Here is a 72,089-nt window from a genome sequence, read left to right as displayed (position 1 = left end):
CAGAGTCTATCCTTTTTCAATATTACTGGATTTATATGAATTCAGACCGGTGGGCACATGTTTTGGGGGGGGTTCAACACTTACTATTAACTATTACCCCGGCTTTTGGAAAGATGGCTTTCATGCACATTTCTGTGGAAGAGGAACTGTTGCTCCTGTATGGAAACTGAAATTACTCATGGTTCTCAAAACATGCATGCAGTTTCTTTTCTAACTTTCAAACTATTGGAGGCTGAGATGGGGCTCTTTGGTGTATGAGTCAATGACAGACAGAAACTTTGGGACTTGACCAAGAATCAGCCAGATCGAACATCAACCACGAAGGGACTCGAACCCTCAATCTTCTGATTCAAAGTCAGACGCCTTATCCATTAGGCCACGTGGTCCTGTGAGTAGCAAATGCTGTTTTTTTTTTTGCCAGAGTCTATCCGTTTTCAATATTACCGGATTTATATGAATTCGGACCGATGGGCACATGTTTGGGGGGGGGGGGGGGGGGGGGGGGGGGGTCAACACTTACTATCACCTATTTCCTGGTTTTTGGAAAGATGCCTTTCATGCACATAAGGAACTGTTTCACCTGTATGGAAACTGAAATTACATCATTGTTCTCAAAACATGCATGCAGTTTCTTTTCTAACTTTCAAACTATTGGAAGCTGAGATTGGGCTCTTCGGTGTATGAGTCAATGACAGACAGAAACTTTGGGACTTGACCAAGAATCAGCCAAATCGAAAAAAAACACAAAGGGACTCGAACCCTCAATCTTCTGATTGGAAGTCAGACACCTAATCCATTAGGCCACATGGTCCGGTGAATAGCCAATGCTCTTTGTTTTTTGCCAGAGTCTATCCTTTTTCAATATTACTGGATTTATATGAATTCAGACCGGTGGGCACATGTTTTGGGGGTGGGGGGGGTTCAACACTTACTATCAACTATTACCCCGGCTTTTGGAAATATGCCTTTCATGCACATTTCTGTGGAAGAGGAACTGTTGCTCCTGTATGGAAACTGAAATTACATCATGGTTCTCAAAACATGCATGCAGTTTCTTTTCTAACTTTCAAACTATTGGAAGCTGAGATTCGGCTCTTCGGTGTATGAGTCAATGACAGACAGAAGCTTTGGGACTTGACCAAGAATCAGCCAAATCGAACATCAACCACGAAGGGACTCAAACCCTCAATCTTCTGATTCGAAGTCAGACGCTTTATCCATTAGGCCAAGTGGTCCTGTGAGTAGCAAATGCTGTTTGTTTTTTGCCAGAGTCTATCCTTTTTCAATATTACTGGATTTATATGAATTCAGACCGGTGGGCACATGTTTTGGGGGGGGGTTCAACACTTACTATCAACTATTACCCCGGCTTTTGGAAAGATGGCTTTCATGCACATTTCTGTGGAAGAGGAACTGTTGCTCCTGTATGGAAACTGAAATTACATCATGGTTCTCAAAACATGCATGCAGTTTCTTTTCTAACTTTCAAACTATTGGAGGCTGAGATGGGGCTCTTTGGTGTATGAGTCAATGACAGACAGAAACTTTGGGACTTGACCAAGAATCAGCCAAATCGAACATCAACCACAAAGGGACTCGAACCCTCAATCTTCTGATTCAAAGTCAGACGCCTTATCCATTAGGCCATGTGGTCCTGTGAGTAGCAAATGCTGTTTGTTTTTTGCCAGAGTCTATCCTTTTTCAATATTACCGGATTTATATGAATTCGGACCGATGGGCACATGTTTGGGGGGGGGGGGGGGTCAACACTTACTATCACCTATTTCCTGGCTTTTGGAAAGATGCCTTTCATGCACATAAGGAACTGTTTCACCTGTATGGAAACTGAAATTACATCATGGTTCTCAAAACATGCATGCAGTTTCTTTTCTAACTTTCAAACTATTGGAAGCTGAGATTGGGCTCTTCGGTGTATGAGTCAATGACAGACAGAAACTTTGGGACTTGACCAAGAATCAGCCAAATCGAACATCAACCACAAAGGGACTCGAACCCTCAATCTTCTGATTGGAAGTCAGACCCCTAATCCATTAGGCCACATGGTCCGGTGAATAGCCAATGCTGTTTGTTTTTTGCCAGAGTCTATCCTTTTTCAATATTACTGGATTTATATGAATTCAGACCGGTGGGCACATGTTTTGGGGGGGGGGTTCAACACTTACTATCAACTATTACCCGGGCTTTTGGAAAGATGCCTTTCATGCACATTTCTGTGGAAGAGGAACTGTTGCCCCTGTATGGATACTGAAATTACATCATGGTTCTCAAAACATGCATGCAGTTTCTTTTCTAACTTTCAAACTATTGGAAGCTGAGATTCGGCTCTTCGGTGTATGAGTCAATGACAGACAGAAGCTTTGGGACTTGACCAAGAATCAGCCAAATCGAACATCAACCACGAAGGGACTCAAACCCTCAATCTTCTGATTCAAAGTCAGACGCCTTATCCATTAGGCCACGTGGTCCTGTGAGTAGCAAATGCTGTTTGTTTTTTGCCAGAGTCTATCCTTTTTCAATATTACTGGATTTATATGAATTCAGACCGGTGGGCACATGTTTTGGGGGGGGTTCAACACTTACTATCAACTATTACCCCGGCTTTTGGAAAGATGGCTTTCATGCACATTTCTGTGGAAGAGGAACTGTTGCTCCTGTATGGAAACTGAAATTACATCATGGTTCTCAAAACATGCATGCAGTTTCTTTTCTAACTTTCAAACTATTGGAAGCTGAGATTCGGCTCTTCGGTGTATGAGTCAATGACAGACAGAAGCTTTGGGACTTGACCAAGAATCAGCCAAATCGAACATCAACCACGAAGGGACTCGAACCCTCATTCTTCTGATTCGAAGTCAGACGCCTTATCCATTAGGCCACGTGGTCCTGTGAATGGCAAATGCTGTTTGTTTTTGCCAGAGTCTATCCTTTTTCAATATTACTGGATTTATATGAATTCAGACCGGTGGGCACATGTTTTGGAGGGGGGGGGGGGGTTCAACAGTTACTATCAACTATTACCCCGGCTTTTGGAAAGATGCCCTTCATGCACATTTCTGTGGAAGAGGAACTGTTGCTCCTGTATGGAAACTGAAATTACATCATGGTTCTCAAAAAATGCATGCAGTTTCTTTTCTAACTTTCAAACTATTGGAAGCTGAGATTCGGCTCTTCGGTGTATGAGTCAATGACAGACAGAAGCTTTGGGACTTGACCAAGAATCAGCCAAATCGAACATCAACCACGAAGGGACTCGAACCCTCAATCTTCTGATTCGAAGTCAGACGCCTTATCCATTAGGCCACGTGGGCCTGTGAGTAGCAAATGCTGTTTTTTTTTTGCCAGAGTCTATCCTTTTTCAATATTACTGGATTTATATGAATTCAGACCGGTGGGCACATGTTTTGGGGGGGGTTCAACACTTACTATCAACTATTACACCGGCTTTTGGAAAGATGCCCTTCATGCACATTTCTGTGGAAGAGGAACTGTTGCTCCTGTATGGAAACTGAAATTACATCATGGTTCTCAAAACATGCATGCAGTTTCTTTTCTAACTTTCAAACTATTGGAAGCTGAGATTCGGCTATTCGGTGTATGAGTCAATGACAGACAGAAGCTTTGGGACTTGACCAAGAATCAGCCAAATCGAACATCAACCACAAAAGGACTCGAACCCTCAATGTTCTGATTCGAAGTCAGACGCCTTATCCATTAGGCCACGTGGTCCTGTGAGTAGCAAATGATGTTTGTTTTTGCCAGAGTCTATCCTTTTTCAATATTACTGGATTTATATGAATTCAGACCGGTGGGCACATGTTTGGGGGGGGGTTCAACACTTACTATCAACTATTACCCCGGCTTTTGGAAAGATGCCTTCCATGCACATTTCTGTGGAAGAGGAACTGTTGCTCCTGTATGGAAACTGAAATTACATCATGGTTCTCAAAACATGCATGCAGTTTCTTTTCTAACTTTCAAACTATTGGAAGCTGAGATTCGGCTCTTCGGTGTATGAGTCAATGACAGACAGAAGCTTTGGGACTTGACCAAGAATCAGCCAAATCGAACATCAACCACGAAGGGACTCAAACCCTCAATATTCTGATTCGAAGTCAGACGCCTTATCCATTAGGCCACGTGGTCCTGTGAGTAGCAAATGCTGTTTGTTTTCTGCCAGAGTCTATCCTTTTTCAATATTACTGGATTTATATGAATTCAGACCGGTGGGCACATGTTTTGGGGGGGGGGGGGGTTCAACACTTACTATCAACTATTACCCCGGCTTTTGGAAAGATGGCTTTCATGCACATTTCTGTGGAAGAGGAACTGTTGCTCCTGTATGGAAACTGAAATTACATCATGGTTCTCAAAACATGCATGCAGTTTCTTTTCTAACTTTCAAACTATTGGAAGCTGAGATTCGGCTCTTCGGTGTATGAGTCAATGACAGACAGAAGCTTTGGGACTTGACCAAGAATCAGCCAAATCGAACATCAACCACGAAGGGACTCAAACCCTCAATCTTCTGATTCAAAGTCAGACGCCTTATCCATTAGGCCACGTGGTCCTGTGAGTAGCAAATGCTGTTTGTTTTTTGCCAGAGTCTATCCTTTTTCAATATTACTGGATTTATATGAATTCAGACCGGTGGGCACATGTTTTGGGGGGGGTTCAACACTTACTATCAACTATTACCCCGGCTTTTGGAAAGATGGCTTTCATGCACATTTCTGTGGAAGAGGAACTGTTGCTCCTGTATGGAAACTGAAATTACATCATGGTTCTCAAAACATGCATGCAGTTTCTTTTCTAACTTTCAAACTATTGGAAGCTGAGATTCGGCTCTTCGGTGTATGAGTCAATGACAGACAGAAGCTTTGGGACTTGACCAAGAATCAGCCAAATCGAACATCAACCACGAAGGGACTCGAACCATCATTCTTCTGATTCGAAGTCAGACGCCTTATCCATTAGGCCACGTGGTCCTGTGAATGGCAAATGCTGTTTGTTTTTGCCAGAGTCTATCCTTTTTCAATATTACTGGATTTATATGAATTCAGACCGGTGGGCACATGTTTTGGAGGGGGGGGGGGGGGGGGTTCAACAGTTACTATCAACTATTACCCCGGCTTTTGGAAAGATGCCCTTCATGCCCATTTCTGTGGAAGAGGAACTGTTGCTCCTGTATGGAAACTGAAATTACATCATGGTTCTCAAAAAATGCATGCAGTTTCTTTTCTAGCTTTCAAACTAATGGAAGCTGAGATTCGGCTCTTCGGTGTATGAGTCAATGACAGACAGAAGCTTTGGGACTTGACCAAGAATCAGCCAAATCGAACATCAACCACGAAGGGACTCGAACCCTCAATCTTCTGATTTGAAGTCAGACGCCTTATCCATTAGGCCACGTGGGCCTGTGAGTAGCAAATGCTGTTTGTTTTTTGCCAGAGTCTATCCTTTTTCAATATTACTGGATTTATATGAATTCAGACCGGTGGGCACATGTTTTGGGGGGGGGTTCAACACTTACTATCAACTATTACCCCGGCTTTTGGAAAGATGGCTTTCATGCACATTTCTGTGGAAGAGGAACTGTTGCTCCTGTATGGAAACTGAAATTACATCATGGTTCTCAAAACATGCATGCAGTTTCTTTTCTAACTTTCAAACTATTGGAGGCTGAGATGGGGCTCTTTGGTGTATGAGTCAATGACAGACAGAAACTTTGGGACTTGACCAAGAATCAGCCAAATCGAACATCAACCACGAAGGGACTCGAAACCTCAATCTTCTGTTTCAAAGTCAGACGCCTTATCCATTAGGCCACGTGGTCCTGTGAGTAGCAAATGCTGTTTGTTTTTTGCCAGAGTCTATCCTTTTTCAATATTACCGGATTTATATGAATTCGGACCGATGGGCACATGTTTGGGGGGGGGGGGGGGTCAACACTTACTATCACCTATTTCCTGGCTTTTGGAAAGATGCCTTTCATGCACATAAGGAACTCTTTCACCTGTATGGAAACTGAAATTACATCATGGTTCTCAAAACATGCATGCAGTTTCTTTTCTAACTTTCAAACTATTGGAGGCTGAGATGGGGCTCTTTGGTGTATGAGTCAATGACAGACAGAAACTTTGGGACTTGACCAAGAATCAGCCAAATCGAACATCAACCACGAAGGGACTCGAACCCTCAATCTTCTGATTCAAAGTCAGACGCCTTATCCATTAGGCCATGTGGTCCTGTGAGTAGCAAATGCTGTTTGTTTTTTGCCAGAGTCTATCCTTTTTCAATATTACCGGATTTATATGAATTCGGACCGATGGGCACATGTTTGGGGGGGGGGGGGGGTCAACACTTACTATCACCTATTTCCTGGCTTTTGGAAAGATGCCTTTCATGCACATAGGGAACTGTTTCACCTGTATGGAAACTGAAATTACATCATGGTTCTCAAAACATGCATGCAGTTTCTTTTCTAACTTTCAAACTATTGGAAGCTGAGATTGGGCTCTTCGGTGTATGAGTCAATGACAGACAGAAACTTTGGGACTTGACCAAGAATCAGCCAAATCGAACATCAACCACAAAGGGACTCGAACCCTCAATCTTCTGATTGGAAGTCAGACCCCTAATCCATTAGGCCACATGGTCCGGTGAATAGCCAATGCTGTTTGTTTTTTGCCAGAGTCTATCCTTTTTCAATATTACTGGATTTATATGAATTCAGACCGGTGGGCACATGTTTTGGGGGGGGGGGGGGGGGGGTTCAACACTTACTATCAACTATTACCCCGGCTTTTGGAAAGATGCCTTTCATGCACATTTCTGTGGAAGAGGAACTGTTGCTCCTGTATGGAAACTGAAATTACATCATGGTTCTCAAAACATGCATGCAGTTTCTTTTCTAACTTTCAAACTATTGGAAGCTGAGATTCGGCTATTCGGTGTATGAGTCAATGACAGACAGAAGCTTTGGGACTTGACCAAGAATCAGCCAAATCGAACATCAACCACAAAGGGACTCGAACCCTCAATGTTCTGATTCGAAGTCAGACGCCTTATCCATTAGGCCACGTGGTCCTGTGAGTAGCAAATGATGTTTGTTTTTGCCAGAGTCTATCCTTTTTCAATATTACTGGATTTATATGAATTCAGACCGGTGGGCACATGTTTGGGGGGGGGTTCAACACTTACTATCAACTATTACCCCGGCTTTTGGAAAGATGCCTTCCATGCACATTTCTGTGGAAGAGGAACTGTTGCTCCTGTATGGAAACTGAAATTACATCATGGTTCTCAAAACATGCATGCAGTTTCTTTTCTAACTTTCAAACTATTGGAAGCTGAGATTCGGCTCTTCGGTGTATGAGTCAATGACAGACAGAAGCTTTGGGACTTGACCAAGAATCAGCCAAATAGAAACATCAACCACGAAGGGACTCAAACCCTCAATATTCTGATTCGAAGTCAGACGCCTTATCCATTAGGCCACGTGGTCCTGTGAGTAGCAAATGCTGTTTGTTTTCTGCCAGAGTCTATCCTTTTTCAATATTACTGGATTTATATGAATTCAGACCGGTGGGCACATGTTTTGGGGGGGGGGGGGTTCAACACTTACTATCAACTATTACCCCGGCTTTTGGAAAGATGGCTTTCATGCACATTTCTGTGGAAGAGGAACTGTTGCTCCTGTATGGAAACTGAAATTACATCATGGTTCTCAAAACATGCATGCAGTTTCTTTTCTAACTTTCAAACTATTGGAAGCTGAGATTCGGCTCTTCGGTGTATGAGTCAATGACAGACAGAAGCTTTGGGACTTGACCAAGAATCAGCCAAATCGAACATCAACCACGAAGGGACTCAAACCCTCAATCTTCTGATTCAAAGTCAGACGCCTTATCCATTAGGCCACGTGGTCCTGTGAGTAGCAAATGCTGTTTGTTTTTTGCCAGAGTCTATCCTTTTTCAATATTACTGGATTTATATGAATTCAGACCGGTGGGCACATGTTTTGGGGGGGGTTCAACACTTACTATCAACTATTACCCCGGCTTTTGGAAAGATGGCTTTCATGCACATTTCTGTGGAAGAGGAACTGTTGCTCCTGTATGGAAACTGAAATTACATCATGGTTCTCAAAACATGCATGCAGTTTCTTTTCTAACTTTCAAACTATTGGAAGCTGAGATTCGGCTCTTCGGTGTATGAGTCAATGACAGACAGAAGCTTTGGGACTTGACCAAGAATCAGCCAAATCGAACATCAACCACGAAGGGACTCGAACCATCATTCTTCTGATTCGAAGTCAGACGCCTTATCCATTAGGCCACGTGGTCCTGTGAATGGCAAATGCTGTTTGTTTTTGCCAGAGTCTATCCTTTTTCAATATTACTGGATTTATATGAATTCAGACCGGTGGGCACATGTTTTGGAGGGGGGGGGGGGGGGGTTCAACAGTTACTATCAACTATTACCCCGGCTTTTGGAAAGATGCCCTTCATGCCCATTTCTGTGGAAGAGGAACTGTTGCTCCTGTATGGAAACTGAAATTACATCATGGTTCTCAAAAAATGCATGCAGTTTCTTTTCTAGCTTTCAAACTAATGGAAGCTGAGATTCGGCTCTTCGGTGTATGAGTCAATGACAGACAGAAGCTTTGGGACTTGACCAAGAATCAGCCAAATCGAACATCAACCACGAAGGGACTCGAACCCTCAATCTTCTGATTTGAAGTCAGACGCCTTATCCATTAGGCCACGTGGGCCTGTGAGTAGCAAATGCTGTTTGTTTTTTGCCAGAGTCTATCCTTTTTCAATATTACTGGATTTATATGAATTCAGACCGGTGGGCACATGTTTTGGGGGGGGGTTCAACACTTACTATCAACTATTACCCCGGCTTTTGGAAAGATGGCTTTCATGCACATTTCTGTGGAAGAGGAACTGTTGCTCCTGTATGGAAACTGAAATTACATCATGGTTCTCAAAACATGCATGCAGTTTCTTTTCTAACTTTCAAACTATTGGAGGCTGAGATGGGGCTCTTTGGTGTATGAGTCAATGACAGACAGAAACTTTGGGACTTGACCAAGAATCAGCCAAATCGAACATCAACCACGAAGGGACTCGAAACCTCAATCTTCTGTTTCAAAGTCAGACGCCTTATCCATTAGGCCACGTGGTCCTGTGAGTAGCAAATGCTGTTTGTTTTTTGCCAGAGTCTATCCTTTTTCAATATTACCGGATTTATATGAATTCGGACCGATGGGCACATGTTTGGGGGGGGGGGGGGGTCAACACTTACTATCACCTATTTCCTGGCTTTTGGAAAGATGCCTTTCATGCACATAAGGAACTCTTTCACCTGTATGGAAACTGAAATTACATCATGGTTCTCAAAACATGCATGCAGTTTCTTTTCTAACTTTCAAACTATTGGAGGCTGAGATGGGGCTCTTTGGTGTATGAGTCAATGACAGACAGAAACTTTGGGACTTGACCAAGAATCAGCCAAATCGAACATCAACCACGAAGGGACTCGAACCCTCAATCTTCTGATTCAAAGTCAGACGCCTTATCCATTAGGCCATGTGGTCCTGTGAGTAGCAAATGCTGTTTGTTTTTTGCCAGAGTCTATCCTTTTTCAATATTACCGGATTTATATGAATTCTGACCGATGGGCACATGTTTGGGGGGGGTTCAACACTTACTATCACCTATTTCCTGGCTTTTGGAAAGATGCCTTTCATGCACATAAGGAACTGTTTCACCTGTATGGAAACTGAAATTACATCATGGTTCTCAAAACATGCATGCAGTTTCTTTTCTAACTTTCAAACTATTGGAAGCTGAGATTGGGCTCTTCCGTGTATGAGTCAATGACAGACAGAAACTTTGGGACTTGACCAAGAATCAGCCAAATCGAACATCAACCACAAAGGGACTCGAACCCTCAATCTTCTGATTGGAAGTCAGACCCCTAATCCATTAGGCCACATGGTCCGGTGAATAGCCAATGCTGTTTGTTTTTTGCCAGAGTCTATCCTTTTTCAATATTACTGGATTTATATGAATTCAGACCGGTGGGCACATGTTTTGGGGGGGGGGGGGGGGTTCAACACTTACTATCAACTATTACCCCGGCTTTTGGAAAGATGCCTTTCATGCACATTTCTGTGGAAGAGGAACTGTTGCTCCTGTATGGAAACTGAAATTACATCATGGTTCTCAAAACATGCATGCAGTTTCTTTTCTAACTTTCAAACTATTGGAAGCTGAGATTCGGCTCTTTGGTGTATGAGTCAATGACAGACAGAAGCTTTGGGACTTGACCAAGAATCAGCCAAATCGAACATCAACCACGAAGGGACTCAAACCCTCAATCTTCTGATTCGAAGTCAGACGCCTTATCCATTAGGCCAAGTGGTCCTGTGAGTAGCAAATGCTGTTTGTTTTTTGCCAGAGTCTATCCTTTTTCAATATTACTGGATTTATATGAATTCAGACCGGTGGGCACATGTTTTGGGGGGGGGTTCAACACTTACTATCAACTATTACCCCGGCTTTTGGAAAGATGGCTTTCATGCACATTTCTGTGGAAGAGGAACTGTTGCTCCTGTATGGAAACTGAAATTACATCATGGTTCTCAAAACATGCATGCAGTTTCTTTTCTAACTTTCAAACTATTGGAGGCTGAGATGGGGCTCTTTGGTGTATGAGTCAATGACAGACAGAAACTTTGGGACTTGACCAAGAATCAGCCAAATCGAACATCAACCACGAAGGGACTCGAAACCTCAATCTTCTGTTTCAAAGTCAGACGCCTTATCCATTAGGCCACGTGGTCCTGTGAGTAGCAAATGCTGTTTGTTTTTTGCCAGAGTCTATCCTTTTTCAATATTACCGGATTTATATGAATTCGGACCGATGGGCACATGTTTGGGGGGGGGGGGGGGTCAACACTTACTATCACCTATTTCCTGGCTTTTGGAAAGATGCCTTTCATGCACATAAGGAACTCTTTCACCTGTATGGAAACTGAAATTACATCATGGTTCTCAAAACATGCATGCAGTTTCTTTTCTAACTTTCAAACTATTGGAGGCTGAGATGGGGCTCTTTGGTGTATGAGTCAATGACAGACAGAAACTTTGGGACTTGACCAAGAATCAGCCAAATCGAACATCAACCACGAAGGGACTCGAACCCTCAATCTTCTGATTCAAAGTCAGACGCCTTATCCATTAGGCCATGTGGTCCTGTGAGTAGCAAATGCTGTTTGTTTTTTGCCAGAGTCTATCCTTTTTCAATATTACCGGATTTATATGAATTCGGACCGATGGGCACATGTTTGGGGGGGGGGGGGGGGGGGTCAACACTTACTATCACCTATTTCCTGGCTTTTGGAAAGATGCCTTTCATGCACATAGGGAACTGTTTCACCTGTATGGAAACTGAAATTACATCATGGTTCTCAAAACATGCATGCAGTTTCTTTTCTAACTTTCAAACTATTGGAAGCTGAGATTGGGCTCTTCGGTGTATGAGTCAATGACAGACAGAAACTTTGGGACTTGACCAAGAATCAGCCAAATCGAACATCAACCACAAAGGGACTCGAACCCTCAATCTTCTGATTGGAAGTCAGACCCCTAATCCATTAGGCCACATGGTCCGGTGAATAGCCAATGCTGTTTGTTTTTTGCCAGAGTCTATCCTTTTTCAATATTACTGGATTTATATGAATTCAGACCGGTGGGCACATGTTTTGGGGGGGGGGTTCAACACTTACTATCAACTATTACCCGGGCTTTTGGAAATTTGCCTTTCATGCACATTTCTGTGGAAGAGGAACTGTTGCCCCTGTATGGATACTGAAATTACATCATGGTTCTCAAAACATGCATGCAGTTTCTTTTCTAACTTTCAAACTATTGGAAGCTGAGATTCGGCTCTTCGGTGTATGAGTCAATGACAGACAGAAGCTTTGGGACTTGACCAAGAATCAGCCAAATCGATCATCAACCACGAAGGGACTCGAACCCTCATTCTTCTGATTCAAAGTCAGACGCCTTATCCATTAGGCCACGTGGTCCTGTGAATGGCAAATGCTGTTTGTTTTTGCCAGAGTCTATCCTTTTTCAATATTACTGGATTTATATGAATTCAGACCGGTGGGCACATGTTTTGGAGGGGGGGGGGGGTTCAACAGTTACTATCAACTATTACCCCGGCTTTTGGAAAGATGCCCTTCATGCACATTTCTGTGGAAGAGGAACTGTTGCTCCTGTATGGAAACTGAAATTACATCATGGTTCTCAAAAAATGCATGCAGTTTCTTTTCTAACTTTCAAACTATTGGAAGCTGAGATTCGGCTCTTCGGTGTATGAGTCAATGACAGACAGAAGCTTTGGGACTTGACCAAGAATCAGCCAAATCGAACATCAACCACGAAGGGACTCGAACCCTCAATCTTCTGATTTGAAGTCAGACGCCTTATCCATTAGGCCACGTGGGCCTGTGAGTAGCAAATGCTGTTTGTTTTTTGCCAGAGTCTATCCTTTTTCAATATTACTGGATTTATATGAATTCAGACCGGTGGGCACATGTTTTGGGGGGGGGGGGGGTTCAACACTTACTATCAACTATTACCCCGGCTTTTGGAAAGATGCCCTTCATGCACATTTCTGTGGAAGAGGAACTGTTGCTCCTGTATGGAAACTGAAATTACATCATGGTTCTCAAAACATGCATGCAGTTTCTTTTCTAACTTTCAAACTATTGGAGGCTGAGATGGGGCTCTTTGGTGTATGAGTCAATGACAGACAGAAACTTTGGGACTTGACCAAGAATCAGCCAAATCGAACATCAACCACGAAGGGACTCAAACCCTCAATCTTCTGATTCAAAGTCAGACGCCTTATCCATTAGGCCACGTGGTCCTGTGAGTAGCAAATGCTGTTTGTTTTTTGCCAGAGTCTATCCTTTTTCAATATTACCGGATTTATATGAATTCGGACCGATGGGCACATGTTTGGGGGGGGGGGGGGGGGGGGTCAACACTTACTATCACCTATTTCCTGGTTTTTGGAAAGATGCCTTTCATGCACATAAGGAACTGTTTCACCTGTATGGAAACTGAAATTACATCATTGTTCTCAAAACATGCATGCAGTTTCTTTTCTAACTTTCAAACTATTGGAAGCTGAGATTGGGCTCTTCGGTGTATGAGTCAATGCCAGACAGAAACTTTGGGACTTGACCAAGAATCAGCCAAATCGAAAAAAAACCACAAAGGGACTCGAACCCTCAATCTTCTGATTGGAAGTCAGACACCTAATCCATTAGGCCACATGGTCCGGTGAATAGCCAATGCTCTTTGTTTTTTGCCAGAGTCTATCCTTTTTCAATATTACTGGATTTATATGAATTCAGACCGGTGGGCACATGTTTTGGGGGGGGGGGGGGGGTTCAACACTTACTATCAACTATTACCCCGGCTTTTGGAAAGATGCCTTTCATGCACATTTCTGTGGAAGAGGAACTGTTGCTCCTGTATGGAAACTGAAATTACATCATGGTTCTCAAAACATGCATGCAGTTTCTTTTCTAACTTTCAAACTATTGGAAGCTGAGATTCGGCTCTTCGGTGTATGAGTCAATGACAGACAGAAGCTTTGGGACTTGACCAAGAATCAGCCAAATCGAACATCAACCACGAAGGGACTCAAACCCTCAATCTTCTGATTCGAAGTCAGACGCCTTATCCATTAGGCGAAGTGGTCCTGTGAGTAGCAAATGCTGTTTGTTTTTTGCCAGAGTCTATCCTTTTTCAATATTACTGGATTTATATGAATTCAGACCGGTGGGCACATGTTTTGGGGGGGGGTTCAACACTTACTATCAACTATTACCCCGGCTTTTGGAAAGATGGCTTTCATGCACATTTCTGTGGAAGAGGAACTGTTGCTCCTGTATGGAAACTGAAATTACATCATGGTTCTCAAAACATGCATGCAGTTTCTTTTCTAACTTTCAAACTATTGGAGGCTGAGATGGGGCTCTTTGGTGTATGAGTCAATGACAGACAGAAACTTTGGGACTTGACCAAGAATCAGCCAAATCGAACATCAACCACGAAGGGACTCGAAACCTCAATCTTCTGTTTCAAAGTCAGACGCCTTATCCATTAGGCCACGTGGTCCTGTGAATAGCAAATGCTGTTTGTTTTTTGCCAGAGTCTATCCTTTTTCAATATTACCGGATTTATATGAATTCGGACCGATGGGCACATGTTTGGGGGGGGGGGGGGTCAACACTTACTATCACCTATTTCCTGGCTTTTGGAAAGATGCCTTTCATGCACATAAGGAACTGTTTCACCTGTATGGAAACTGAAATTACATCATGGTTCTCAAAACATGCATGCAGTTTCTTTTCTAACTTTCAAACTATTGGAGGCTGAGATGGGGCTCTTTGGTGTATGAGTCAATGACAGACAGAAACTTTGGGACTTGACCAAGAATCAGCCAAATCGAACATCAACCACAAAGGGACTCGAACCCTCAATCTTCTGATTCAAAGTCAGACGCCTTATCCATTAGGCCATGTGGTCCTGTGAGTAGCAAATGCTGTTTGTTTTTTGCCAGAGTCTATCCTTTTTCAATATTACCGGATTTATATGAATTCGGACCGATGGGCACATGTTTGGGGGGGGGGGGGGTCAACACTTACTATCACCTATTTCCTGGCTTTTGGAAAGATGCCTTTCATGCACATAAGGAACTGTTTCACCTGTATGGAAACTGAAATTACATCATGGTTCTCAAAACATGCATGCAGTTTCTTTTCTAACTTTCAAACTATTGGAAGCTGAGATTGGGCTCTTCGGTGTATGAACAATGACAGACAGAAACTTTGGGACTTGACCAAGAATCAGCCAAATCGAACATCAACCACAAAGGGACTCGAACCCTCAATGTTCTGATTCGAAGTCAGACGCCTTATCCATTAGGCCACGTGGTCCTGTGAGTAGCAAATGATGTTTGTTTTTGCCAGAGTCTATCCTTTTTCAATATTACTGGATTTATATGAATTCAGACCGGTGGGCACATGTTTGGGGGGGGGTTCAACACTTACTATCAACTATTACCCCGGCTTTTGGAAAGATGCCTTTCATGCACATTTCTGTGGAAGAGGAACTGTTGCTCCTGTATGGAAACTGAAATTACATCATGGTTCTCAAAATATGCATGCAGTTTCTTTTCTAACTTTCAAACTATTGGAAGCTGAGATTCGGCTCTTCGGTGTATGAGTCAATGACAGACAGAAGCTTTGGGACTTGACCAAGAATCAGCCAAATCGAACATCAACCACGAAGGGACTCAAACCCTCAATATTCTGATTCGAAGTCAGACGCCTTATCCATTAGGCCACGTGGTCCTGTGAGTAGCAAATGCTGTTTGTTTTTTGCCAGAGTCTATCCTTTTTCAATATTACTGGATTTATATGAATTCAGACCGGTGGGCACATGTTTTGGGGGGGGGGGGGGGTTCAACACTTACTATCAACTATTACCCCGGCTTTTGGAAAGATGGCTTTCATGCACATTTCTGTGGAAGAGGAACTGTTGCTCCTGTATGGAAACTGAAATTACATCATGGTTCTCAAAACATGCATGCAGTTTCTTTACTAACTTTCAAACTATTGGAAGCTGAGATTCGGCTCTTCGGTGTATGAGTCAATGACAGACAGAAGCTTTGGGACTTGACCAAGAATCAGCCAAATCGAACATCAACCACGAAGGGACTCAAACCCTCAATCTTCTGATTCAAAGTCAGACGCCTTATCCATTAGGCCACGTGGTCCTGTGAGTAGCAAATGCTGTTTGTTTTTTGCCAGAGTCTATCCTTTTTCAATATTACTGGATTTATATGAATTCAGACCGGTGGGCACATGTTTTGGGGGGGGTTCAACACTTACTATCAACTATTACCCCGGCTTTTGGAAAGATGGCTTTCATGCACATTTCTGTGGAAGAGGAACTGTTTCTCCTGTATGGAAACTGAAATTACATCATGGTTCTCAAAACATGCATGCAGTTTCTTTTCTAACTTTCAAACTATTGGAAGCTGAGATTCGGCTCTTCGGTGTATGAGTCAATGACAGACAGAAGCTTTGGGACTTGACCAAGAATCAGCCAAATCGAACATCAACCACGAAGGGACTCGAACCCTCATTCTTCTGATTCGAAGTCAGACGCCTTATCCATTAGGCCACGTGGTCCTGTGAATGGCAAATGCTGTTTGTTTTTGCCAGAGTCTATCCTTTTTCAATATTACTGGATTTATATGAATTCAGACCGGTGGGCACATGTTTTGGAGGGGGGGGGGGGGGGGGGGGGGTTCAACAGTTACTATCAACTATTACCCCGGCTTTTGGAAAGATGCCCTTCATGCCCATTTCTGTGGAAGAGGAACTGTTGCTCCTGTATGGAAACTGGAATTACATCATGGTTCTCGAAAAATGCATGCAGTTTCTTTTCTAACTTTCAAACTATTGGAAGCTGAGATTCGGCTCTTCGGTGTATGAGTCAATGACAGACAGAAGCTTTGGGACTTGACCAAGAATCAGCCAAATCGAACATCAACCACGAAGGGACTCGAACCCTCAATCTTCTGATTTGAAGTCAGACGCCTTATCCATTAGGCCACGTGGGCCTGTGAGTAGCAAATGCTGTTTGTTTTTTGCCAGAGTCTATCCTTTTTCAATATTACTGGATTTATATGAATTCAGACCGGTGGGCACATGTTTTGGGGGGGGTTCAACACTTACTATCAACTATTACCCCGGCTTTTGGAAAGATGGCTTTCATGCACATTTCTGTGGAAGAGGAACTGTTGCTCCTGTATGGAAACTGAAATTACATCATGGTTCTCAAAACATGCATGGAGTTTCTTTTCTAACTTTCAAACTATTGGAGGCTGAGATGGGGCTCTTTGGTGTATGACTCAATGACAGACAGAAACTTTGGGACTTGACCAAGAATCAGCCAAATCTAACATCAACCACGAAGGGACTCGAACCCTCAATCTTCTGATTCAAAGTCAGACGCCTTATCCATTAGGCCACGTGCTCCTGTGAGTAGCAAATGCTGTTTGTTTTTTGCCAGAGTCTATCCTTTTTCAATATTACTGGATTTATATGAATTCAGACCGGTGGGCACATGTTTGGGGGGGGGGTTCAACACTTACTATCAACTATTACCCCGGCTTTTGGAAAGATGCCTTTCATGCACATTTCTGTGGAAGAGGAACTGTTGCTCCTGTATGGAAACTGAAATTACATCATGGTTCTCAAAACATGCATGCAGTTTCTTTTCTAACTTTCAAACTATTGGAAGCTGAGATTCGGCTCTTCGGTGTATGAGTCAATGACAGACAGAAGCTTTGGGACTTGACCAAGAATGAGCCAAATCGAACATCAACCACGAAGGGACTCAAACCCTCAATATTCTGATTCGAAGTCAGACGCCTTATCCATTAGGCCACGTGGTCCTGTGAGTAGCAAATGCTGTTTGTTTTTTGCCAGAGTCTATCCTTTTTCAATATTACTGGATTTATATGAATTCAGACCGGTGGGCACATGTTTTGGGGGGGGGGGTTCAACACTTACTATCAACTATTACCCCGGCTTTTGGAAAGATGCCTTTCATGCACATTTCTGTGGAAGAGGAACTGTTGCTCCTGTATGGAAACTGAAATTACATCATGCTTCTCAAAACATGCATGCAGTTTCTTTTCTAACTTTCAAACTATTGGAAGCTGAGATTCGGCTCTTCGGTGTATGAGTCAATGACAGACAGAAGCTTTGGGACTTGACCAAGAATCAGCCAAATCGAACATTAACCACGAAGGGACTCAAACCCTGAATATTCTGATTCGAAGTCAGACGCCTTATCCATTAGGCCACGTGGACCTGTGAGTAGCAAATGCTGTTTGTTTTTTGCCAGAGTCTATCCTTTTTCAATATTACTGGATTTATATGAATTCAGACCGGTGGGCACATGTTTTGGGGGGGGGGGGGTTCAACACTTACTATCAACTATTACCCCGGCTTTTGGAAAGATGGCTTTCATGCACATTTCTGTGGAAGAGGAACTGTTGCTCCTGTATGGAAACTGAAATTACATCATGGTTCTCAAAACATGCATGCAGTTTCTTTTCTAACTTTCAAACTATTGGAAGCTGAGATTCGGCTCTTCGGTGTATGAGTCATTGACAGACAGAAGCTTTGGGACTTGACCAAGAATCAGCCAAATCGAACATCAACCACGAAGGGACTCGAACCCTCAATCTTCTGATTCGAAGTCAGACGCCTTATCCATTAGGCCACGTGGGCCTGTGAGTAGCAAATGCTGTTTGTTTTTTGCCAGAGTCTATCCTTTTTCAATATTACTGGATTTATATGAATTCAGACCGGTGGGCACATGTTTTGGGGGGGGGGGGGGGGGGGTTCAACACTTACTATCAACTATTACCCCGGCTTTTGGAAAGATGCCCTTCATGCACATTTCTGTGGAAGAGGAACTGTTGCTCCTGTATGGAAACTGAAATTACATCATGGTTCTCAAAACATGCATGCAGTTTCTTTTCTAACTTTCAAACTATTGGAAGCTGAGATTCGGCTCTTCGGTGTATGAGTCAATGACAGACAGAAGCTTTGGGACTTGACCAAGAATCAGCCAAATCGAACATCAACCACGAAGGGACTCGAACCCTCAAGCTTCTGATTCGAAGTCAGACGCCTTATCCATTAGGCCACGTGGTCCTGTGATTAGCAAATGATGTTTGTTTTTGCCAGAGTCTTTCCTTTTTCAATATTACTGGATTTATATGAATTCAGACCAGTGGGCACATGTTTGGGGGGGGGGGGGGGGGTTCGACACTTACTATCAACTATTACCCCGGCTTTTGGAAAGATGCCTTTCATGCACATTTCTGTGGAAGAGGAACTGTTGCTCCTGTATGGAAACTGAAATTACATCATGGTTCTCAAAACATGCATGCAGTTTCTTTTCTAACTTTCAAACTATTGGAAGCTGAGATTCGGCTCTTCGGTGTATGAGTCAATGACAGACAGAAGCTTTGGGACTTGACCAGGAATCAGCCAAATCGAACATCAACCACGAAGGGACTCAAACCCTCAATATTCTGATTAGAAGTCAGACGCCTTATCCATTAGGCCACGTGGTCCTGTGAGTAGCAAATGCTGTTTGTTTTTTGCCAGAGTCTATCCTTTTTCAATATTACTGGATTTATATGAATTCAGACCGGTGGGCACATGTTTTGGGGGGGGGTTCAACACTTACTATCAACTATTACCCCGGCTTTTGGAAAGATGCCTTTCATGCATATTTCTGTGGAAGAGGAACTGTTGCTCCTGTATGGAAACTGAAATTACATCATGGTTCTCAAAACATGCATGCAGTTTCTTTTCTAACTTTCAAACTATTGGAAGCTGAGATTCGGCTCTTCGGTGTATGAGTCAATGACAGACAGAAGCTTTGGGACTTGACCAAGAATCAGCCAAATGGAACATCAACCACAAAGGGACTCGAACCCTCAATCTTCTGATTCGAAGTCAGACGCCTTATCCATTAGGCCAGGTGGTCCTGTGAGTAGCAAATGCTGTTTGTTTTTTGCCAGAGTCTATCCTTTTTCAATATTACTGGATTTATATGAATTCAGACCGGTGGGCACATGTTTGGGGGGGGTTCAACACTTACTATCAACTATTACCCCGGCTTTTGGAAAGATGGCTTTCATGCACATTTCTGTGGAAGAGGAACTGTTGCTACTGTATGGAAACTGAAATTACATCATGGTTCTCAAATCATGCATGCAGTTTCTTTTCTAACTTTCAAACTATTGGAGGCTGAGATTGGGCTCTTTGGTGTATGAGTCAATGACAGACATAAACTTTGGGACTTGACCAAGAATGAGCCAAATCGAACATCAACCACAAAGGGACTCGAACCCTCAATCTTCCGATTCGAAGTCAGACGCCTTATCCATTAGGCCACGTGGTCCTGTGAGTAGGAAATGCTGTTTGTTTTTTTGCCAGAGTCTATTCTTTTTCAATATTACTGGATTTATATGAATTCAGACCGATGGGCACATGTTTTGGGGGGGGGGGGGTTCAACACTTACTATCAACTATTACCCCGGCTTTTGGAAAGATGGCTTTCATGGACATTTCTGTGGAAGAGGAACTGTTGCTCCTGTATGGAAACTGAAATTACATCATGGTTCTCAAAACATGCATGCCGTTTCTTTTCTAACTTTCAAACTATTGGAGGCTGAGATTGGGCTCTTTGGTGTATGAGTCAATGACAGACAGAAACGTTGGGACTTGACCAAGAATGAGCCAAATCAAACATCAACCACGAAGGGACTCGAACCCTCAATCTTCTGATTCGAAGTCAGACGCCTTATCCACTAGGCCACGTGGTCCTGTGAGTAACAAATGCTGTTTGTTTTTTTGCCAGAGTCTATACTTTTTCAATATTACTGGATTTATATGAATTCGGACCGATGGGCACATGTTTGGGGGGGGGGGGGGGGTCAACACTTACTATCACCTATTTCCTGGCTATTGGAAAGATGCCTTTCATGCACATAAGGAACTGTTTCACCTGTATGGAAACTGAAATTACATCATGGTTCTCAAAACATGCATGCAGTTTCTTTTCTAACTTTCAAACCATTGGAAGCTGAGATTCAGCTCTTCGGTGTATGAGTCAATGACAGACAGAAGCTTTGGGACTTGACCAAGAATCAGCCAAATCGAACATCAACCACAAAGGGACTCGAACCCTCAATCTTCTGATTCGAAGTCAGACGCCTTATCCATTAGGCCACGTGGTCCTGTGAGTAGCAAATGCTGTTTGTTTTTTGCCAGAGTTTATCCTTTTTCAATATTACTGGATTTATATGAATTCAGACCGGTGGGCACATGTTTTGGGGGGGGGGGGGGGGGGGTTTCAACACTTACTATCAACTATTACCCCGGCTTTTGGAAAGATGCCTTTCATGCACATTTCTGTGGAAGAGGAACTGTTGCTCCTGTATGGAAACTGAAATTACATCATGGTTCTCAAAACATGCATGCAGTTTCTTTTCTAACTTTCAAACTATTGGAGGCTGAGATTGGGCTCTTTGGTGTATGAGTCAATGACAGACAGAAACTTTGGGACTTGACCAAGAATGAGCCCAATCGAACATCAACCACAAAGGGACTTGAACCCTCAATCTTCTGATTCAAAGTCAGACACCTTATCCATTAGGCCACGTGGTCCTTTGAGTAGCAAATGCTGTTTGTTTTTTTGCCAGAGTATTCTTTTTCAATATTACTGGATTTATATGAATTCAGACCGATGGGCACATGTTTTGGGGGGGTGGGGGGGTTCAACACTTACTATCAACTATTACCCCGGCTTTTGGAAAGATGGCTTTCATGGACATTTCTGTGGAAGAGGAACTGTTGCTCCTGTATGGAAACTGAAATTACATCATGGTTCTCAAAACATGCATGCCGTTTCTTTTCTAACTTTCAAACTATTGGAGGCTGAGATTGGGCTCTTTGGTGTATGAGTCAATGACAGACAGAAACGTTGGGACTTGACCAAGAATGAGCCAAATCAAACATCAACCACAAAGGGACTCGAACCCTCAATCTTCTGATTCGAAGTCAGACGCCTTATCCATTAGGCCACGTGGTCCTGTGAGTAGCAAATGCTGTTTGTTTTTTTGCCAGAGTCTATACTTTTTCAATATTACCGGATTTATATGAATTCGGACCGATGGGCACATGTTTGGGGGGGGGGGGGGGGTCAACACTTACTATCACCTATTTCCTGGCTTTTGGAAAGATGCCTTTCATGCACATAAGGAACTGTTTCACCTGTATGGAAACTGAAATTACATCATGGTTCTCAAAACATGCATGCAGTTTCTTTTCTAAGTTTCAAACTATTGGAAGCTGAGATTGGGCTCTTCGGTGTATGAGTCAATGACAGAGAGAAACTTTGGGACTTGACCAAGAATCAGCCAAATCGAACATCAACCACGAAGGGACTCGAACCCTCAATCTTCCGATTCGAAGTCAGACGCCTTATCCATTAGGCCACGTGGTCCTGTGAGTAGCAAATGCTGTTTGTTTTTTGCCAGAGTCTATCCTTTTTCAATATTACTGGATTTATATGAATTCAGACCGGTGGGCACATGTTTTGGGGGGGGGGTTCAACACTTACTATCAACTATTTCCCGGCTTTTGGAAAGATGCCTTTCATGCACATTTCTGTGGAAGAGGAACTGTTGCTCCTGTATGGAAACTGAAATTACATCATGGTTCTCAAAACATGCATGCAGTTTCTTTTCTAACTTTCAAACTATTGGAAGCTGAGATTGGGCTCTTCGGTGTATGAGTCAATGACAGACAGAAACTTTGGGACTTGACCAAGAATCAGCCAAATTGAACATCAACCACGAAGGGACTCGAACCCTCAATCTTCTGATTCGAAGTCAGACGCCTTATCCATTAGGCCAAGTGGTCCTGTGAGTAGCAAATGCTGTTTGTTTTTTGCCAGAGTCTATCCTTTTTCAATATTACTGGATTTATATGAATTCAGACCGGTGGGCACATGTTTTGGGGGGGGGGGGGGGGGTTTCAACACTTACTATCAACTATTACCCCGGCTTTTGGAAAGATGCCTTTCATGCACATTTCTGTGGAAGAGGAACTGTTGCCCCTGTATGGAAACTGAAATTACATCATGGTTCTCAAAACATGCATGCAGTTTCTTTTCTAACTTTCAAACTATTGGAAGCTGAGATTGGGCTCTTCGGTGTATGAGTCAATGACAGACAGAAACTTTGGGACTTGACCAAGAATCAGCCAAATCGAACATCAACCCCAAAGGGACTCGAACCCTCAATCATCCGATTCGAAGTCAGACGGCTTATCCATTAGGCCACGTGGTCCTGTGAGTAGGAAATGCTGTTTGTTTTTTTGCCAGAGTCTATTCTTTTTCAATATTACTGGATTTATATGAATTCAGACCGATGGGCACATGTTTTGGGGGGGGGGGGGGGGGTTCAACACTTACTATCAACTATTACCCCGGCTTTTGGAAAGATGGCTTTCATGGACATTTCTGTGGAAGAGGAACTGTTGCTCCTGTATGGAAACTGAAATTACATCATGGTTCTCAAAACATGCATGCCGTTTCTTTTCTAACTTTCAAACTATTGGAGGCTGAGATTGGGCTCTTTGGTGTATGAGTCAATGACAGACAGAAACGTTGGGACTTGACCAAGAATGAGCCAAATCAAACATCAACCACAAAGGGACTCGAACCCTCGATCTTCTGATTCGAAGTCAGACGCCTTATCCATTAGGCCACGTGGTCCTGTGAGTAGCAAATGCTGTTTGTTTTTTTGCCAGAGTCTATACTTTTTCAATATTACCGGATTTATATGAATTCGGACCGATGGGCACATGTTTGGGGGGGGGGGGGGGGTCAACACTTACTATCACCTATTTCCTGGCTTTTGGAAAGATGCCTTTCATGCACATAAGGAACTGTTTCACCTGTATGGAAACTGAAATTACATCATGGTTCTCAAAACATGCATGCAGTTTCTTTTCTAACTTTCAAACTATTGGAAGCTGAGATTCAGCTCTTCGGTGTATGAGTCAATGACAGACAGAAGCTTTGGGACTTGACCAAGAATCAGCCAAATCGAACATCAACCACAAAGGGACTCGAACCCTCAATCTTCTGATTCAAAGTCAGACGCCTTATCCATTAGGCCAGGTGGTCCTGTGAGTAGCAAATGCTGTTTGTTTTTTGCCAGAGTCTATCCTTTTTCAATATTACTGGATTTATATGAATTCAGACCGGTGGGCACATGTTTGGGGGGGGGTTCAACACTTACTATCAACTATTACCCCGGCTTTTGGAAAGATGGCTTTCATGCACATTTCTGTGGAAGAGGAACTGTTGCTCCTGTATGGAAACTGAAATTACATCATGGTTCTCAAAACATGCATGCAGTTTCTTTTCTAACTTTCAAACTATTGGAGGCTGAGATTGGGCTCTTTGGTGTATGAGTCAATGACAGACAGAAACTTTGGGACTTGACCAAGAATGAGCCAAATCGAACATCAACCACGAAGGGACTCGAACCCTCAATCTTCTGATTCGAAGTCAGACGCCTTATCCATTAGGCCACGTGGTCCTGTGAGTAGCAAATGCTGTTTGTTTTTTTGCCAGAGTCTATACTTTTTCAATATTACTGGATTTATATGAATTCAGACCGGTGGGCACATGTTTTGGGGGGGGGGGTTCAACACTTACTATCAACTATTACCCCGGCTTTTGGAAAGATGGCTTTCATGCACATTTCTGTGGAAGAGGGACTGTTGCTCCTGTATGGAAACTGAAATTACATCATGGTTCTCAAAACATGCATGTCGTTTCTCTTCTAACTTTCAAACTATTGGAGGCTGAGATTGGGCTCTTTGGTGTATGAGTCAATGACAGACAGAAACATTGGGACTTGACCAAGACTGAGCCAAATCAAACATCAACCACAAACCACAAAGGGACTCGAACCCTCAATCTTCTGATTTGAAGTCAGACGCCTTATCCATTAGGCCACGTGGACCTGTGAGTAGCAAATGCTGTTTGTTTTATTGCCAGAGTCTATACTTTTTCAATATTACCGGATTTATATGAATTCGGACCGATGGGCACATGTTTGGGGGGGGGGGGGGTCAACACTTACTATCACCTATTTCCTGGCTTTTGGAAAGATGCCTTTCATGCACATAAGGAACTGTTTCAGCTGTATGGAAACTGAAATTACATCATGGTTCTCAAAACTTTCATGCAGTTTCTTTTCTAAGTTTCAAACTATTGGAAGCTGAGATTGGGCTCTTCGGTGTATGAGTCAATGACAGACAGAAACTTTGGGACTTGACCAAGAATCAGCCAAAACGAACATCAACCACGAAGGGACTCGAACCCTCAATATTCCGTTTCGAAGTCAGACGCCTTATCCATTAGGCCACATGGTCCTGTGAGTAGCAAATGCTGTTTGTTTTTTGCCAGAGTGTATACTTTTTCAATATTACCGGATTTATATGAATTCGGACCGATGGGCACATGTTTGGGGGGGGGGGGGGGTCAACACTTACTATCACCTATTTCCTGGCTTTTGGAAAGATGCCTTTCATGCACATAAGGAACTGTTTCACCTGTATGGAAACTGAAATTACATCATGGTTCTCAAAACATGCATGCAGTTTCTTTTCTAACTTTCAAACCATTGGAAGCTGAGATTCAGCTCTTCGGTGTATGAGTCAATGACAGACAGAAGTTTTGGGACTTGACCAAGAATCAGCCAAATCGAACATCAACCAAAAAGGGACTCGAACCCTCAATCTTCTGATTCAAAGTCAGACGCCTTATCCATTAGGCTACATGGTCCTGTGAGTAGCAAATGCTGTTTGTTTTTTGCCAGAGTCTATCCTTTTTCAATATTACTGGATTTATATGAATTCAGACCGGTGGGCACATGTTTTGGGGGGGGGGTTCAACACTTACTATCAACTATTTCCCGGCTTTTGGAAAGATGCCTTTCATGCACATTTCTGTGGAAGAGGAACTGTTGCTCCTGTATGGAAACTGAAATTACATCATGGTTCTCAAAACATGCATGCAGTTTCTTTTCTAACTTTCAAACTATTGGAAGCTGAGATTGGGCTCTTCGGTGTATGAGTCAATGACAGACAGAAACTTTGGGACTTGACCAAGAATCAGCCAAATCGAACATCAACCACGAAGGGACTCGAACCCTCAATCTTCTGATTCGAAGTCAGACGCCTTATCCATTAGGCCACGTGGTCCTGTGTGTAGCAAATCCTGTTTGTTTTTTGCCAGAGTCTATCCTTTTTCAATATTACTGGATTTATATGAATTCAGACCGGTGGGCACATGTTTTGGGGGGGGGGGGGGGGGGTTTCAACACTTACTATCAACTATTACCCCGGCTTTTGGAAAGATGCCTTTCATGCACATTTCTGTGGAAGAGGAACTGTTGCCCCTGTATGGAAACTGAAATTACATCATGGTTCTCAAAACATGCATGCAGTTACTTTTCTAACTTTCAAACTATTGGAAGCTGAGATTGGGCTCTTCGGTGTATGAGTCAATGACAGACAGAAACTTTGGGACTTGACCAAGAATCAGCCAAATCGAACATCAACCCCAAAGGGACTCGAACCATCAATCTTCCGATTCGAAGTCAGACGGCTTATCCATTAGGCCACGTGGTCCTGTGAGTAGGAAATGCTGTTTTTTTTTTTTGCCAGAGTCTATACTTTTTCAATATTACTGGATTTATATGAATTCAGACCGATGGGCACATGTTTTGGGGGGGGGGGGGGGGGGTTCAACACTTACTATCAACTATTACCCCGGCTTTTGGAAAGATGGCTTTCATGGACATTTCTGTGGAAGAGGAACTGTTGCTCCTGTATGGAAACTGAAATTACATCATGGTTCTCAAAACATGCATGCCGTTTCTTTTCTAACTTTCAAACTATTGGAGGCTGAGATTGGGCTCTTTGGTGTATGAGTCAATGACAGACAGAAACGTTGGGACTTGACCAAGAATGAGCCAAATGAAACATCAACCACAAAGGGACTCGAACCCTCAATCTTCTGATTCGAAGTCAGACGCCTTATCCATTAGGCCACGTGGTCCTGTGAGTAGCACATGCTGTTTGTTTTTTTGCCAGAGTCTATACTTTTTCAATATTACCGGATTTATATGAATTCGGACCGATGGGCACATGTTTGGGGGGGGGGGGGGGGTCAACACTTACTATCACCTATTTCCTGGCTTTTGGAAAGATGCCTTTCATGCACATAAGGAACTGTTTCACCTGTATGGAAACTGAAATTACATCATGGTTCTCAAAACATGCATGCAGTTTCTTTTCTAACTTTCAAACTGTTGGAAGCTGAGATTCAGCTCTTCGGTGTATGAGTCAATGACAGACAGAAGCTTTGGGACTTGACCAAGAATCAGCCAAATCGAACATCAACCACAAAGGGACTCGAACCCTCAATCTTCTGATTCAAAGTCAGACGCCTTATCCATTAGGCCAGGTGGTCCTGTGAGTAGCAAATGCTGTTTGTTTTTTGCCAGAGTCTATCCTTTTTCAATATTACTGGATTTATATGAATTCAGACCGGTGGGCACATGTTTGGGGGGGGGTTCAACACTTACTATCAACTATTACCCCGGCTTTTGGAAAGATGGCTTTCATGCACATTTCTGTGGAAGAGGAACTGTTGCTCCTGTATGGAAACTGAAATTACATCATGGTTCTCAAAACATGCATGCAGTTTCTTTTCTAACTTTCAAACTATTGGAGGCTGAGATTGGGCTCTTTGGTGTATGAGTCAATGACAGACAGAAACTTTGGGACTTGACCAAGAATGAGCCAAATCGAACATCAACCACGAAGGGACTCGAACCCTCAATCTTCTGATTCGAAGTCAGACGCCTTATCCATTAGGCCACGTGGTCCTGTGAGTAGCAAATGCTGTTTGTTTTTTTGCCAGAGTCTATACTTTTTCAATATTACTGGATTTATATGAATTCAGACCGGTGGGCACATGTTTTGGGGGGGGGGGGTTCAACACTTACTATCAACTATTACCCCGGCTTTTGGAAAGATGGCTTTCATGCACATTTCTGTGGAAGAGGGACTGTTGCTCCTGTATGGAAACTGAAATTACATCATGGTTCTCAAAACATGCATGTCGTTTCTTTTCTAACTTTCAAACTATTGGAGGCTGAGATTGGGCTCTTTGGTGTATGAGTCAATGACAGACAGAAACATTGGGACTTGACCAAGACTGAGCCAAATCAAACATCAACCACAAAGGGACTCGAACCCTCAATCTTCTGATTTGAAGTCAGACGCCTTATCCATTAGGCCACATGGACCTGTGAGTAGCAAATGCTGTTTGTTTTTTTGCCAGAGTCTATACTTTTTCAATATTACCGGATTTATATGAATTCGGACCGATGGGCACATGTTTGGGGGGGGGGGGGGGGGGTCAACACTTACTATCACCTATTTCCTGGCTTTTGGAAAGATGCCTTTCATGCACATAAGGAACTGTTTCAGCTGTATGGAAACTGAAATTACATCATGGTTCTCAAAACTTTCATGCAGTTTCTTTTCTAAGTTTCAAACTATTGGAAGCTGAGATTGGGCTCTTCGGTGTATGAGTCAATGACAGACAGAAACTTTGGGACTTGACCAAGAATCAGCCAAATCGAACATCAACCACGAAGGGACTCGAACCCTCAATATTCCGATTCGAAGTCAGACGCCTTATCCATTAGGCCACATGGTCCTGTGAGTAGCAAATGCTGTTTGTTTTTTGCCAGAGTCTATACTTTTTCAATATTACCGGATTTATATGAATTCGGACCGATGGGCACATGTTTGGGGGGGGGGGGGGGGGGGGTCAACACTTACTATCACCTATTTCCTGGCTTTTGGAAAGATGCCTTTCATGCACATAAGGAACTGTTTCACCTGTATGGAAACTGAAATTACATCATGGTTCTCAAAACATGCATGCAGTTTCTTTTCTAACTTTCAAACCATTGGAAGCTGAGATACAGCTCTTCGGTGTATGAGTCAATGACAGACAGAAGTTTTGGGACTTGACCAAGAATCAGCCAAATCGAACATCAACCAAAAAGGGACTCGAACCCTCAATCTTCTGATTCAAAGTCAGACGCCTTATCCATTAGGCTACATGGTCCTGTGAGTAGCAAATGCTGTTTGTTTTTTGCCAGAGTCTATCCTTTTTCAATATTACTGGATTTATATGAATTCAGACCGGTGGGCACATGTTTTGGGGGGGGGGTTCAACACTTACTATCAACTATTTCCCGGCTTTTGGAAAGATGCCTTTCATGCACATTTCTGTGGAAGAGGAACTGTTGCTCCTGTATGGAAACTGAAATTACATCATGGTTCTCAAAACATGCATGCAGTTTCTTTTCTAACTTTCAAACTATTGGAAGCTGAGATTGGGCTCTTCGGTGTATGAGTCAATGACAGACAGAAACTTTGGGACTTGACCAAGAATCAGCCAAATCGAACGTCAACCCCAAAGGGACTCGAAACCCTCAATCTTCCGATTCGAAGTCAGACGGCTTATCCATTAGGCCACGTGGTCCTGTGAGTAGGAAATGCTGTTTGTTTTTTTGCCAGAGTCTATACTTTTTCAATATTACTGGATTTATATGAATTCAGACCGATGGGCACATGTTTTGGGGGGGGGGGGGGAGGGTTCAACACTTACTATCAACTATTACCCCGGCTTTTGGAAAGATGGCTTTCATGGACATTTCTGTGGAAGAGGAACTGTTGCTCCTGTATGGAAACTGAAATTACATCATGGTTCTCAAAACATGCATGCCGTTTCTTTTCTAACTTTCAAACTATTGGAGGCTGAGATTGGGCTCTTTGGTGTATGAGTCAATGACAGACAGAAACGTTGGGACTTGACCAAGAATGAGCCAAATGAAACATCAACCACAAAGGGACTCGAACCCTCAATCTTCTGATTCGAAGTCAGACGCCTTATCCATTAGGCCACGTGGTCCTGTGAGTAGCAAATGCTGTTTGTTTTTTTGCCAGAGTCTATACTTTTTCAATATTACCGGATTTATATGAATTCGGACCGATGGGCACATGTTTGGGGGGGGGGGGGTCAACACTTACTATCACCTATTTCCTGGCTTTTGGAAAGATGCCTTTCATGCACATAAGGAACTGTTTCACCTGTATGGAAACTGAAATTACATCATGGTTCTCAAAACATGCATGCAGTTTCTTTTCTAACTTTCAAACTATTGGAAGCTGAGATTCAGCTCTTCGGTGTATGAGTCAATGACAGACAGAAGCTTTGGGACTTGACCAAGAATCAGCCAAATCGAACATCAACCACAAAGGGACTCGAACCCTCAATCTTCTGATTCAAAGTCAGACGCCTTATCCATTAGGCCAGGTGGTCCTGTGAGTAGCAAATGCTGTTTGTTTTTTGCCAGAGTCTATCCTTTTTCAATATTACTGGATTTATATGAATTCAGACCGGTGGGCACATGTTTGGGGGGGGGTTCAACACTTACTATCAACTATTACCCCGGCTTTTGGAAAGATGGCTTTCATGCACATTTCTGTGGAAGAGGAACTGTTGCTCCTGTATGGAAACTGAAATTACATCATGGTTCTCAAAACATGCATGCAGTTTCTTTTCTAACTTTCAAACTATTGGAGGCTGAGATTGGGCTCTTTGGTGTATGAGTCAATGACAGACAGAAACTTTGGGACTTGACCAAGAATGAGCCAAATCGAACATCAACCACGAAGGGACTCGAACCCTCAATCTTCTGATTCGAAGTCAGACGCCTTATCCATTAGGCCACGTGGTCCTGTGAGTAGCAAATGCTGTTTGTTTTTTTGCCAGAGTCTATACTTTTTCAATATTACTGGATTTATATGAATTCAGACCGGTGGGCACATGTTTTGGGGGGGGGGGTTCAACACTTACTATCAACTATTACCCCGGCTTTTGGAAAGATGCCTTTCATGCACATAAGGAACTGTTTCAGCTGTATGGAAACTGAAATTACATCATGGTTCTCAAAACTTTCATGCAGTTTCTTTTCTAAGTTTCAAACTATTGGAAGCTGAGATTGGGCTCTTCGGTGTATGAGTCAATGACAGACAGAAACTTTGGGACTTGACCAAGAATCAGCCAAATCGAACATCAACCACGAAGGGACTCGAACCCTCAATATTCCGATTCGAAGTCAGACGCCTTATCCATTAGGCCACATGGTCCTGTGAGTAGCAAATGCTGTTTGTTTTTTGCCAGAGTCTATACTTTTTCAATATTACCGGATTTATATGAATTCGGACCGATGGGCACATGTTTGGGGGGGGGGGGGGGGGGGGGGGTCAACACTTACTATCACCTATTTCCTGGCTTTTGGAAAGATGCCTTTCATGCACATAAGGAACTGTTTCACCTGTATGGAAACTGAAATTACATCATGGTTCTCAAAACATGCATGCAGTTTCTTTTCTAACTTTCAAACCATTGGAAGCTGAGATACAGCTCTTCGGTGTATGAGTCAATGACAGACAGAAGTTTTGGGACTTGACCAAGAATCAGCCAAATCGAACATCAACCAAAAAGGGACTCGAACCCTCAATCTTCTGATTCAAAGTCAGACGCCTTATCCATTAGGCTACATGGTCCTGTGAGTAGCAAATGCTATTTGTTTTTTGCCAGAGTCTATCCTTTTTCAATATTACTGGATTTATATGAATTCAGACCGGTGGGCACATGTTTTGGGGGGGGGGTTCAACACTTACTATCAACTATTTCCCGGCTTTTGGAAAGATGCCTTTCATGCACATTTCTGTGGAAGAGGAACTGTTGCTCCTGTATGGAAACTGAAATTACATCATGGTTCTCAAAACATGCATGCAGTTTCTTTTCTAACTTTCAAACTATTGGAAGCTGAGATTGGGCTCTTCGGTGTATGAGTCAATGACAGACAGAAACTTTGGGACTTGACCAAGAATCAGCCAAATCGAACATCAACCACGAAGGGACTCGAACCCTCAATCTTCTGATTTCGAAGTCAGACGCCTTATCCATTAGGCCACGTGGTCCTGTGAGTAGCAAATGCTGTTTGTTTTTTGCCAGAGTCTATCCTTTTTCAATATTACTGGATTTATATGAATTCAGACCGGTGGGCACATGTTTTGGGGGGGGGGGGGGGGGGGGGGGTTTCAACACTTACTATCAACTATTACCCCGGCTTTTGGAAAGATGCCTTTCATGCACATTTCTGTGGAAGAGGAACTGTTGCTCCTGTATGGAAACTGAAATTACATCATGGTTCTCAAAACATGCATGCAGTTTCTTTTCTAACTTTCAAACTATTGGAGGCTGAGATTGGGCTCTTTGGTGTATGAGTCAATGACAGACAGAAACTTTGGGACTTGACCAAGAATGAGCCAAATCGAACATCAACCACGAAGGGACTCGAACCCTCAATCTTCTGATTCGAAGTCAGACGCCTTATCCATTAGGCCACGTGGTCCTGTGAGTAGCAAATGCTGTTTGTTTTTTTGCCAGAGTCTATACTTTTTCAATATTACTGGATTTATATGAATTCAGACCGGTGGGCACATGTTTTGGGGGGGGGGGTTCAACACTTACTATCAACTATTACCCGGCTTTTGGAAAGATGCCTTTCATGCACATAAGGAACTGTTTCAGCTGTATGGAAACTGAAATTACATCATGGTTCTCAAAACTTTCATGCAGTTTCTTTTCTAAGTTTCAAACTATTGGAAGCTGAGATTGGGCTCTTCGGTGTATGAGTCAATGACAGACAGAAACTTTGGGACTTGACCAAGAATCAGCCAAATCGAACATCAACCACGAAGGGACTCGAACCCTCAATATTCCGATTCGAAGTCAGACGCCTTATCCATTAGGCCACATGGTCCTGTGAGTAGCAAATGCTGTTTGTTTTTTGCCAGAGTCTATACTTTTTCAATATTACCGGATTTATATGAATTCGGACCGATGGGCACATGTTTGGGGGGGGGGGGGGGGGGGGGGGGTCAACACTTACTATCACCTATTTCCTGGCTTTTGGAAAGATGCCTTTCATGCACATAAGGAACTGTTTCACCTGTATGGAAACTGAAATTACATCATGGTTCTCAAAACATGCATGCAGTTTCTTTTCTAACTTTCAAACCATTGGAAGCTGAGATACAGCTCTTCGGTGTATGAGTCAATGACAGACAGAAGTTTTGGGACTTGACCAAGAATCAGCCAAATCGAACATCAACCAAAAAGGGACTCGAACCCTCAATCTTCTGATTCAAAGTCAGACGCCTTATCCATTAGGCTACATGGTCCTGTGAGTAGCAAATGCTATTTGTTTTTTGCCAGAGTCTATCCTTTTTCAATATTACTGGATTTATATGAATTCAGACCGGTGGGCACATGTTTTGGGGGGGGGGTTCAACACTTACTATCAACTATTTCCCGGCTTTTGGAAAGATGCCTTTCATGCACATTTCTGTGGAAGAGGAACTGTTGCTCCTGTATGGAAACTGAAATTACATCATGGTTCTCAAAACATGCATGCAGTTTCTTTTCTAACTTTCAAACTATTGGAAGCTGAGATTGGGCTCTTCGGTGTATGAGTCAATGACAGACAGAAACTTTGGGACTTGACCAAGAATCAGCCAAATCGAACATCAACCACGAAGGGACTCGAACCCTCAATCTTCTGATTCGAAGTCAGACGCCTTATCCATTAGGCCACGTGGTCCTGTGAGTAGCAAATGCTGTTTGTTTTTTGCCAGAGTCTATCCTTTTTCAATATTACTGGATTTATATGAATTCAGACCGGTGGGCACATGTTTTGGGGGGGGGGGGGGGGGGGGGGGGGGTTTCAACACTTACTATCAACTATTACCCCGGCTTTTGGAAAGATGCCTTTCATGCACATTTCTGTGGAAGAGGAACTGTTGCCCCTGTATGGAAACTGAAATTACATCATGGTTCTCAAAACATGCATGCAGTTTCTTTTCTAACTTTCAAACTATTGGAAGCTGAGATTGGGCTCTTCGGTGTATGAGTCAATGACAGACAGAAACTTTGGGACTTGACCAAGAATCAGCCAAATCGAACGTCAACCCCAAAGGGACTCGAACCCTCAATCTTCCGATTCGAAGTCAGACGGCTTATCCATTAGGCCACGTGGTCCTGTGAGTAGGAAATGCTGTTTGTTTTTTTGCCAGAGTCTATACTTTTTCAATATTACTGGATTTATATGAATTCAGACCGATGGGCACATGTTTTGGGGGGGGGGGGGGGGGGGGGTCAACACTTACTATCACCTATTTCCTGGCTTTTGGAAAGATGCCTTTCATGCACATAAGGAACTGTTTCACCTGTATGGAAACTGAAATTACATCATGGTTCTCAAAACATGCATGCAGTTTCTTTTCTAACTTTCAAACCATTGGAAGCTGAGATACAGCTCTTCGGTGTATGAGTCAATGACAGACAGAAGTTTTGGGACTTGACCAAGAATCAGCCAAATCGAACATCAACCAAAAAGGGACTCGAACCCTCAATCTTCTGATTCAAAGTCAGACGCCTTATCCATTAGGCTAAATGGTCCTGTGAGTAGCAAATGCTATTTGTTTTTTGCCAGAGTCTATCCTTTTTCAATATTACTGGATTTATATGAATTCAGACCGGTGGGCACATGTTTTGGGGGGGGGGTTCAACACTTACTATCAACTATTTCCCGGCTTTTGGAAAGATGCCTTTCATGCACATTTCTGTGGAAGAGGAACTGTTGCTCCTGTATGGAAACTGAAATTACATCATGGTTCTCAAAACATGCATGCAGTTTCTTTTCTAACTTTCAAACTATTGGAAGCTGAGATTGGGCTCTTCGGTGTATGAGTCAATGACAGACAGAAACTTTGGGACTTGACCAAGAATCAGCCAAATCGAACATCAACCACGAAGGGACTCGAACCCTCAATCTTCTGATTCGAAGTCAGACGCCTTATCCATTAGGCCACGTGGTCCTGTGAGTAGCAAATGCTGTTTGTTTTTTGCCAGAGTCTATCCTTTTTCAATATTACTGGATTTATATGAATTCAGACCGGTGGGCACATGTTTTGGGGGGGGGGGGGGGGGGGGGGGGGGTTTCAACACTTACTATCAACTATTACCCCGGCTTTTGGAAAGATGCCTTTCATGCACATTTCTGTGGAAGAGGAACTGTTGCCCCTGTATGGAAACTGAAATTACATCATGGTTCTCAAAACATGCATGCAGTTTCTTTTCTAACTTTCAAACTATTGGAAGCTGAGATTGGGCTCTTCGGTGTATGAGTCAATGACAGACAGAAACTTTGGGACTTGACCAAGAATCAGCCAAATCGAACGTCAACCCCAAAGGGACTCGAACCCTCAATCTTCCGATTCGAAGTCAGACGGCTTATCCATTAGGCCACGTGGTCCTGTGAGTAGGAAATGCTGTTTGTTTTTTTGCCAGAGTCTATACTTTTTCAATATTACTGGATTTATATGAATTCAGACCGATGGGCACATGTTTTGGGGGGGGGGGGGGGGGGGGTTCAACACTTACTATCAACTATTACCCCGGCTTTTGGAAAGATGGCTTTCATGGACATTTCTGTGGAAGAGGAACTGTTGCTCCTGTATGGAAACTGAAATTACATCATGGTTCTCAAAACATGCATGCCGTTTCTTTTCTAACTTTCAAACTATTGGAGGCTGAGATTGGGCTCTTTGGTGTATGAGTCAATGACAGACAGAAACGTTGGGACTTGACCAAGAATGAGCCAAATGAAACATCAACCACAAAGGGACTCGAACCCTCAATCTTCTGATTCGAAGTCAGACGCCTTATCCATTAGGCCACGTGGTCCTGTGAGTAGCAAATGCTGTTTGTTTTTTTGCCAGAGTCTATACTTTTTCAATATTACCGGATTTATATGAATTCGGACCGATGGGCACATGTTTGGGGGGGGGGGGGTCAACACTTACTATCACCTATTTCCTGGCTTTTGGAAAGATGCCTTTCATGCACATAAGGAACTGTTTCACCTGTATGGAAACTGAAATTACATCATGGTTCTCAAAACATGCATGCAGTTTCTTTTCTAACTTTCAAACTATTGGAAGCTGAGATTCAGCTCTTCGGTGTATGAGTCAATGACAGACAGAAGCTTTGGGACTTGACCAAGAATCAGCCAAATCGAACATCAACCACAAAGGGACTCGAACCCTCAATCTTCTGATTCAAAGTCAGACGCCTTATCCATTAGGCCAGGTGGTCCTGTGAGTAGCAAATGCTGTTTGTTTTTTGCCAGAGTCTATCCTTTTTCAATATTACTGGATTTATATGAATTCAGACCGGTGGGCACATGTTTGGGGGGGGGTTCAACACTTACTATCAACTATTACCCCGGCTTTTGGAAAGATGGCTTTCATGCACATTTCTGTGGAAGAGGAACTGTTGCTCCTGTATGGAAACTGAAATTACATCATGGTTCTCAAAACATGCATGCAGTTTCTTTTCTAACTTTCAAACTATTGGAGGCTGAGATTGGGCTCTTTGGTGTATGAGTCAATGACAGACAGAAACTTTGGGACTTGACCAAGAATGAGCCAAATCGAACATCAACCACGAAGGGACTTGAACCCTCAATCTTCTGATTCGAAGTCAGACGCCTTATCCATTAGGCCACGTGGTCCTGTGAGTAGCAAATGCTGTTTGTTTTTTTGCCAGAGTCTATACTTTTTCAATATTACTGGATTTATATGAATTCAGACCGGTGGGCACATGTTTTGGGGGGGGGGGTTCAACACTTACTATCAACTATTACCCCGGCTTTTGGAAAGATGGCTTTCATGCACATTTCTGTGGAAGAGGGACTGTTGCTCCTGTATGGAAACTGAAATTACATCATGGTTCTCAAAACATGCATGTCGTTTCTTTTCTAACTTTCAAACTATTGGAGGCTGAGATTGGGCTCTTTGGTGTATGAGTCAATGACAGACAGAAACATTGGGACTTGACCAAGACTGAGCCAAATCAAACATCAACCACAAAGGGACTCGAACCCTCAATCTTCTGATTTGAAGTCAGACGCCTTATCCATTAGGCCACATGGACCTGTGAGTAGCAAATGCTGTTTGTTTTTTTGCCAGAGTCTATACTTTTTCAATATTACCGGATTTATATGAATTCGGACCGATGGGCACATGTTTGGGGGGGGGGGGGGGGGGGGGTCAACACTTACTATCACCTATTTCCTGGCTTTTGGAAAGATGCCTTTCATGCACATAAGGAACTGTTTCAGCTGTATGGAAACTGAAATTACATCATGGTTCTCAAAACTTTCATGCAGTTTCTTTTCTAAGTTTCAAACTATTGGAAGCTGAGATTGGGCTCTTCGGTGTATGAGTCAATGACAGACAGAAACTTTGGGACTTGACCAAGAATCAGCCAAATCGAACATCAACCACGAAGGGACTCGAACCCTCAATATTCCGATTCGAAGTCAGACGCCTTATCCATTAGGCCACATGGTCCTGTGAGTAGCAAATGCTGTTTGTTTTTTGCCAGAGTCTATACTTTTTCAATATTACCGAATTTATATGAATTCGGACCGATGGGCACATGTTTGGGGGGGGGGGGGGGGTCAACACTTACTATCACCTATTTCCTGGCTTTTGGAAAGATGCCTTTCATGCACATAAGGAACTGTTTCACCTGTATGGAAACTGAAATTACATCATGGTTCTCAAAACATGCATGCAGTTTCTTTTCTAACTTTCAAACCATTGGAAGCTGAGATTCAGCTCTTCGGTGTATGAGTCAATGACAGACAGAAGTTTTGGGACTTGACCAAGAATCAGCCAAATCGAACATCAACCAAAAAGGGACTCGAACCCTCAATCTTCTGATTCAAAGTCAGACGCCTTATCCATTAGGCTACATGGTCCTGTGAGTAGCAAATGCTGTTTGTTTTTTGCCAGAGTCTATCCTTTTTCAATATTACTGGATTTATATGAATTCAGACCGGTGGGCACATGTTTTGGGGGGGGGGGGTTCAACACTTACTATCAACTATTTCCCGGCTTTTGGAAAGATGCCTTTCATGCACATTTCTGTGGAAGAGGAACTGTTGCTCCTGTATGGAAACTGAAATTACATCATGGTTCTCAAAACATGCATGCAGTTTCTTTTCTAACTTTCAAACTATTGGAAGCTGAGATTGGGCTGTTCGGTGTATGAGTCAATGACAGACAGAAACTTTGGGACTTGACCAAGAATCAGCCAAATCAAACATCAACCACGAAGGGACTCGAACCCTCAATCTTCTGATTCGAAGTCAGACGCCTTATCCATTAGGCCACGTGGTCCTGTGAGTAGCAAATGCTGTTTGTTTTTTGCCAGAGTCTATCCTTTTTCAATATTACTGGATTTATATGAATTCAGACCGGTGGGCACATGTTTTGGGGGGGGGGGGGGGGGGGGGGGGGGTTTCAACACTTACTATCAACTATTACCCCGGCTTTTGGAAAGATGCCTTTCATGCACATTTCTGTGGAAGAGGAACTGTTGCCCCTGTATGGAAACTGAAATTACATCATGGTTCACAAAACATGCATGCAGTTTCTTTTCTAACTTTCAAACTATTGGAAGCTGAGATTGGGCTCTTCGGTGTATGAGTCAATGACAGACAGAAACTTTGGGACTTGACCAAGAATCAGCCAAATCGAACATCAACCCCAAAGGGACTCGAACCCTCAATCTTCCGATTCGAAGTCAGACGGCTTATCCATTAGGCCACGTGGTCCTGTGAGTAGGAAATGCTGTTTGTTTTTTTGCCAGAGTCTATTCTTTTTCAATATTACTGGATTTATATGAATTCAGACCGATGGGCACATGTTTTGGGGGGGGGGGGGGGGTTCAACACTTACTATCAACTATTACCCCGGCTTTTGGAAAGATGGCTTTCATGGACATTTCTGTGGAAGAGGAACTGTTGCTCCTGTATGGAAACTGAAATTACATCATGGTTCTCAAAACATGCATGCCGTTTCTTTTCTAACTTTCAAACTATTGGAGGCTGAGATTGGGCTCTTTGGTGTATGAGTCAATGACAGACAGAAACGTTGGGACTTGACCAAGAATGAGCCAAATGAAACATCAACCACAAAGGGACTCGAACCCTCAATCTTCTGATTCGAAGTCAGACGCCTTATCCATTAGGCCACGTGGTCCTGTGAGTAGCAAATGCTGTTTGTTTTTTTGCCAGAGTCTATACTTTTTCAATATTACCGGATTTATATGAATTCGGACCGATGGGCACATGTTTGGGGGGGGGGGGGGGGGGGTCAACACTTACTATCACCTATTTCCTGGCTTTTGGAAAGATGCCTTTCATGCACATAAGGAACTGTTTCACCTGTATGGAAACTGAAATTACATCATGGTTCTCAAAACATGCATGCAGTTTCTTTTCTAACTTTCAAACCATTGGAAGCTGAGATACAGCTCTTCGGTGTATGAGTCAATGACAGACAGAAGTTTTGGGACTTGACCAAGAATCAGCCAAATCGAACATCAACCAAAAAGGGACTCGAACCCTCAATCTTCTGATTCAAAGTCAGACGCCTTATCCATTAGGCTACATGGTCCTGTGAGTAGCAAATGCTGTTTGTTTTTTTGCCAGAGTCTATACTTTTTCAATATTACCGGATTTATATGAATTCGGACCGATGGGCACATGTTTGGGGGGGGGGGGGGGGGGGGGGGGGGGTCAACACTTACTATCACCTATTTCCTGGCTTTTGGAAAGATGCCTTTCATGCACATAAGGAACTGTTTCACCTGTATGGAAACTGAAATTACGTCATGGTTCTCAAAACATGCATGCAGTTTCTTTTCTAACTTTCAAACTATTGGAAGCTGAGATTCAGCTCTTCGGTGTATGAGTCAATGACAGACAGAAGCTTTGGTACTTGACCAAGAATCAGCCAAATCGAACATCAACCACAAAGGGACTCGAACCCTCAATCTTCTGATTCGAAGTCAGACGCCTTATCCATTAGGCCAGGTGGTCCTGTGAGTAGCAAATGCTGTTTGTTTTTTGCCAGAGTCTATCCTTTTTCAATATTACTGGATTTATATGAATTCAGACCGGTGGGCACATGTTTGGGGGGGGGTTCAACACTTACTATCAACTATTACCCCGGCTTTTGGAAAGATGGCTTTCATGCACATTTCTGTGGAAGAGGAACTGTTGCTCCTGTATGGAAACTGAAATTACATCATGGTTCTCAAAACATGCATGTCGTTTCTTTTCTAACTTTCAAACTATTGGAGGCTGAGATTGGGCTCTTTGGTGTATGAGTCAATGACAGACAGAAACATTGGGACTTGACCAAGAATGAGCCAAATCAAACATCAACCACGAAGGGTCTCGAACCCTCAATCTTCTGATTTGAAGTCAGACGCCTTATCCATTAGGCCACGTGGACCTGTGAGTAGCAAATGCTGTTTGTTTTTTTGCCAGAGTCTATACTTTTTCAATATTACCGGATTTATATGAATTCGGACCGATGGGCACATGTTTGGGGGGGGGGGGGGGGTCAACACTTACTATCACCTATTTCCTGGCTTTTGGAAAGATGCCTTTCATGCACATAAGGAACTGTTTCAGCTGTATGGAAACTGAAATTACATCATGGTTCTCAAAACTTTCATGCAGTTTCTTTTCTAAGTTTCAAACTATTGGAAGCTGAGATTGGGCTCTTCGGTGTATGAGTCAATGACAGACAGAAACTTTGGGACTTGACCAAGAATCAGCCAAATTGAACATCAACCACGAAGGGACTCGAAACCTCAATCTTCCGATTCGAAGTCAGACGCCTTATCCATTAGGCCACATGGTCCTGTGAGTAGCAAATGCTGTTTGTTTTTTGCCAGAGTCTATACTTTTTCAATATTACCGGATTTATATGAATTCGGACCGATGGGCACATGTTTGGGGGGGGGGGGGGGGTCAACACTTACTATCACCTATTTCCTGGCTTTTGGAAAGATGCCTTTCATGCACATAAGGAACTGTTTCACCTGTATGGAAACTGAAATTACATCATGGTTCTCAAAACATGCATGCAGTTTCTTTTCTAACTTTCAAACCATTGGAAGCTGAGATTCAGCTCTTCGGTGTATGAGTCAATGACAGACAGAAACTTTGGGACTTGACCAAGAATCAGCCAAATCGAACATCAACCACGAAGGGACTCGAACCCTCAATCTTCTGATTCAAAGTCAGACGCCTTATGCATTAGGCCACATGGTCCTGTGAGTAGCAAATGCTGTTTGTTTTTTGCCAGAGTCTATCCTTTTTCAATATTACTGGATTTATATGAATTCAGACCGGTGGGCACATGTTTTGGGGGGGGGGTTCAACACTTACTATCAACTATTTCCCGGCTTTTGGAAAGATGCCTTTCATGCACATTTCTGTGGAAGAGGAACTGTTGCTCCTGTATGGAAACTGAAATTACATCATGGTTCTCAAAACATGCATGCAGTTTCTTTTCTAACTTTCAAACTATTGGAAGCTGAGATTGGGCTCTTCGGTGTATGAGTCAATGACAGACAGAAACTTTGGGACTTGACCAAAAATCTGCCAAATCGAACATCAACCATGAAGGGACTCGAACCCTCAATCTTCTGATTCGAAGTCAGACGCCTTATCCATTAGGCCACGTGGTCCTGTGAGTAGCAAATGCTGTTTGTTTTTTTGCCAGAGTCTATACTTTTTCAATATTACTGGATTTATATGAATTCAGACCGGTGGGCACATGTTTTGGGGGGGGGGTTCAACACTTACTATCAACTATTACCCCGGCTTTTGGAAAGATGGCTTTCATGCACATTTCTGTGGAAGAGGAACTGTTGCTCCTGTATGGAAACTGAAATTACATCATGGTTCTCAAAACATGCATGCCGTTTCTTTTCTAACTTTCAAACTATTGGAGGCTGAGATTGGGCTCTTTGGTGTATGAGTCAATGACAGACAGAAACATTGGGACTTGACCAAGAATGAGCCAAATCAAACACGAAGGGACTCGAACCCTGAATCTTCTGATTCGAAGTCAGACGCCTTATCCATTAGGCCACGTGGACCTGTGAGTAGCAAATGCTGTTTGTTTTTTTGCCAGAGTCTATACTTTTTCAATATTACCGGATTTATATGAATTCGGACCGATGGGCACAGGTTTGGGGGGGGGGGGGGTCAACACTTACTATCACCTATTTCCTGGCTTTTGGAAAGATGCCTTTCATGCACATAAGGAACTGTTTCAGCTGTATGGAAACTGAAATTACATCATGGTTCTCAACTTTCATGCAGTTTCTTTTCTAATTTTCAAACTATTGGAAGCTGAGATTGGGCTCTTCGGTGTATGAGTCAATGACAGACAGAAACTTTGGGACTTGACCAAGAATCAGCCAAATCGAACATCAACCACAAAGGGACTCGAACCCTCAATCTTCCGATTCAAAGTCAGACGCCTTATCCATCAGGCCACGTGGTCCTGTGAGTAGCAAATGCTGTTTGTTTTTTGCCAGAGTCTATCCTTTTTCAATATTACTGGATTTATATGAATTCAGACCGGTGGGCACATGTTTTGGGGGGGGGGGTTCCACACTTACTATCAACTATTTCCCGGCTTTTGGAAAGATGCCTTTCATGCACATTTCTGTGGAAGAGGAACTGTTGCTCCTGTATGGAAACTGAAATTACATCATGGTTCTCAAAACATGCATGCAGTTTCTTTTCTAACTTTCAAACTATTGGAAGCTGAGATTGGGCTCTTCGGTGTATGAGTCAATGACAGACAGAAACTTTGGGACTTGACCAAGAATCAGCCAAATCGAACATCAACCACAAAGGGACTCAAACCCTCAATCTTCTGATTCAAAGTCAGACACCTAATCCATTAGGCCACGTGGTCCTGTGAGTAGCAAATGCTGTTTGTTTTTTGCCAGAGTCTATCCTTTTTCAATATTACTGGATTTATATGAATTCAGACCGATGGGCACATGTTTGGGGGGGGGTTCAACACTTACTATCAACTATTACCCCGGCTTTTGGAAAGATGGCTTTCATGCACATTTCTGTGGAAGAGGAACTGTTCCTTCTGTAATGAAACTGAAATTACATCATGGTTCTCAAAACATGCATGCAGTTTCTTTTCTAACTTTCAAACTATTGGAGGCTGAGATTGGGCTCTTTGGTGTATGAGTCAATGACAGACAGAAACTTTGGGACTTGACCAAGAATGAGCCAAATCGAACATCAACCACAAAGGGACTCGAACCCTCAATCTTCTGATTCAAAGTCAGAGACCTTATCCATTAGGCCACGTGGTCCTGTGAGTAGCAAATGCTGTTTGTTTTTTTGCCAGAGTCTATACTTTTTCAATATTACCGGATTTATATGAATTCGGACCGATGGGCACATGTTTGGGGGGGGGGGGGGGGGTCAACACTTACTATCACCTATTTCCTGGCTTTTGGAAAGATGCCTTTCATGCACATAAGGAACTGTTTCACCTGTATGGAAACTGAAATTACATCATGGTTCTCAAAACATGCATGCAGTTTCTTTTCTAACTTTCAAACTATTGGAAGCTGAGATTCAGCTCTTCGGTGTATGAGTCAATGACAGACAGAAGCTTTGGGACTTGACCAAGAATCAGCCAAATGGAACATCAACCACAAAGGGAGTCGAACCCTCAATCTTCTGATTCGAAGTCAGACGCCTTATCCATTAGGCCAGGTGGTCCTGTGAGTAGCAAATGCTGTTTGTTTTTTGCCAGAGTCTATCCTTTTTCAATATTACTGGATTTATATGAATTCAGACCGGTGGGCACATGTTTGGGGGGGGGTTCAACACTTACTATCAACTATTACCCCGGCTTTTGGAAAGATGGCTTTCATGCACATTTCTGTGAAAGAGGAACTGTTGCTCCTGTATGGAAACTGAAATTACATCATGGTTCTCAAAACATGCATGCAGTTTCTTTTCTAACTTTCAAACTATTGGAGGCTGAGATTGGGCTCTTTGGTGTATGAGTCAATGACAGACAGAAACGTTGGGACTTGACCAAGAATGAGCCAAATCAAACATCAACCATCAACCACAAAGGGACTCGAACCCTCAATCTTCTGAATCGAAGTCAGACGCCTTATCCATTAGGCCACGTGGTCCTGTGAGTAGCAAATGCTGTTTGTTTTTTTGCCAGAGTCTATACTTTTTCAATATTACCGGATTTATATGAATTCGGACCGATGGGCACATGTTTGGGGGGGGGGGGGGGTCAACACTTACTATCACCTATTTCCTGGCTTTTGGAAAGATGCACTTCATGCACATAAGGAACTGTTTCACCTGTATGGAAACTGAAATTACATCATGGTTCTCAAAACATGCATGCAGTTTCTTTTCTAACTTTCAAACTATTGGAAGCTGAGATTCGGCTCTTCGGTGTATGAGTCAATGACAGACAGAAGCTTTGGGACTTGACCAAGAATCAGCCAAATCAAACATCAACCACAAAGGGACTCGAACCCTCAATCTTCTGATTCGAAGTCAGACGCCTTATCTATTAGGCCAGGTGGTCCTGTGAGTAGCAAATGCTGTTTGTTTTTTGCCAGAGTCTATCCTTTTTCAATATTACTAGATTTATATGAATTCAGACCGGTGGGCACATGTTTTGAGGGGGGGGGGGGGGGTGGGTTCAACACTTACAATCAACTATTACCCCGGCTTTTGGAAAGATGCCTTTCATGCACATTTCTGTGGAAGAGGAACTGTTGCCCCTGTATGGAAACTGAAATTACATCATGGTTCTCAAAACATGCATGCCGTTTCTTTTCTAACTTTCAAACTATTGGAAGCTGAGATTCGGCTCTTCGGTGTATGAGTCAATGACAGACAGAAATGTTGGGACTTGACCAAGAATGAGCCAAATCAAACATCAACCACGAAGGGACTCAAACCCTCAATCTTCTGATTCAAAGTCAGACGCCTTATCCATTAGGCCAGGTGGTCCTGTGAGTAGCAAATGCTGTTTGTTTTTTGCCAGAGTCTATCCTTTTTCAATATTACTGGATTTATATGAATTCAGACCGGTGGGCACATGTTTTGGGGGGGGGGGGGTTCAACACTTACTATCAACTATTACCCCGGCTTTTGGAAAGATGGCTTTCATGCACATTTCTGTGGAAGAGGAACTGTTGCTTCTGTATGGAAACTGAAATTACATCATGGTTCTCAAAACATGCATGCCGTTTCTTTTCTAACTTTCAAACTATTGGAGGCTGAGATTGGGCTCTTTGGTGTATGAGTCAATGACAGACAGAAACGTTGGGACTTGACCAAGAATGAGCCAAATCAAACATCAACCACGAAGGGACTCGAACCCTCAATCTTCTGATTCGAAGTCAGACGCCTTATCCATTAGGCCACGTGGTCCTGTGAGTAGCAAATGCTGTTTGTTTTTTTGCCAGAGTCTTTACTTTTTCAATATTACCGGATTTATATGAATTCGGACCGATGGGCACATGTTTGGGGGGGGGGGGGGGGGGGGTCAACACTTACTATCACCTATTTCCTGGCTTTTGGAAAGATGCCTTTCATGCACATAAGGAACTGTTTCACCTGTATGGAAACTGAAATTACATCATGGTTCTCAAAACATGCATGCAGTTTCTTTTCTAACTTTCAAACTATTGGAAGCTGAGATTCGGCTCTTCGGTGTATGAGTCAATGACAGACAGAAGCTTTGGGACTTGACAAAGAATCAGCCAAATCAAACATCAACCACAAAGGGACTCGAACCCTCAATCTTCTGATTCAAAGTCAGACGCCTTATCCATTAGGCCAGGTGGTCCTGTGAGTAGCAAATGCTGTTTGTTTTTTGCCAGAGTCTATCCTTTTTCAATATTACTGGATTTATATGAATTCAGACCGGTGGGCACATGTTTGGGGGGGGGTTCAACACTTACTATCAACTATTACCCCGGCTTTTGGAAAGATGGCTTTCATGCACATTTCTGTGGAAGAGGAACTGTTGCTCTTGTATGGAAACTGAAATTACCTCATGGTTCTCAAAACATGCATGCAGTTTCTTTTCTAACTTTCAAACTACTGGAAGCTGAGTTTGGGCTCTTCGGTGTATGAGTCAATGACAGACAGAAACTTTGGGACTTGACCAAAAATCTGCCAAATCGAACATCAACCACGAAGGGACTCGAACCCTCAATCTTCTGATTCGAAGTCAGACGCCTTATCCATTAGGCCACGTGGTCCTGTGAGTAGCAAATGGTGTTTGTTTTTTTGCCAGAGTCTATACTTTTTCAATATTACCGGATTTATATGAATTCGGACCGATGGGCACATGTTTGGGGGGGGGGGGGGGGGGGGGTTCAACACTTACTATCAACTATTACCCCGGCTTTTGGAAAGATGCCTTTCATGCACATTTCTGTGGAAGAGGAACTGTTGCTCCTGTATGGAAACTGAAATTACATCATGGTTCTCAAAACATGCATGCAGTTTCTATTCTAACTTTCAAACTATTGGAAGCTGAGATTCGGCTCTTCGGTGTATGAGTCAATGACAGACAGAAGCTTTGGGACTTGACCAAGAATCAGCCAAATCGAACATCAACCACAAAGGGACTCGAACCCTCAATCTTCTGATTCGAAGTCAGACGCCTTATCCATTAGGCCAGGTGGTCCTGTGAGTAGCAAATGCTGTTTGTTTTTTGCCAGAGTCTATCCTTTTTCAATATTACTGGATTTATATGAATTCAGACCGGTGGGCACATGTTTGGGGGGGGGGGGGGGGGTTCAACACTTACTATCAACTATTACCCAGGCTTTTGGAAAGATGACTTTCATGCACATTTCTGTGGAAGAGGAACTGTTGCTCCTGTATGGAAACTGAAATTACATCATGGTTCTCAAAACATGCATGCAGTTTCTTTTCTAACTTTCAAACTATTGGAGGCTGAGATTGGGCTCTTTGGTGTATGAGTCAATGACAGACAGAAACTTTGGGACTTGACCGAGAATAAGCCAAATCGAACATCAACCACGAAGGGACTCGAACCCTCAATCTTCTGATTCGAAGTCAGACGCCTTATCCATTAGGCCACGCGGTCCTGTGAGTAGCAAATGCTGTTTGTTTATTTGCCAGAGTCTATCCTTTTTCAATATTACTGGATTTATATGAATTCAGACCGGTGGGCACATGTTTGGGGGGGGGGGGGGTTCAACACTTACTATCAACTATTACCCCGGCTTTTGGAAAGATGACTTTCATGCACATTTCTGTGGAAGAGGAACTGTTGCTCCTGTATGGAAACTGAAATTATATCATGGTTCTCAAAACATGCATGCAGTTTCTTTTCTAACTTTCAAACTATTGGAGGCTGAGATTGGGCTCTTTGGTGTATGAGTCAATGACAGACAGAAACTTTGGGACTTGACCAAGAATGAGCCAAATTGAACATCATCCACGAAGGGACTCGAAACCTCAATCTTCTGATTCGAAGTCAGACGCCTTATCCATTAGGCCACTTGGTCCTGTGAGTAGCAAATGCTGTTTGTTTTTTTGCCAGAGTCTATACTTTTTCAATATTACCGGATTTATATGAATTCGGACCGATGGGCACATGTTTGGGGGGGGGGGGGGGTCAACACTTACTATCACCTATTTCCTGGCTTTTGGAAAGATGCCATTCATGCACATAAGGAACTGTTTCACCTGTATGGAAACTGAAATTACATCATGGTTCTCAAAACATGCATGCAGTTTCTTTTCTAAGTTTCAAACTATTGGAAGCTGAGATTGGGCTCTTCGGTGTATGAGTCAATGACAGACAGAAACTTTGGGACTTGACCAAGAATCAGCCAAATCGAACATCAACCACGAAGGGACTCGAACCGACAATCTTCCGATTCGAAGTCAGACACCTTATCCATTAGGCCACATGGTCCTGTGAGTAGCAAATGCTGTTTGTTTTTTGCCAGAGTCTATCCTTTTTCAATATTACTGGATTTATATGAATTCAGACCGGTGGGCACATGTTTTGGGGGGGGTTCAACACTTACTATCAACTATTACCCCGGCTTTTGGAAAGATGGCTTTCATGCACATTTATGTGGAAGAGGAACTGTTGCTCCTGTATGGAAACTGAAATTACATCATGGTTCTCAAAACATGCATGCAGTTTCTATTCTAACTTTCAAACTATTGGAAGCTGAGATTCGGCTCTTCGGTGTATGAGTCAATGACAGACAGAAGCTTTGGAACTTGACCTAGAATCAGCCAAATCGAACATCAACCACAAAGGGACTCGAACCCTCAATCTTCTGATTCGAAGTCAGACGCCTTATCCATTAGGCCAGGTGGTCCTGTGAGTAGCAAATGCTGTTTGTTTTTTGCCAGAGTCTATCCTTTTTCAATATTACTGGATTTATATGAATTCAGACCGGTGGGCACATGTTTGGGGGGGGGGGGGTTCAACACTTACTATAAACTATTACCCCGGCTTTTGGAAAGATGACTTTCATGCACATTTCTGTGGAAGAGGAACTGTTGCTCCTGTATGGAAACTGAAATGACATCATGGTTCTCAAAACATGCATGCAGTTTCTTTTCTAACTTTCAAACTATTGGAGGCTGAGATTGGGCTCTTTGGTGTATGAGTCAATGACAGACAGAAACGTTGGGACTTGACCAAGAATGAGCCAAATCAAACATCAACCATCAACCACAAAGGGACTCGAACCCTCAATCTTCTGAATCGAAGTCAGACGCCTTATCCATTAGGCCACGTGGTCCTGTGAGTAGCAAATGCTGTTTGTTTTTTTGCCAGAGTCTATACTTTTTCAATATTACCGGATTTATATGAATTCGGACCGATGGGCACATGTTTGGGGGGGGGGGGGGGTCAACACTTACTATCACCTATTTCCTGGCTTTTGGAAAGATGCACTTCATGCACATAAGGAACTGTTTCACCTGTATGGAAACTGAAATTACATCATGGTTCTCAAAACATGCATGCAGTTTCTTTTCTAACTTTCAAACTATTGGAAGCTGAGATTCGGCTCTTCGGTGTATGAGTCAATGACAGACAGAAGCTTTGGGACTTGACCAAGAATCAGCCAAATCAAACATCAACCACAACCATAAAGGGACTCGAACACTCAATCTTCTGATTCGAAGTCAGACGCCTTATCTATTAGGCCAGGTGGTCCTGTGAGTAGCAAATGCTGTTTGTTTTTTGCCAGAGTCTATCCTTTTTCAATATTACTGGATTTATATGAATTCAGACCGGTGGGCACATATTTTGAGGGGGGGGGGGGGGGGGTGGGTTCAACACTTACAATCAACTATTACCCCGGCTTTTGGAAAGATGCCTTTCATGCACATTTCTGTGGAAGAGGAACTGTTGCCCCTGTATGGAAACTGAAATTACATCATGGTTCTCAAAACATGCATGCCGTTTCTTTTCTAACTTTCAAACTATTGGAAGCTGAGATTCGGCTCTTCGGTGTATGAGTCAATGACAGACAGAAGCTTTGGGACTTGACCAAGAATCAGCCAAATCGAACATCAACCACAAAGGGTCTCGAACCCTCAATCTTCTGAATCGAAGTCAGACGCCTTATCCATTAGGCCAGGTGGTCCTGTGAGTAGCAAATGCTGTTTGTTTTTTGCCAGAGTCTATCCTTTTTCAATATTACTGGATTTATATGAATTCAGACCGGTGGGCACATGTTTTGGGGGGGGGGGGGTTCAACACTTACTATCAACTATTACCCCGGCTTTTGGAAAGATGGCTTTCATGCACATTTCTGTGGAAGAGGAACTGTTGCTCCTGTATGGAAACTGAAATTACATCATGGTTCTCAAAACATGCATGCCGTTTCTTTTCTAACTTTCAAACTATTGGAGGCTGAGATTGGGCTCTTTGGTGTATGAGTCAATGACAGACAGAAACGTTGGGACTTGACCAAGAATGAGCCAAATCAAACATCAACCACGAAGGGACTCGAACCCTCAATCTTCTGATTCGAAGTCAGACGCCTTATCCATTAGGCCACGTGGTCCTGTGAGTAGCAAATGCTGTTTGTTTTTTTGCCAGAGTCTTTACTTTTTCAATATTACCGGATTTATATGAATTCGGACCGATGGGCACATGTTTGGGGGGGGGGGGGGGTCAACACTTACTATCACCTATTTCCTGGCTTTTGGAAAGATGCCTTTCATGCACATAAGGAACTGTTTCACCTGTATGGAAACTGAAATTACATCATGGTTCTCAAAACATGCATGCAGTTTCTTTTCTAACTTTCAAACTATTGGAAGCTGAGATTCGGCTCTTCGGTGTATGAGTCAATGACAGACAGAAGCTTTGGGACTTGACAAAGAATCAGCCAAATCAAACATCAACCACAAAGGGACTTGAACCCTCAATCTTCTGATTCGAAGTCAGACGCCTTATCCATTAGGCCAGGTGGTCCTGTGAGTAGCAAATGCTGTTTGTTTTTTGCCAGAGTCTATCCTTTTTCAATATTACTGGATTTATATGAATTCAGACCGGTGGGCACATGTTTGGGGGGGGGTTCAACACTTACTATCAACTATTACCCCGGCTTTTGGAAAGATGGCTTTCATGCACATTTCTGTGGAAGAGGAACTGTTGCTCCTGTATGGAAACTGAAATTACCTCATGGTTCTCAAAACATGCATGCAGTTTCTTTTCTAACTTTCAAACTATTGGAAGCTGAGTTTGGGCTCTTCGGTGTATGAGTCAATGACAGACAGAAACTTTGGGACTTGACCAAAAATCTGCCAAATCGAACATCAACCACGAAGGGACTCGAACCCTCAATCTTCTGATTCGAAGTCAGACGCCTTATCCATTAGGCCACGTGGTCCTGTGAGTAGCAAATGGTGTTTGTTTTTTTGCCAGAGTCTATACTTTTTCAATATTACCGGATTTATATGAATTCGGACCGATGGGCACATGTTTGGGGGGGGGGGGGGGGGTTCAACACTTACTATCAACTATTACCCCGGCTTTTGGAAAGATGCCTTTCATGCACATTTCTGTGGAAGAGGAACTGTTGCTCCTGTATGGAAACTGAAATTACATCATGGTTCTCAAAACATGCATGCAGTTTCTATTCTAACTTTCAAACTATTGGAAGCTGAGATTCGGCTCTTCGGTGTATGAGTCAATGACAGACAGAAGCTTTGGGACTTGACCAAGAATCAGCCAAATCGAACATAAACCACAAAGGGACTCGAACCCTCAATCTTCTGATTCGAAGTCAGACGCCTTATCCATTAGGCCAGGTGGTCCTGTGAGTAGCAAATGCTGTTTGTTTTTTGCCAGAGTCTATCCTTTTTCAATATTACTGGATTTATATGAATTCAGACCGGTGGGCACATGTTTGGGGGGGGGGGGGGGGGGGGGGGGTTCAACACTTACTATCAACTATTACCCAGGCTTTTGGAAAGATGACTTTCATGCACATTTCTGTGGAAGAGGAACTGTTGCTCCTGTATGGAAACTGAAATTACATCATGGTTCTCAAAACATGCATGCAGTTTCTTTTCTAACTTTCAAACTATTGGAGGCTGAGATTGGGCTCTTTGGTGTATGAGTCAATGACAGACAGAAACTTTGGGACTTGACCAAGAATGAGCCAAATCGAACATCAACCACGAAGGGACTCGAATCCTCAATCTTCTGATTCGAAGTCAGACGCCTTATCCATTAGGCCACGCGGTCCTGTGAGTAGCAAATGCTGTTTGTTTATTTGCCAGAGTCTATCCTTTTTCAATATTACTGGATTTATATGAATTCAGACCGGTGGGCACATGTTTGGGGGGGGGGGGGGGTTCAACACTTACTATCAACTATTACCCCGGCTTTTGGAAAGATGACTTTCATGCACATTTCTGTGGAAGAGGAACTGTTGCTCCTGTATGGAAACTGAAATTATATCATGGTTCTCAAAACATGCATGCAGTTTCTTTTCTAACTTTCAAACTATTGGAGGCTGAGATTGGGCTCTTTGGTGTATGAGTCAATGACAGACAGAAACTTTGGGACTTGACCAAGAATGAGCCAAATCGAACATCAACCACGAAGGGACTCGAACCCTCAATCTTCTGATTCGAAGTCAGACGCCTTATCCATTAGGCCACGCGGTCCTGTGAGTAGCAAATGCTGTTTGTTTATTTGCCAGAGTCTATCCTTTTTCAATATTACTGGATTTATATGAATTCAGACCGGTGGGCACATGTTTGGGGGGGGGGGGGGGGGGGTTCAACACTTACTATCAACTATTACCCCGGCTTTTGGAAAGATGACTTTCATGCACATTTCTGTGGAAGAGGAACTGTTGCTCCTGTATGGAAACTGAAATTATATCATGGTTCTCAAAACATGCATGCTGTTTCTTTTCTAACTTTCAAACTATTGGAGGCTGAGATTGGGCTCTTTGGTGTATGAGTCAATGACAGACAGAAACTTTGGGACTTGACCAAGAATGAGCCAAATCGAACATCAACCACGAAGGGACTCAAACCCTCAATCTTCTGATTCAAAGTCAGACGCCTTATCCATTAGGCCACGTGGTCCTGTGAGTAGCAAATGCTGTTTTTTTTTTTGCCAGAGTCTATACTTTTTCAATATTACTGGATTTATATGAATTCGGACCGATGGGCACATGTTTGGGGGGGGGGGGGGGGTCAACACTTACTATCACCTATTTCCTGGCTTTTGGAAAGATGCCTTTCATGCACATAAGGAACTGTTTCACCTGTATGGAAACTGAAATTACATCATGGTTCTCAAAACATGCATGCAGTTTCTTTTCTAACTTTCAAACTATTGGAAGCTGAGATTCGGCTCTTCGGTGTATGAGTCAATGACAGACAGAAGCTTTGGGACTTGACCAAGAATCAGCCAAATCAAACATCAACCACAAAGGGACTCGAACCCTCAATCTTCTGATTAGAAAGTCAGACGCCTTATCCATTAGGCCAGGTGGTCCTGTGAGTAGCAAATGCTGTTTGTTTTTTGCCAGAGTCTATCCTTTTTCAATATTACTGGATTTATATGAATTCAGACCGGTGGGCACATGTTTGGGGGGGGGGTTCAACACTTACTATCAACTATTACCCCGGCTTTTGGAAAGATGGCTTTCATGCACATTTCTGTGGAAGAGGAACTGTTGCTCCTGTATGGAAACTGAAATTACCTCATGGTTCTCAAAACATGCATGCAGTTTCTTTTCTAACTTTCAAACTATTGGAAGCTGAGTTTGGGCTCTTCGGTGTATGAGTCAATGACAGACAGAAACTTTGGGACTTATCCAAAAATCTGCCAAATCGAACATCAACCACGAAGGGACTCGAACCCTCAATCTTCTGATTCGAAGTCAGACGCCTTATCCATTAGGCCACGTGGTCCTGTGAGTAGCAAATCCTGTTTGTTTTTTGCCAGAGTCTATCCTTTTTCAATATTACTGGATTTATATGAATTCAGACCGGTGGGCACATGTTTTGAGGGGGGGGGGGGTGGGTCAACACTTACTATCACCTATTTCCTGGCTTTTGGAAAGATGCCTTTCATGCACATAAGGAACTGTTTCACCTGTATGGAAACTGAAATTACATCATGGTTCTCAAAACATGCATGCAGTTTCTTTTCTAACTTTCAAACTATTGGAAGCTGAGATTCGGCTCTTCGGTGTATGAGTCAATGACAGACAGAAGCTTTGGGACTTGACCAAGAATCAGCCAAATCAAACATCAACCACAAAGGGACTCGAACCCTCAATCTTCTGATTCGAAGTCAGACGCCTTATCTATTAGGCCAGGTGGTCCTGTGAGTAGCAAATGCTGTTTGTTTTTTGCCAGAGTCTATCCTTTTTCAATATTACTGGATTTATATGAATTCAGACCGGTGGGCACATGTTTTGAGGGGGGGGGGGGTGGGTTCAACACTTACAATCAACTATTACCCCGGCTTTTGGAAAGATGCCTTTCATGCACATTTCTGTGGAAGAGGAACTGTTGCCCCTGTATGGAAACTGAAATTACATCATGGTTCTCAAAACATGCATGCCGTTTCTTTTCTAACTTTCAAACTATTGGAAGCTGAGATTCGGCTCTTCGGTGTATGAGTCAATGACAGACAGAAGCTTTGGGACTTGACCAAGAATCAGCCAAATCGAACATCAACCACAAAGGGTCTCGAACCCTCAATCTTCTGAATCGAAGTCAGACGCCTTATCCATTAGGCCAGGTGGTCCTGTGAGTAGCAAATGCTGTTTGTTTTTTGCCAGAGTCTATCCTTTTTCAATATTACTGGATTTATATGAATTCAGACCGGTGGGCACATGTTTTGGGGGGGGGGGGGTTCAACACTTACTATCAACTATTACCCCGGCTTTTGGAAAGATGGCTTTCATGCACATTTCTGTGGAAGAGGAACTGTTGCTCCTGTATGGAAACTGAAATTACATCATGGTTCTCAAAACATGCATGCCGTTTCTTTTCTAACTTTCAAACTATTGGAGGCTGAGATTGGGCTCTTTGGTGTATGAGTCAATGACAGACAGAAACGTTGGGACTTGACCAAGAATGACCCAAATCGAACATCAACCACGAAGGGACTCGAACCCTCAATCTTCTGATTCGAAGTCAGACGCCTTATCCATTAGGCCACGCGGTCCTGTGAGTAGCAAATGCTGTTTGTTTATTTGCCAGAGTCTATCCTTTTTCAATATTACTGGATTTATATGAATTCAGACCGGTGGGCACATGTTTGGGGGGGGGGGGGGGGGGTTCAACACTTACTATCAACTATTACCCCGGCTTTTGGAAAGATGACTTTCATGCACATTTCTGTGGAAGAGGAACTGTTGCTCCTGTATGGAAACTGAAATTATATCATGGTTCTCAAAACATGCATGCTGTTTCTTTTCTAACTTTCAAACTATTGGAGGCTGAGATTGGGCTCTTTGGTGTATGAGTCAATGACAGACAGAAACTTTGGGACTTGACCAAGAATGAGCCAAATCGAACATCAACCACGAAGGGACTCGAACACTCAATCTTCTGATTCGAAGTCAGACGCCTTATCCATTAGGCCACGTGGTCCTGTGAGTAGCAAATGCTGTTTGTTTTTTTGCCAGAGTCTATACTTTTTCAATATTACTGGATTTATATGAATTCAGACCGGTGGGCACATGTTTTGGGGGGGGGGGGGGGTTCAACACTTACTATCAACTATTACCCCGGCTTTTGGAAAGATGGCTTTCATGCACATTTCTGTGGAAGAGGAACTGTTGCTCCTGTATGGAAACTGAAATTACATCATGGTTCTCAAAACATGCATGCCGTTTCTTTTCTAACTTTCAAACTATTGGAGGCTGAGATTGGGCTCTTTGGTGTATGAGTCAATGACAGACAGAAATGTTGGGACTTGACCAAGAATGAGCCAAATCAAACATCAACCACGAAGGGACTCAAACCCTCAATCTTCTGATTCAAAGTCAGACGCCTTATCCATTAGGCCACGTGGTCCTGTGAGTAGCAAATGCTGTTTTTTTTTTGCCAGAGTCTATACTTTTTCAATATTACTGGATTTATATGAATTCGGACCGATGGGCACATGTTTGGGGGGGGGGGGGGGGTCAACACTTACTATCACCTATTTCCTGGCTTTTGGAAAGATGCCTTTCATGCACATAAGGAACTGTTTCACCTGTATGGAAACTGAAATTACATCATGGTTCTCAAAACATGCATGCAGTTTCTTTTCTAACTTTCAAACTATTGGAAGCTGAGATTCGGCTCTTCGGTGTATGAGTCAATGACAGACAGAAGCTTTGGGACTTGACCAAGAATCAGCCAAATCAAACATCAACCACAAAGGGACTCGAACCCTCAATCTTCTGATTAGAAAGTCAGACGCCTTATCCATTAGGCCAGGTGGTCCTGTGAGTAGCAAATGCTGTTTGTTTTTTGCCAGAGTCTATCCCTTTTCAATATTACTGGATTTATATGAATTCAGACCGGTGGGCACATGTTTGGGGGGGGGGTTCAACACTTACTATCAACTATTACCCCGGCTTTTGGAAAGATGGCTTTCATGCACATTTCTGTGGAAGAGGAACTGTTGCTCCTGTATGGAAACTGAAATTACCTCATGGTTCTCAAAACATGCATGCAGTTTCTTTTCTAACTTTCAAACTATTGGAAGCTGAGTTTGGGCTCTTCGGTGTATGAGTCAATGACAGACAGAAACTTTGGGACTTATCCAAAAATCTGCCAAATCGAACATCAACCACGAAGGGACTCGAACCCTCAATCTTCTGATTCGAAGTCAGACGCCTTATCCATTAGGCCACGTGGTCCTGTGAGTAGCAAATCCTGTTTGTTTTTTGCCAGAGTCTATCCTTTTTCAATATTACTGGATTTATATGAATTCAGACCGGTGGGCACATGTTTTGAGGGGGGGGGGGGTGGGTCAACACTTACTATCACCTATTTCCTGGCTTTTGGAAAGATGCCTTTCATGCACATAAGGAACTGTTTCACCTGTATGGAAACTGAAATTACATCATGGTTCTCAAAACATGCATGCAGTTTCTTTTCTAACTTTCAAACTATTGGAAGCTGAGATTCGGCTCTTCGGTGTATGAGTCAATGACAGACAGAAGCTTTGGGACTTGACCAAGAATCAGCCAAATCAAACATCAACCACAAAGGGACTCGAACCCTCAATCTTCTGATTCGAAGTCAGACGCCTTATCTATTAGGCCAGGTGGTCCTGTGAGTAGCAAATGCTGTTTGTTTTTTGCCAGAGTCTATCCTTTTTCAATATTACTGGATTTATATGAATTCAGACCGGTGGGCACATGTTTTGAGGGGGGGGGGGGTGGGTTCAACACTTACAATCAACTATTACCCCGGCTTTTGGAAAGATGCCTTTCATGCACATTTCTGTGGAAGAGGAACTGTTGCCCCTGTATGGAAACTGAAATTACATCATGGTTCTCAAAACATGCATGCCGTTTCTTTTCTAACTTTCAAACTATTGGAAGCTGAGATTCGGCTCTTCGGTGTATGAGTCAATGACAGACAGAAGCTTTGGGACTTGACCAAGAATCAGCCAAATCGAACATCAACCACAAAGGGTCTCGAACCCTCAATCTTCTGAATCGAAGTCAGACGCCTTATCCATTAGGCCAGGTGGTCCTGTGAGTAGCAAATGCTGTTTGTTTTTTGCCAGAGTCTATCCTTTTTCAATATTACTGGATTTATATGAATTCAGACCGGTGGGCACATGTTTTGGGGGGGGGGGGGGTTCAACACTTACTATCAACTATTACCCCGGCTTTTGGAAAGATGGCTTTCATGCACATTTCTGTGGAAGAGGAACTGTTGCTCCTGTATGGAAACTGAAATTACATCATGGTTCTCAAAACATGCATGCCGTTTCTTTTCTAACTTTCAAACTATTGGAGGCTGAGATTGGGCTCTTTGGTGTATGAGTCAATGACAGACAGAAACGTTGGGACTTGACCAAGAATGACCCAAATCGAACATCAACCACGAAGGGACTCGAACCCTCAATCTTCTGATTCGAAGTCAGACGCCTTATCCATTAGGCCACGCGGTCCTGTGAGTAGCAAATGCTGTTTGTTTATTTGCCAGAGTCTATCCTTTTTCAATATTACTGGATTTATATGAATTCAGACCGGTGGGCACATGTTTGGGGGGGGGGGGGGGGGTTCAACACTTACTATCAACTATTACCCCGGCTTTTGGAAAGATGACTTTCATGCACATTTCTGTGGAAGAGGAACTGTTGCTCCTGTATGGAAACTGAAATTATATCATGGTTCTCAAAACATGCATGCTGTTTCTTTTCTAACTTTCAAACTATTGGAGGCTGAGATTGGGCTCTTTGGTGTATGAGTCAATGACAGACAGAAACTTTGGGACTTGACCAAGAATGAGCCAAATCGAACATCAACCACGAAGGGACTCGAACACTCAATCTTCTGATTCGAAGTCAGACGCCTTATCCATTAGGCCACGTGGTCCTGTGAGTAGCAAATGCTGTTTGTTTTTTTGCCAGAGTCTATACTTTTTCAATATTACTGGATTTATATGAATTCAGACCGGTGGGCACATGTTTTGGGGGGGGGGGGGGGTTCAACACTTACTATCAACTATTACCCCGGCTTTTGGAAAGATGGCTTTCATGCACATTTCTGTGGAAGAGGAACTGTTGCTCCTGTATGGAAACTGAAATTACATCATGGTTCTCAAAACATGCATGCCGTTTCTTTTCTAACTTTCAAACTATTGGAGGCTGAGATTGGGCTCTTTGGTGTATGAGTCAATGACAGACAGAAATGTTGGGACTTGACCAAGAATGAGCCAAATCAAACATCAACCACGAAGGGACTCAAACCCTCAATCTTCTGATTCAAAGTCAGACGCCTTATCCATTAGGCCACGTGGTCCTGTGAGTAGCAAATGCTGTTTTTTTTTTGCCAGAGTCTATACTTTTTCAATATTACTGGATTTATATGAATTCGGACCGATGGGCACATGTTTGGGGGGGGGGGGGGGGGTCAACACTTACTATCACCTATTTCCTGGCTTTTGGAAAGATGCCTTTCATGCACATAAGGAACTGTTTCACCTGTATGGAAACTGAAATTACATCATGGTTCTCAAAACATGCATGCAGTTTCTTTTCTAACTTTCAAACTATTGGAAGCTGAGATTCGGCTCTTCGGTGTATGAGTCAATGACAGACAGAAGCTTTGGGACTTGACCAAGAATCAGCCAAATCAAACATCAACCACAAAGGGACTCGAACCCTCAATCTTCTGATTAGAAAGTCAGACGCCTTATCCATTAGGCCAGGTGGTCCTGTGAGTAGCAAATGCTGTTTGTTTTTTGCCAGAGTCTATCCCTTTTCAATATTACTGGATTTATATGAATTCAGACCGGTGGGCACATGTTTGGGGGGGGGGTTCAACACTTACTATCAACTATTACCCCGGCTTTTGGAAAGATGGCTTTCATGCACATTTCTGTGGAAGAGGAACTGTTGCTCCTGTATGGAAACTGAAATTACCTCATGGTTCTCAAAACATGCATGCAGTTTCTTTTCTAACTTTCAAACTATTGGAAGCTGAGTTTGGGCTCTTCGGTGTATGAGTCAATGACAGACAGAAACTTTGGGACTTATCCAAAAATCTGCCAAATCGAACATCAACCACGAAGGGACTCGAACCCTCAATCTTCTGATTCGAAGTCAGACGCCTTATCCATTAGGCCACGTGGTCCTGTGAGTAGCAAATCCTGTTTGTTTTTTGCCAGAGTCTATCCTTTTTCAATATTACTGGATTTATATGAATTCAGACCGGTGGGCACATGTTTTGAGGGGGGGGGGGGTGGGTCAACACTTACTATCACCTATTTCCTGGCTTTTGGAAAGATGCCTTTCATGCACATAAGGAACTGTTTCACCTGTATGGAAACTGAAATTACATCATGGTTCTCAAAACATGCATGCAGTTTCTTTTCTAACTTTCAAACTATTGGAAGCTGAGATTCGGCTCTTCGGTGTATGAGTCAATGACAGACAGAAGCTTTGGGACTTGACCAAGAATCAGCCAAATCAAACATCAACCACAAAGGGACTCGAACCCTCAATCTTCTGATTCGAAGTCAGACGCCTTATCTATTAGGCCAGGTGGTCCTGTGAGTAGCAAATGCTGTTTGTTTTTTGCCAGAGTCTATCCTTTTTCAATATTACTGGATTTATATGAATTCAGACCGGTGGGCACATGTTTTGGGGGGGGGGGGTTCAACACTTACTATCAACTATTACCCCGGCTTTTGGAAAGATGGCTTTCATGCACATTTCTGTGGAAGAGGAACTGTTGCTCCTGTATGGAAACTGAAATTACATCATGGTTCTCAAAACATGCATGCCGTTTCTTTTCTAACTTTCAAACTATTGGAGGCTGAGATTGGGCTCTTTGGTGTATGAGTCAATGACAGACAGAAACGTTGGGACTTGACCAAGAATGAGCCAAATCAAACATCAACCACGAAGGGACTCGAACCCTCAATCTTCTGATTCGAAGTCAGACGCCTTATCCATTAGGCCACGTGGTCCTGTGAGTAGCAAATGCTGTTTGTTTTTTTGCCAGAGTCTTTACTTTTTCAATATTACCGGATTTATATGAATTCGGACCGATGGGCACATGTTTGGGGGGGGGGGGGGGGGTCAACACTTACTATCACCTATTTCCTGGCTCTTGGAAAGATGCCTTTCATGCACATAAGGAACTGTTTCACCTGTATGGAAACTGAAATTACATCATGGTTCTCAAAACATGCATGCAGTTTCTTTTCTAACTTTCAAACTATTGGAAGCTGAGATTCGGCTCTTCGGTGTATGAGTCAATGACAGACAGAAGCTTTGGGACTTGACAAAGAATCAGCCAAATCAAACATCAACCACAAAGGGACTCGAACCCTCAATCTTCTGATTCGAAGTCAGACGCCTTATCCATTAGGCCAGGTGGTCCTGTGAGTAGCAAATGCTGTTTGTTTTTTGCCAGAGTCTATCCTTTTTCAATATTACTGGATTTATATGAATTCAGACCGGTGGGCACATGTTTGGGGGGGGGTTCAACACTTACTATCAACTATTACCCCGGCTTTTGGAAAGATGGCTTTCATGCACATTTCTGTGGAAGAGGAACTGTTGCTCCTGTATGGAAACTGAAATTACCTCATGGTTCTCAAAACATGCATGCAGTTTCTTTTCTAACTTTCAAACTATTGGAAGCTGAGTTTGGGCTCTTCGGTGTATGAGTCAATGACAGACAGAAACTTTGGGACTTGACCAAAAATCTGCCAAATCGAACATCAACCACGAAGGGACTCGAACCCTCAATCTTCTGATTCGAAGTCAGACGCCTTATCCATTAGGCCACGTGGTCCTGTGAGTAGCAAATGGTGTTTGTTTTTTTGCCAGAGTCTATACTTTTTCAATATTACCGGATTTATATGAATTCGGACCGATGGGCACATGTTTGGGGGGGGGGGGGGTTCAACACTTACTATCAACTATTACCCCGGCTTTTGGAAAGATGCCTTTCATGCACATTTCTGTGGAAGAGGAACTGTTGCTCCTGTATGGAAACTGAAATTACATCATGGTTCTCAAAACATGCATGCAGTTTCTATTCTAACTTTCAAACTATTGGAAGCTGAGATTCGGCTCTTCGGTGTATGAGTCAATGACAGACAGAAGCTTTGGGACTTGACCAAGAATCAGCCAAATCGAACATCAACCACAAAGGGACTCGAACCCTCAATCTTCTGATTCGAAGTCAGACGCCTTATCCATTAGGCCAGGTGGTCCTGTGAGTAGCAAATGCTGTTTGTTTTTTGCCAGAGTCTATCCTTTTTCAATATTACTGGATTTATATGAATTCAGACCGGTGGGCACATGTTTGGGGGGGGGGGGGGGGGGGTTCAACACTTACTATCAACTATTACCCAGGCTTTTGGAAAGATGACTTTCATGCACATTTCTGTGGAAGAGGAACTGTTGCTCCTGTATGGAAACTGAAATTACATCATGGTTCTCAAAACATGCATGCAGTTTCTTTTCTAACTTTCAAACTATTGGAGGCTGAGATTGGGCTCTTTGGTGTATGAGTCAATGACAGACAGAAACTTTGGGACTTGACCAAGAATGAGCCAAATCGAACATCAACCACGAAGGGACTCGAACCCTCAATCTTCTGATTCGAAGTCAGACGCCTTATCCATTAGGCCACGCGGTCCTGTGAGTAGCAAATGCTGTTTGTTTATTTGCCAGAGTCTATCCTTTTTCAATATTACTGGATTTATATGAATTCAGACCGGTGGGCACATGTTTGGGGGGGGGGGGGGTTCAACACTTACTATCAACTATTACCCCGGCTTTTGGAAAGATGACTTTCATGCACATTTCTGTGGAAGAGGAACTGTTGCTCCTGTATGGAAACTGAAATTATATCATGGTTCTCAAAACATGCATGCAGTTTCTTTTCTAACTTTCAAACTATTGGAGGCTGAGATTGGGCTCTTTGGTGTATGAGTCAATGACAGACAGAAACTTTGGGACTTGACCAAGAATGAGCAAAATCGAACATCAACCACAAAGGGACTCGAACCCTCAATCTTCTGATTCGAAGTCAGACGCCTTATCCATTAGGCCACGCGGTCCTGCGAGTAGCAAATGCTGTTTGTTTATTTGCCAGAGTCTATCCTTTTTCAATATTACTGGATTTATATGAATTCAGACCGGTGGGCACATGTTTAGGGGGGGGGGGGGGGGGTTCAACACTTACTATCAACTATTACCCCGGCTTTTGGAAAGATGACTTTCATGCACATTTCTGTGGAAGAGGAACTGTTGCTCCTGTATGGAAACTGAAATTACATCATGGTTCTCAAAACATGCATGCCGTTTCTTTTCTAACTTTCAAACTATTGGAGGCTGAGATTGGGCTCTTTGGTGTATGAGTCAATGACAGACAGAAATGTTGGGACTTGACCAAGAATGAGCCAAATCAAACATCAACCACGAAGGGACTCAAACCCTCAATCTTCTGATTCGAAGTCAGACGCCTTATCCATTAGGCCACGTGGTCCTGTGAGTAGCAAATGCTGTTTGTTTTTTTGCCAGAGTCTATACTTTTTCAATATTACTGGATTTATATGAATTCGGACCGATGGGCACATGTTTGGGGGGGGGGGGGGGGGTCAACACTTACTATCACCTATTTCCTGGCTTTTGGAAAGATGCCTTTCATGCACATAAGGAACTGTTTCACCTGTATGGAAACTGAAATTACATCATGGTTCTCAAAACATGCATGCAGTTTCTTTTCTAACTTTCAAACTATTGGAAGCTGAGATTCGGCTCTTCGGTGTATGAGTCAATGACAGACAGAAGCTTTGGGACTTGACCAAGAATCAGCCAAATCAAACATCAACCACAAAGGGACTCGAACCCTCAATCTTCTGATTAGAAAGTCAGACGCCTTATCCATTAGGCCAGGTGGTCCTGTGAGTAGCAAATGCTGTTTGTTTTTTGCCAGAGTCTATCCTTTTTCAATATTACTGGATTTATATGAATTCAGACCGGTGGGCACATGTTTGGGGGGGGGTTCAACACTTACTATCAACTATTACCCCGGCTTTTGGAAAGATGGCTTTCATGCACATTTCTGTGGAAGAGGAACTGTTGCTCCTGTATGGAAACTGAAATTACCTCATGGTTCTCAAAACATGCATGCAGTTTCTTTTCTAACTTTCAAACTATTGGAAGCTGAGTTTGGGCTCTTCGGTGTATGAGTCAATGACAGACAGAAACTTTGGGACTTATCCAAAAATCTGCCAAATCGAACATCAACCACGAAGGGACTCGAACCCTCAATCTTCTGATTCGAAGTCAGACGCCTTATCCATTAGGCCACGTGGTCCTGTGAGTAGCAAATCCTGTTTGTTTTTTGCCAGAGTCTATCCTTTTTCAATATTACTGGATTTATATGAATTCAGACCGGTGGGCACATGTTTTGAGGGGGGGGGGGTGGGTCAACACTTACTATCACCTATTTCCTGGCTTTTGGAAAGATGCCTTTCATGCACATAAGGAACTGTTTCACCTGTATGGAAACTGAAATTACATCATGGTTCTCAAAACATGCATGCAGTTTCTTTTCTAACTTTCAAACTATTGGAAGCTGAGATTCGGCTCTTCGGTGTATGAGTCAATGACAGACAGAAGCTTTGGGACTTGACCAAGAATCAGCCAAATCAAACATCAACCACAAAGGGACTCGAACCCTCAATCTTCTGATTCGAAGTCAGACGCCTTATCTATTAGGCCAGGTGGTCCTGTGAGTAGCAAATGCTGTTTGTTTTTTGCCAGAGTCTATCCTTTTTCAATATTACTGGATTTATATGAATTCAGACCGGTGGGCACATGTTTTGAGGGGGGGGGGGGGGGTGGGTTCAACACTTACAATCAACTATTACCCCGGCTTTTGGAAAGATGCCTTTCATGCACATTTCTGTGGAAGAGGAACTGTTGCCCCTGTATGGAAACTGAAATTACATCATGGTTCTCAAAACATGCATGCCGTTTCTTTTCTAACTTTCAAACTATTGGAAGCTGAGATTCGGCTCTTCGGTGTATGAGTCAATGACAGACAGAAGCTTTGGGACTTGACCAAGAATCAGCCAAATCGAACATCAACCACAAAGGGTCTCGAACCCTCAATCTTCTGAATCGAAGTCAGACGCCTTATCCATTAGGCCAGGTGGTCCTGTGAGAAGCAAATGCTGTTTGTTTTTTGCCAGAGTCTATCCTTTTTCAATATTACTGGATTTATATGAATTCAGACCGGTGGGCACATGTTTTGGGGGGGGGGGGGTTCAACACTTACTATCAACTATTACCCCGGCTTTTGGAAAGATGGCTTTCATGCACATTTCTGTGGAAGAGGAACTGTTGCTCCTGTATGGAAACTGAAATTACATCATGGTTCTCAAAACATGCATGCCGTTTCTTTTCTAACTTTCAAACTATTGGAGGCTGAGATTGGGCTCTTTGGTGTATGAGTCAATGACAGACAGAAACGTTGGGACTTGACCAAGAATGAGCCAAATCAAACATCAACCACGAAGGGACTCGAACCCTCAATCTTCTGATTCGAAGTCAGACGCCTTATCCATTAGGCCACGTGGTCCTGTGAGTAGCAAATGCTGTTTGTTTTTTTGCCAGAGTCTTTACTTTTTCAATATTACCGGATTTATATGAATTCGGACCGATGGGCACATGTTTGGGGGGGGGGGGGGGGGGTCAACACTTACTATCACCTATTTCCTGGCTCTTGGAAAGATGCCTTTCATGCACATAAGGAACTGTTTCACCTGTATGGAAACTGAAATTACATCATGGTTCTCAAAACATGCATGCAGTTTCTTTTCTAACTTTCAAACTATTGGAAGCTGAGATTCGGCTCTTCGGTGTATGAGTCAATGACAGACAGAAGCTTTGGGACTTGACAAAGAATCAGCCAAATCAAACATCAACCACAAAGGGACTCGAACCCTCAATCTTCTGATTCGAAGTCAGACGCCTTATCCATTAGGCCAGGTGGTCCTGTGAGTAGCAAATGCTGTTTGTTTTTTGCCAGAGTCTATCCTTTTTCAATATTACTGGATTTATATGAATTCAGACCGGTGGGCACATGTTTGGGGGGGGGTTCAACACTTACTATCAACTATTACCCCGGCTTTTGGAAAGATGGCTTTCATGCACATTTCTGTGGAAGAGGAACTGTTGCTCCTGTATGGAAACTGAAATTACCTCATGGTTCTCAAAACATGCATGCAGTTTCTTTTCTAACTTTCAAACTATTGGAAGCTGAGTTTGGGCTCTTCGGTGTATGAGTCAATGACAGACAGAAACTTTGGGACTTGACCAAAAATCTGCCAAATCGAACATCAACCACGAAGGGACTCGAACCCTCAATCTTCTGATTCGAAGTCAGACGCCTTATCCATTAGGCCACGTGGTCCTGTGAGTAGCAAATGGTGTTTGTTTTTTTGCCAGAGTCTATACTTTTTCAATATTACCGGATTTATATGAATTCGGACCGATGGGCACATGTTTGGGGGGGGGGGGGGGGGGTTCAACACTTACTATCAACTATTACCCCGGCTTTTGGAAAGATGCCTTTCATGCACATTTCTGTGGAAGAGGAACTGTTGCTCCTGTATGGAAACTGAAATTACATCATGGTTCTCAAAACATGCATGCAGTTTCTATTCTAACTTTCAAACTATTGGAAGCTGAGATTCGGCTCTTCGGTGTATGAGTCAATGACAGACAGAAGCTTTGGGACTTGACCAAGAATCAGCCAAATCGAACATCAACCACAAAGGGACTCGAACCCTCAATCTTCTGATTCGAAGTCAGACGCCTTATCCATTAGGCCAGGTGGTCCTGTGAGTAGCAAATGCTGTTTGTTTTTTGCCAGAGTCTATCCTTTTTCAATATTACTGGATTTATATGAATTCAGACCGGTGGGCACATGTTTGGGGGGGGGGGGGGGGGGGTTCAACACTTACTATCAACTATTACCCAGGCTTTTGGAAAGATGACTTTCATGCACATTTCTGTGGAAGAGGAACTGTTGCTCCTGTATGGAAACTGAAATTACATCATGGTTCTCAAAACATGCATGCAGTTTCTTTTCTAACTTTCAAACTATTGGAGGCTGGGATTGGGCTCTTTGGTGTATGAGTCAATGACAGACAGAAACTTTGGGACTTGACCAAGAATGAGCCAAATCGAACATCAACCACGAAGGGACTCGAACCCTCAATCTTCTGATTCGAAGTCAGACGCCTTATCCATTAGGCCACGCGGTCCTGTGAGTAGCAAATGCTGTTTGTTTATTTGCCAGAGTCTATCCTTTTTCAATATTACTGGATTTATATGAATTCAGACCGGTGGGCACATGTTTGGGGGGGGGGGGGGGTTCAACACTTACTATCAACTATTACCCCGGCTTTTGGAAAGATGACTTTCATGCACATTTCTGTGGAAGAGGAACTGTTGCTCCTGTATGGAAACTGAAATTATATCATGGTTCTCAAAACATGCATGCAGTTTCTTTTCTAACTTTCAAACTATTGGAGGCTGAGATTGGGCTCTTTGGTGTATGAGTCAATGACAGACAGAAACTTTGGGACTTGACCAAGAATGAGCAAAATCGAACATCAACCACAAAGGGACTCGAACCCTCAATCTTCTGATTCGAAGTCAGACGCCTTATCCATTAGGCCACACGGTCCTGCGAGTAGCAAATGCTGTTTGTTTATTTGCCAGAGTCTATCCTTTTTCAATATTACTGGATTTATATGAATTCAGACCGGTGGGCACATGTTTAGGGGGGGGGGGGGGGGTTCAACACTTACTATCAACTATTACCCCGGCTTTTGGAAAGATGGCTTTCATGCACATTTCTGTGGAAGAGGAACTGTTGCTCCTGTATGGAAACTGAAATTACATCATGGTTCTCAAAACATGCATGCCGTTTCTTTTCTAACTTTCAAACTATTGGAGGCTGAGATTGGGCTCTTTGGTGTATGAGTCAATGACAGACAGAAATGTTGGGACTTGACCAAGAATGAGCCAAATCAAACATCAACCACGAAGGGACTCAAACCCTCAATCTTCTGATTCGAAGTCAGACGCCTTATCCATTAGGCCACGTGGTCCTGTGAGTAGCAAATGCTGTTTGTTTTTTTGCCAGAGTCTATACTTTTTCAATATTACTGGATTTATATGAATTCGGACCGATGGGCACATGTTTGGGGGGGGGGGGGGGTCAACACTTACTATCACCTATTTCCTGGCTTTTGGAAAGATGCCTTTCATGCACATAAGGAACTGTTTCACCTGTATGGAAACTGAAATTACATCATGGTTCTCAAAACATGCATGCAGTTTCTTTTCTAACTTTCAAACTATTGGAAGCTGAGATTCGGCTCTTCGGTGTATGAGTCAATGACAGACAGAAGCTTTGGGACTTGACCAAGAATCAGCCAAATCAAACATCAACCACAAAGGGACTCGAACCCTCAATCTTCTGATTAGAAAGTCAGACGCCTTATCCATTAGGCCAGGTGGTCCTGTGAGTAGCAAATGCTGTTTGTTTTTTGCCAGAGTCTATCCTTTTTCAATATTACTGGATTTATATGAATTCAGACCGGTGGGCACATGTTTGGGGAGGGGGTTCAACACTTACTATCAACTATTACCCCGGCTTTTGGAAAGATGGCTTTCATGAAAATTTCTGTGGAAGAGGAACTGTTGCTCCTGTATGGAAACTGAAATTACCTCATGGTTCTCAAAACATGCATGCAGTTTCTTTTCTAACTTTCAAACTATTGGAAGCTGAGTTTGGGCTCTTCGGTGTATGAGTCAATGACAGACAGAAACTTTGGGACTTATCCAAAAATCTGCCAAATCGAACATCAACCACGAAGGGACTCGAACCCTCAATCTTCTGATTCGAAGTCAGATGCCTTATCCATTAGGCCACGTGGTCCTGTGAGTAGCAAATCCTGTTTGTTTTTTGCCAGAGTCTATCCTTTTTCAATATTACTGGATTTATATGAATTCAGACCGGTGGGCACATGTTTTGGGGGGGGGGGTTCAACACTTACTATCAACTATTACCCCGGCTTTTGGAAAGATGCCTTTCATGCATATTTCTTTGAGAGAGGAACTGTTGCTCCTGTATGGAAACTGAAATTACATCATGGTTCTCAAAACATGCATGCAGTTTCTTTTCTAACTTTCAAACTATTGGAAGCTGAGTTTGGGCTCTTCTTGTGTATGAGTCAATGACAGACAGAAACTTTGGGACTTGACCAAGAATCAGCCAAATCGAACATCAACCACGAAGGGACTCGAACCCTCAATCTCCTGATTCGAAGTCAGACGCCCTATCCATTAGGCCACGTGGTCCTGTGAGTAGCAAATGCTGTTTGTTTTTTGCCAGAGTCTATCCTTTTTCAATATTACTGGATTTATATGAATTCAGACCGGTGGGCACATGTTTTGGGGGGGGGGGGGGTTCAACACTTACTATCAACTATTACCCCGGCTTTTGGAAAGATGGCTTTCATGCACATTTCTGTGGAAGAGGAACTGTTGCTCCTGTATGGAAACTGAAATTACATCATGGTTCTCAAAACATGCATGCCGTTTCTTTTCTAACTTTCAAACTATTGGAGGCTGAGATTGGGCTCTTTGGTGTATGAGTCAATGACAGACAGAAACGTTGGGACTTGACCAAGAATGAGCCAAATCAAACATCAACCACGAAGGGACTCGAACCCTCAATCTTCTGATTCGAAGTCAGACGCCTTATCCATTAGGCCACGTGGTCCTGTGAGTAGCAAATGCTGTTTGTTTTTTTGCCAGAGTCTTTACTTTTTCAATATTACCGGATTTATATGAATTCGGACCGATGGGCACATGTTTGGGGGGGGGGGGGGGGGGTCAACACTTACTATCACCTATTTCCTGGCTCTTGGAAAGATGCCTTTCATGCACATAAGGAACTGTTTCACCTGTATGGAAACTGAAATTACATCATGGTTCTCAAAACATGCATGCAGTTTCTTTTCTAACTTTCAAACTATTGGAAGCTGAGATTCGGCTCTTCGGTGTATGAGTCAATGACAGACAGAAGCTTTGGGACTTGACAAAGAATCAGCCAAATCAAACATCAACCACAAAGGGACTCGAACCCTCAATCTTCTGATTCGAAGTCAGACGCCTTATCCATTAGGCCAGGTGGTCCTGTGAGTAGCAAATGCTGTTTGTTTTTTGCCAGAGTCTATCCTTTTTCAATATTACTGGATTTATATGAATTCAGACCGGTGGGCACATGTTTGGGGGGGGGTTCAACACTTACTATCAACTATTACCCCGGCTTTTGGAAAGATGGCTTTCATGCACATTTCTGTGGAAGAGGAACTGTTGCTCCTGTATGGAAACTGAAATTACCTCATGGTTCTCAAAACATGCATGCAGTTTCTTTTCTAACTTTCAAACTATTGGAAGCTGAGTTTGGGCTCTTCGGTGTATGAGTCAATGACAGACAGAAACTTTGGGACTTGACCAAAAATCTGCCAAATCGAACATCAACCACGAAGGGACTCGAACCCTCAATCTTCTGATTCGAAGTCAGACGCCTTATCCATTAGGCCACGTGGTCCTGTGAGTAGCAAATGGTGTTTGTTTTTTTGCCAGAGTCTATACTTTTTCAATATTACCGGATTTATATGAATTCGGACCGATGGGCACATGTTTGGGGGGGGGGGGGGGGGGGTTCAACACTTACTATCAACTATTACCCCGGCTTTTGGAAAGATGCCTTTCATGCACATTTCTGTGGAAGAGGAACTGTTGCTCCTGTATGGAAACTGAAATTACATCATGGTTCTCAAAACATGCATGCAGTTTCTATTCTAACTTTCAAACTATTGGAAGCTGAGATTCGGCTCTTCGGTGTATGAGTCAATGACAGACAGAAGCTTTGGGACTTGACCAAGAATCAGCCAAATCGAACATCAACCACAAAGGGACTCGAACCCTCAATCTTCTGATTCGAAGTCAGACGCCTTATCCATTAGGCCAGGTGGTCCTGTGAGTAGCAAATGCTGTTTGTTTTTTGCCAGAGTCTATCCTTTTTCAATATTACTGGATTTATATGAATTCAGACCGGTGGGCACATGTTTGGGGGGGGGGGGGGGGGGGGGTTCAACACTTACTATCAACTATTACCCAGGCTTTTGGAAAGATGACTTTCATGCACATTTCTGTGGAAGAGGAACTGTTGCTCCTGTATGGAAACTGAAATTACATCATGGTTCTCAAAACATGCATGCAGTTTCTTTTCTAACTTTCAAACTATTGGAGGCTGGGATTGGGCTCTTTGGTGTATGAGTCAATGACAGACAGAAACTTTGGGACTTGACCAAGAATGAGCCAAATCGAACATCAACCACGAAGGGACTCGAACCCTCAATCTTCTGATTCGAAGTCAGACGCCTTATCCATTAGGCCACGCGGTCCTGTGAGTAGCAAATGCTGTTTGTTTATTTGCCAGAGTCTATCCTTTTTCAATATTACTGGATTTATATGAATTCAGACCGGTGGGCACATGTTTGGGGGGGGGGGGGGGTTCAACACTTACTATCAACTATTACCCCGGCTTTTGGAAAGATGACTTTCATGCACATTTCTGTGGAAGAGGAACTGTTGCTCCTGTATGGAAACTGAAATTATATCATGGTTCTCAAAACATGCATGCAGTTTCTTTTCTAACTTTCAAACTATTGGAGGCTGAGATTGGGCTCTTTGGTGTATGAGTCAATGACAGACAGAAACTTTGGGACTTGACCAAGAATGAGCAAAATCGAACATCAACCACAAAGGGACTCGAACCCTCAATCTTCTGATTCGAAGTCAGACGCCTTATCCATTAGGCCACACGGTCCTGCGAGTAGCAAATGCTGTTTGTTTATTTGCCAGAGTCTATCCTTTTTCAATATTACTGGATTTATATGAATTCAGACCGGTGGGCACATGTTTAGGGGGGGGGGGGGGGGTTCAACACTTACTATCAACTATTACCCCGGCTTTTGGAAAGATGGCTTTCATGCACATTTCTGTGGAAGAGGAACTGTTGCTCCTGTATGGAAACTGAAATTACATCATGGTTCTCAAAACATGCATGCCGTTTCTTTTCTAACTTTCAAACTATTGGAGGCTGAGATTGGGCTCTTTGGTGTATGAGTCAATGACAGACAGAAATGTTGGGACTTGACCAAGAATGAGCCAAATCAAACATCAACCACGAAGGGACTCAAACCCTCAATCTTCTGATTCGAAGTCAGACGCCTTATCCATTAGGCCACGTGGTCCTGTGAGTAGCAAATGCTGTTTGTTTTTTTGCCAGAGTCTATACTTTTTCAATATTACTGGATTTATATGAATTCGGACCGATGGGCACATGTTTGGGGGGGGGGGGGGGTCAACACTTACTATCACCTATTTCCTGGCTTTTGGAAAGATGCCTTTCATGCACATAAGGAACTGTTTCACCTGTATGGAAACTGAAATTACATCATGGTTCTCAAAACATGCATGCAGTTTCTTTTCTAACTTTCAAACTATTGGAAGCTGAGATTCGGCTCTTCGGTGTATGAGTCAATGACAGACAGAAGCTTTGGGACTTGACCAAGAATCAGCCAAATCAAACATCAACCACAAAGGGACTCGAACCCTCAATCTTCTGATTAGAAAGTCAGACGCCTTATCCATTAGGCCAGGTGGTCCTGTGAGTAGCAAATGCTGTTTGTTTTTTGCCAGAGTCTATCCTTTTTCAATATTACTGGATTTATATGAATTCAGACCGGTGGGCACATGTTTGGGGAGGGGGTTCAACACTTACTATCAACTATTACCCCGGCTT

This window comes from Notolepis coatsorum (genome assembly GCF_963971535.1).
Source record: "Notolepis coatsorum genome assembly, chromosome: 4".
Classification (NCBI taxonomy): domain Eukaryota; kingdom Metazoa; phylum Chordata; class Actinopteri; order Aulopiformes; family Paralepididae; genus Notolepis; species Notolepis coatsorum.
The sequence above is the reverse complement of the archived record's forward strand: the minus strand, read 5'-3'. Positions refer to the sequence as shown.